Here is a 61812-nt window from a genome sequence, read left to right as displayed (position 1 = left end):
TTAACGTCAGTGAGTACACTGTGGGACGTAGACAGAAAATTAAATATTGATAAGACAACAATTGGTTTTTTTAGTGAGTATGTAGAAATTAAAATTAGAGGAAATAGTCCGTACTTGGTTAAGAAGATTACAATATTTGGACAATTTTGAAATAATTCCCAACAATATAAGAACGTGGACTATTAATAATGGGTAGTAGTCCAAATTTAGTACAACTCCTAAATAGGAAATGGTTTAAACTGTATTAAAATAAGTATTTTACGAATAAATATGTACGAAATTATAGTTTACATTTGACAAAAAATTCTAATTATCTCATTAAATTCAAATATTGAGTAAACATAATTGCACCATACTGTATTTACGATGTCAAGTACTGTGCACATATATTGATGTACGTTATTTTCAAACTTGAACTTATTGAGATATGGGAGATCCAGCTTCTGCCGTACATTGAAATACGTCCCAAATATATTTGCTAATTAATTTGTGGGAACCACATTACAATTTTTCACATCTTGATTACAATAAAGTATTCAACATTATAAATTTCCACTATTTAAAGTGAACACCCAACTACCATTACCATGAAGATGTTATGAATCCGTGTTGGTAAAATTAATATTAAATATTTTCATTTAAAACCTGATTTGACTAGACTGTACAACCTATCAATGAAGATGACTTTGTCAATGCATTGGAAAAAGGCATTTGGAAAACCCAACCAAATGGTGATGTGAGTTCAAATTTCAAATGAAATAATATTTAAAAATAATAATTAATAATTTCGAAGGTATTACTAATTACTTGATAGTAATTATATGTCATTATTTTACTAACTTTGTACCATTAATCCGTATAAGGTGACAACAGTAGGGTGTACGATGTACTTTGAAAACCCTAGCTCATCCACTTATTTTATTATGGAATTATTTTTTAAAATCTGACATTGCAAGTGTTGTTCATAACTTATTGGAAATAGTGAAACTCAATGGCACATATTCGGTCAACATAGTTCCATTCCAAATAAAATTTAAGTTTACAGTTACAAAGACATACACAATAGAACAGAATTTGTACATAACATAGTTCTATCCCAAAATAAATTAATTAGGATGTTTTTTACACTGAAAAATGTAGGTTGTATTGAGATATACTATAATATCGGTACTGTTATCACATGATGCTTTATTTGACTCAAGACTTTAGTTTTCCACCCCGCGTGTCGATTTTGGTCCAGTGTTTGGCGCACCGACGGCTGTATCAAATATGATAACACTCATCCCTCGATGGCCTTGTGGACTGCGGGAGGTTGGGTAGGTTCGGTTGGATGGGATATTTGGCGGCGTCTCAAGTAGTTCTGTCCAGCCTAATCCACCCGTCCGAACCCTTCTTCAACATTACCTGAATATACATGGAGCACGTACATCAAATTTCTAAGAATCAATTTGTAATAATATACTATTGAAATAAATAGACAAAAATAGTTCAGTTATTACCCAGATTTATTATGAGATGATTGATTGAATTGCTGAAATTTCCTTAATGCATCTACAACACACGGTTGTAGTGCATACCAATCCTTCTGTTTACACATCTTCACTTCGGTGCAACAACAATACATAATTTATTTTTTCATATATTATCCCTACACATATGTGTACAGGAAGGGAGTGAGTTCTCTAGGAAAGAGAACAATACTAAATTGAGGTATGAAGGAGTAAGGACAGGTAGAGGGGTATATATAGTACTTGTGGATGTGATTGTGTTGTGTAGTCTTTTCAAAAATTAAAAAATAATAATTAATACAAACTGGTACGGCTAAAGATGGGGTGATATGAGACCAATACAAACCTGATTTTGTCAATGCATTGAAAACCGTTAGTTCAACATACCCAACCAACTAATAAATTTTCCTTGAAAGACGTAATTTGAACCAACCTATTGACCGGTTTTGTTATGGTTTGGTTCAGTTTATACGTGTAAGAAATTAGTACAATTTGTGAGAAAAAAAAATTATTATTAGTTTGTATTGGAATTCTAATTTCCAATAATCAGTTGACATGTGTAGGATGTATTACCTTCTTTAATAAAATAAAAAATATTTATTTAAATATACAAACCTTTGAAGTCAATATGAATGAAAATAATGTTTTAATTTAAATATACATTTTGAATTTTGACTGGGTTAATATCAATGAAACTTAATTTTTGTCTTATGCTAATAAAATCTCCTACAGTACATATGATGTGACATATAACTATGTAAAACTCAGCCAAGTACGTTTTTACAATAAAATAATAATTTCAACACTTAAAGTAAACAACAAATCCTTCGAAACCCTAAAAAACGATTTTAAATAAATGAGGAAGACCTTTTTTGTATTTTAAAATAATAAACATTTTAATAATATTTTCCCATCACTCCATATACGGTCAAATCAGTAGGTTGTACTATCCACTAGAATAACCTAAAATAAAAATTACGTAGAAATCTGTTATTACTATAATTAAATTATTTAACTAATTCTGTTCTTAATAAAATTACAGAATTTATTAAAAAGAAAATCAAGTACTATAGTACTATTTATTTTTTTGATCTAAGTCAAATATTTTATGTATATTTTTTAGTACAGTTTTCTTAAAAAAAAATGATTTTAATAATTAATTAATATCTCATTGATTGGGACAAGATACCGTAAAATACGGTTGTTTAATTTTTGGTATTGTTTATTAGTGGATTTAATATAAACCAGTTAACCATGTACATCTTCAGATTGAGCGTCCAATAAAAATAAAAGACAAATTATGCAACCAATTAATTATCATAATTATTTTAGTACGTAAATTGATTAATTATCATTATTATTTGATACTGTAAACATACATTGTATTGAGATGAATTTGTACATATACTATAACATCGGGACTCTTATTACATGAGGAAGCAATTTGACCTAAGGCTGTAAAAAACGCTGACATTTGCCTCCCGCATATCTTTTCTTCAAGGGTCTGGCGCACCGTTGTGTCAAATATAATAACACTCATTCCTCGGTGGCCTTGTCCACTCGGGAGGTTAAGGTTCGGTAGGGTGACATATCTGGGTGGCCGTTTTGGAAGTAGTTCCCTCCACCCTACTCCACCCATCCTAAACCTTCGTCAACATTTCCTGAATATACATGTACCACATACAACAAATTTTTAAGAAACAATTTGTAATAATATACTATTGAAATAAATAGACATAAAGAGTTGAGTTATTACCGAAATTTGTTATGAGATGATTGATTGAATTGCTGAAATTCCCTTGATGCACCTACAACACACGGTTGCAGTGCATACCAATCCTTCTGTTTACACATCTTCACTTTGGTGCAACAACAATACATAATTTATTTTTTTAATATATTATACACACGTCTACATATAGGGAGTGAGTTGTCTAGGATAGAAAACAATACGAAATTGTGAAGGAGTAAGGAGAGGTAGAGGGGTATATATAGTACTTGTGGATGTGATTGTTGAGTGTAGTCTTCACAAAAATTTAAAAATAATAATCAATATAACCCTAGGTACGGCTACAAATAACCTAAAGCTATTTATTTGACTTTTTCAATCCCTTGAAAAACGTAATATCAACAAACCCAACCCCCTACTAACTTTTCCTTGGAAAACGTAATTCGAACCAATATGCATGCTCGGTTTTGTTCTGAATTGGTTCACTGTGTTAAACAAAAATTATGTATTTAAATAAGGTAAATGTTGTTCCCATTGTTATCACATGTAGCAACAAATATCCTAATATTATGTCCAAATAAACATGTGTGGCCAAATGAATAAGAAATTAAATTAGGATGTTTACTAATAATGAAAACTCAATATTTTTTTAAATACGATTTTAATATTTCATTGAAATATTATTCGTTGGAATAAATATTGCAATAATTTTTGTAAGATTACATTAACGTATTAATCGTTGGAATGAAGATTATAATAATTTTTGGACTACTATATAAATATAGATATTTAAAAACAAAACCGTTTAATGTTATGAATACAATAGTAGTTTAAGACAAGAAGTGACTCTAGTAATAAAATCAGGAGAATAGTGAATCCGGTACGCTTCATGATGAATTGAGTACATACTCAACCCAAACAACCTAAATTCATAGTGCGACTTCTGCCATACTGCATCGGTGTCAGTCTGTACAACCCTAGGTCGAACTTGATTCGGTGAGTTCGTTAGAAGAGGAGTGACTCCGGTACCCAACAGCAAACTTCACTACATACTGTGTCACCGCGCCCGTAAACACCGCGAGTGACAGCGTCAGTACTACGAATGGTTGACTGCCGCTCATTAGAACCCTAGCCCGAGAGGATGTTCAGTGAGTTCGTTAGGAGGATAGTGACTCCGGTACACCAAAGCTAACTTGACTACATACTCTGTGTCACAAGGCCCGTAAACACCGCAAGTGACAGCGTCAGTACTACGAATGGTTGAGTGTCACTCCGTACAACCCTAGGTCGAACTGGATTCAGTGAGTTCGTTAGGAGGATAGTGACTCCGGTACACCAAAGCTAACTTGACTACATACTGTGTGTCACCTTAACAAAAAAACACCGCCAGTAACAGTGTGAGTGCTATGAACGGTTGACTGGCGCTCATTAGAACCCTAGCCCGAGAGGATGTCAAGTGAGTTCGTCATGAGGATAGTGACTCCGGTACACGAATGGTGACATGAGTACTTACTGTGTGTCACATTAACCAAAAAACACCGCCTGTAACAGTGTGAGTGCTATGAACGGTTGACTGCCGCTCATTAGAACCCTAGCCCGAGAGGATGTTCAGTGAGTTCGTTAGGAGGATAGTGACTCCGGTACACCAAAGCTACGTTGACTACATACTGTGTGTCACCTTAACCAAAAAACACTGCCTATAACAGTGTGAGTGCTATGAACGGTTGACTGGCGCTCATTAGAACCCTAGCCCGAGAGGATGTTCAGTGAGTTCGTTAGGAGGATAGTGACTCTGGTACACCAAAGCTACCTTGACTACATACTGTGTGTCAACTTAACCAAAAAAACACCGCCTGTAACAGTGTGAGTGCTATGAACGGTTGACTGCCGCTCATTAGAACCCTAGCCCGAGAGGATGTTCAGTGAGTTCGTTAGGAGGATAGTGACTCCGGTACACGAGTGGTGACATGAGTACTTACTGTGTGTCACATTAACCAAAAAATACCGCCAGTAACAGTGTGAGTGCTATGAACGGTTGACTGCCGCTCATTAGAACCCTAGCCCGAGAGGATGTTCAGTGAGTTCGTTAGGAGGATAGTGACTCCGGTACACGAGTGGTGACATGAGTACTTACTGTGTGTCACATTAACCAAAAAATACCACCAGTAACAGTGTGAGTGCTATGAACGGTTGACTGCCGCTCATTAGAACCCTAGCCCGAGAGGATGTTCAGTGAGTTCTTTAGGAGGATACTGACTCCGGTACACGAGTGGTGATATGAGTACTTACTGTGTGTCACATTAACGAAAAAACACCGCCAGTAACAGTGTGAGTGCTATGAACGGTTGACTGACGCTCATTAGAACCCTAGCCCGAGAGGATGTTCAGTGAGTTCATCATGAGGATAGTGACTCCGGTACACGAGTGGTTACATGAGTACTTACTCTGTGTCACATTAACCAAAAAACACCACAAGTAACAGTGTGAGTGCTATGAACGGTGGACTGCCGCTCATTAGAAACCTAGCCCGAGATGATGTTCAGTGAGTTCGTTAGGAGGATAGTGACTCCGGTACACGAGTGGTGACATGAGTACTTACTGTGTGTCACATTAACCAAAAAATACCGCCAGTAACGGTGTGAGTGCTAAGAACGGTTGACTGCCGCTCATTAGAACCCTAGCCCGAGAGGATGTTGAGTGAGTTCGTCATGAGGATAGTGACTCCGGTACACGAGTGGTGACATGAGTACTTACTGTGTGTCACATTAACCAAAAAATACCACCAGTAACAGTGTGAGTGCTATGAACGGTTGACTGCCGCTCATTAGAACCCTAGCCCGAGAGGATGTTCAGTGAGTTCGTTAGGAGGATAGTGACTCCGGTACATGAGTGGTGACATGAGTACTTACTGTGTGTCACATTAACCAAAAAATACCGCCAGTAACAGTGTGAGTGCTATGAACGGTTGACTGCCGCTCTTTAGAACCCTAGCCCGAGAGGAAGTTCAGTGAGTTCATCGTGAGGATAGTGACTCCGGTACACGAGTGGTGACATGAGTACTTACTGTGTGTCACATTAACCAAAAAACACCACCAGTAACAGTGTGAGTGCTATGAACGGTTGACTGCCGCTCATTAGAACCCTAGCCCGAGAGGATGTTCAGTGAGTTCGTTAGGAGGATAGTGACTCCGGTACACGAGTGGTGACATGAGTACTTACTGTGTGTCACATTAACCAAAAAATACCGCCAGTAACAGTGTGAGTGCTATGAACGGTTGACTGCCGCTCATTAGAACCCTAGCCCGAGAGGATGTTCAGTGAGTTCGTCATGAGGATAGTGACTCCGGTACACGAGTGGTGACATGAGTACTTACTGTGTGTTACATTAACCAAAAAATACCACCAGTAACAGTGTGAGTGCTATGAACGGTTGACTGCCGCTCATTAGAACCCTTGCCCGAGAGGATGTTCAGTGAGTTCGTTAGGAGGATAGTGACTCCGGTACACGAGTGATGACATGAGTACTTACTGTGTGTCACATTAACCAAAAAACACCGCCAGTAACAGTGTGAGTGCTATGAACGGTTGACTGCCGCTCATTAGAACCCTAGCCCGAGAGGATGTTCAGTGAGTTCATCGTGAGGATAGTGACTCCGGTACACGAGTGGTGACATGAGTACTTACTGTGTGTCACATTAACCAAAAAACACCACCAGTAACAGTGTGAGTGCTATGAACGGTTGACTGCCGCTCATTAGAACCCTAGCTCGAGAGGATGTTCAGTGAGTTCGTTAGGAGGATAGTGACTCCGGTACACGAGTGGTGACATGAGTACTTACTGTGTGTCACATTAACCAAAAAATACCGCCATTAACAGTGTGAGTGCTATGAACGGTTGACTGCCGCTCATTAGAACCCTAGCCCGAGAGGATGTTCAGTGAGTTCGTTAGGAGGATAGTGACTCCGGTACACGAGTGGTGACATGAGTACTTACTGTGTGTCACATTAACCAAAAAATACCACCAGTAACAGTGTGAGTGCTATGAACGGTTGACTGCCGCTCATTAGAACCCTAGCCCGAGAGGATGTTCAGTGAGTTCGTTAGGAGGATAGTGACTCCGGTACACCAAAGCTAACTTGACTACATACTGTGTGTCACCTTAACCAAAAAACACCGCTAGTAACAGTGGGAGTGCTATGAACGGTTGACTGGCGCTCATTAGAACCCTAGCCCGAGAGGATGTCAAGTGAGTTCGTCATGAGGATAGTGACTCCGGTACACGAATGGTGACATGAGTACTTACTGTGTGTCACATTAACCAAAAAACACCGCCTGTAACAGTGTGAGTGCTATGAACGGTTGACTGCCGCTCATTAGAACCCTAGCCCGAGAGGATGTTCAGTGAGTTCGTTAGGAGGATAGTGACTCCGTTACACGAGTGGTGACATGAGTACTTACTGTGTGTCACATTAACCAAAAAATACCACCAGTAACAGTGTGAGTGCTATGAACGGTTGACTGCCACTCATTAGAACCCTAGCCCGAGAGGATGTTCAGTGAGTTCGTTAGGAGGATAGTGACTCCGGTACACGAGTGGTGACATGAGTACTTACTGTGTGTCACATTAACCAAAAAATACCACCAGTAACAGTGTGAGTGCTATGAACGGTTGACTGTCGCTCATTAGAACCCTAGGCCGAGAGGATGTTCAGTGAGTTCGTTAGGAGGATACTGACTCCGGTACACGAGTGGTGACATGAGTACTTACTGTGTGTCACATTAACGAAAAAACACCGCCAGTAACAGTGTGAGTGCTATGAACGGTTGACTGCCTCTCATTAGAACCCTAGCCCGCGAGGATTTTCAGTGAGTTCATCATGAGGATAGTGACTCCGGTACACGAGTGGTTACATGATTACTTACTCTGTGTCACATTAACCAAAAAACACTACAAGTAACAGTGTGAGGGCTATGAACGGTTGACTGCCGCTCATTAGAAACCTAGCCCGAGAGGATGTTCAGTGACTTCGTTAGGAGGATAGTGACTCCGGTACACGAGTGGTGACATGAGTACTTACTGTGTGTCACATTAACCAAAAAATACCGCCAGTAACGGTGTTAGTGCTATGAACGGTTGACTGCCGCTCATTAGAACCCTAGCCCGAGAGGATGTTGAGTGAGTTCGTCATGAGGATAGTGACTCCGGTACATGAGTGGTGACATGAGTACTTACTGTGTGTCACATTAACCAAAAAATACCACCAGTAACAGTGTCAGTGTTATGAACGGTTGACTGCCGCTCATTAGAACCCTAGCCCGAGAGGATGTTCAGTGAGTTCTTTAGGAGGATAGTGACTCCGGTACACGAGTGGTGACATGAGTACTTACTGTGTGTCACATTAACCAAAAAATACCGCCAGTAACAGTGTGAGTGCTATGAACGGTTGACTGCCGCTCATTAGAACCCTAGCCCGAGAGGATGTTCAGTGAGTTCATCGTGAGGATAGTGACTCCGGTACACGAGTGGTGACATGAGTACTTACTGTGTGTCACATTAACCAAAAAACACCACCAGTAACAGTGTGAGTGCTATGAACAGTTGACTGCCGCTCATTAGAACCCTAGCCCGAGAGGATGTTCAGTGAGTTCGTTAGGAGGATAGTGACTCCGGTACACGAGTCTTGACATGAGTACTTACTGTGTGTCACATTAACCAAAAAATACCGCCAGTAACAGTGTGAGTGCTATGAACGGTTGACTGCCGCTCATTAGAACCCTAGCCCGAGAGGATGTTGAGTGAGTTCGTCATGAGGATAGTGACTCCGGTACACGAGTGGTGACATGAGTACTTACTGTGTGTCACATTAACCAAAAAATACCACCAGTAACAGTGTGAGTGCTATGAACGGTTGACTGCCGCTCATTAGAACCCTAGGCCGAGAGGATGTTCAGTGAGTTCGTTAGGAGGATAGTGACTCCGGTACACGAGTGGTGACATGAGTACTTACTGTGTGTCACATTAACCAAAAAATACCGCCAGTAACAGTGTGAGTGCTATGAACGGTTGACTGTCGCTCATTAGAACCATAGCCCGAGAGGATGTTCAGTGAGTTCGTTAGGAGGATAGTGACTCCGGTACACGAGTGGTGACATGAGTACTTACTGTGTGTCACATTAACCAAAAAATACCACCAGTAACAGTGTTAGTGCTATGAACGGTTGACTGCCGCTCATTAGAACCCTAGCCCGAGAGGATGTTCAGTGAGTTTGTTAGGAGAATAGTTACTCTGGTACACGAGTGGTGACATGAGTACTTACTGTGTGTCACATTAACGAAAAAACACCGCCAGTAACAGTGTGAGTGCTATAAACGGTTGACTGCCGCTCATTAGAACCCTAGCCCGAGAGGATGTTCAGTGAGTTCATCATGAGGATAGTGACTCCGGTACACGAGTGGTGACATGAGTACTTACTGTGTGTCACATTAACCAAAAAACACCACCAGTAACAGTGTGAGTGCTATGAACGGTTGACTGCCGCTCATTAGAACCCTAGCCCGAGAGGATGTTCAGTGAGTTCGTTAGGAGGATAGTGACTCCGGTACACGAGTGGTGACATGAGTACTTACTGTGTGTCACATTAACCAAAAAATACCGCCAGTAACGGTGTGAGTGCTAAGAACGGTTGACTGCCGCTCATTAGAACCCTAGCCCGAGAGAATGTTGAGTGAGTTCGTCATGAGGATAGTGACTCCGGCACACGAGTGGTGACATGAGTACTTACTGTGTGTTACATTAACCAAAAAATACCACCAGTAACAGTGTGAGTGCTATGAACGGTTGACTGCCGCTCATTAGAACCCTAGCCCGAGAGGATGTTCAGTGAGTTCGTTAGGAGGATAGTGACTCCGGTACACGAGTGGTGACATGAGTACTTACTGTGTGTCACATTAACGAAAAAACACTGCCAGTAACAGTGTGAGTGCTATGAACGGTTGACTGCCGCTCATTAGAACCCTAGCCCGAGAGGATGTTCAGTGACTTCATCGTGAGGATAGTGACTCCGCTACACGAGTGGTGACATGAGTACTTACTGTGTGTCACATTAACCAAAAAACACCACCAGTAACAGTGTGGGTGCTATGAACGGTTGACTGCCGCTCATTAGAACCCTAGCCCGAGAGGATGTTCAGTGAGTTCGTTAGGAGAATAGTTACTCCGGTACACGAGTGGTGACGTGAGTACTTACTGTGTGTCACATTAACCAAAAAATACCGCCAGTAACAGTGTGAGTGCTATGAACGGTTGACTGCCGCTCATTAGAACCCTAGCCCGAGAGGATGTTCAGTGAGTTCGTTAGGAGGATAGTGACTCCGGTACACGAGTGGTGACATGAGTACTTACTGTGTGTCACATTAACCAAAAAATACCACCAGTAACAGTGTGAGTGCTATGAACGGTTGACTGCCGCTCATTAGAACCCTAGCCCGAGAGGATGTTCAGTGAGTTCGTTAGGAGGATAGTGACTCCGGTACACCAAAGCTAACTTGACTACATACTGTGTGTCACCTTAACCAAAAAACACCGCTAGTAACAGTGTGAGTGCTATGAACGGTTGACTGGCGCTCATTAGAACCCTAGCCCGAGAGGATGTCAAGTGAGTTCGTCATGAGGATAGTGACTCCGGTACACGAATGGTGACATGAGTACTTACTGTGTGTCACATTAACCAAAAAACACCGCCTGTAGCAGTGTGAGTGCTATGAACGGTTGACTGTCGCTCATTAGAACCCTAGCCCGAGAGGATGTTCAGTGAGTTCGTTAGGAGGATAGTGACTCCGGTACACCAAAGCTACCTTGACTACATACTGTGTGTCACCTTAACCAAAAAACACCGCCAGTAACAGTGTGAGTGCTATGAACGGTTGACTGCCGCTCATTAGAACCCTAGCCCGAGAGGATGTTCAGTGAGTTCATCGTGAGGATAGTGACTCTGCTACACCAATGCTAACTTGAGTACTTACTGTGTGTCAGAGATACTGATAGTAACAGGATGTTCATTGTTACCATAACGAACCCCCCGTGAAAAATTGTAAATTTTTAAAAAATATTCCAACATGTAATTTTGGGCTTCACGATTGAGACTATGATAGAAACAGGATGTTCACTGTAGACAACACTAATTTTTTTTTTATAATAATTATATAATATTTAAAAAAACTAAATAATTGTAAAGAAATATAATCAAGACTTTTATAAATGTATTTGTTTGTATTTTTATATTTTTAAGTGTGGTAATAATATATTCGGGTGTTTGCAGTGTGGGTAGTGTAGTTTTTAACCTTTTTTTTAACCAATCCATACATGCAGTTTTTCCTATTTCTCAAACCGCACTCGCACCGCGAAACTAAAAATCGCAGAACTCGCACTGCGGAAAATGGTGCGATGCGGTACAGTTTTTTCGATTTGGACTATTACCAATAATTAAACTATCACAAATACAACAAAACTTGAGCAACATTTGTCAAAAATTAAATTTCAATCAACGTAAATTAAAATATTTAAGGTTTACTAATATTATTTAATGGATTTAACAAATATTTAGTAGTCAAATATGGGACGTACAGTGTTCACTTGATGGACCTTGTCAATTCACACAACACTAAAATATTATTTTAAAAGAAAGGACTGCTTGTGACATGACATGATACGCTTCCCAACGAAACAATCAGCCATGCCCTATTATGTTGTACGAATTAGGTTTTGAAATTGGGGTTTATTTTGGCACCAAGATTGATAATGTTAGAAAATTTTTAAAAAAAAATTCATTTTCCCACCACTAACTCATTTGGAACAGCCTATATATAAACAGGTGCCCCCTTTCCTTGTGAGTAACACACATTATCTCCACCATAGTTAGAACAAAAAAAAAATTGTACACCTCACAAATTATAGTACATCGAACATGGTGGCTGGTGGTGGAGAAGACTCATGCGGGTTCGATGGGGGTGGTCCGCCTTGGAGAAATTCACTTCAGGGACACCCCCATTGCTACTGTGGTGATCTAGCTTATGTTTGGACTTCTAGTAGTAGAGCAAATCATGGTCGTCGATTCTTCGGATGTCCACACTATGTAAGAGTTTTGTCTTTTTAGATTCAAAAGTACTTCTCATTTATGTTTTCTGTACTTAGGCAGCCATGATAAACTAATAGGGTTATTTTCAACTAAGGAGAACGATGAAAGTCGAGGATGTGATTACTTTTGTTGGATCGATAAATCACATGGTAAGAGAAGTACAGATGCTACACCTGGATTGCGAAACCAAATCAAGATTTTGGAAGAAAATAAGAAACGCAATGAGAATGTTATTAGAAAATTAATTTTTATCATTTTTATTTGCCTTTTCATCATTGTCCAACTTATATTGCGTTAAAGATATGGGTTGTCGCAAAATGCAAATGTTTTGTATATCTTATGTTCTCAAAACTTGTTTAACTTAATTGTGTAGAACTTAATAGATGCATGTGGATGATGACGAAAATTACATTTGGTATGAAGTACCCACTACGTTCTCAAAATTATATGTTTACATTTCTAATTTCTGTAGCAAATTTCCTCAATGGGTTCAATGTGAAGTTGCAAAATTATATGTTATTCACATCTTTGTATTTGTTATGTGAAGTATCGCAACTACGAATGTTCTATATTCCATATTTTTCCTCATTACTATGTTATGAAAAACCAAATTTAAGGGGGCTATTGTCTATTTACATTTGGTTAAAGTAATGGGAGTTGATATGGTATGGTTTCAATCTTTTTTTTTAATATGTTCTCAAAACTCAGTTTAAAGTTGAATGAGTACAAAGATTTGGTAACTAACATCAAACAATTAACAAGTGACCTTTGTCGTTATTTGTAATGTTATAGTACATGTGTTTTGAAAATTCGGTTTAAAGTTTAATGACTACAAAGATTTGGTAAGATTAGGCAAGTAACATGATTTCCTTCAAATAATTAAGAAGAAGTCACCTCTTAACCAAAAAAACAAATAAAGAAAATTAAGAAGTCACCTTTGTTTTCGGGTTAAATAATTTCTGTGAAGTACAATCAACTACTTCTGAAGTATGGGTACATTGTAAGAGTTGTTATGGTGTGAGTACAAAGATTTGCTAAGTATGGTTTAATATATTCTCAAAACTAAAATAAACACAAGTCTGTGAACATAATAACCAGTTCCAAACGTCAACTAATAAAAACAGATGTCTAAATCCAAATGCTCCCAAATCCAAACTAAACAACACACAAATAACACAACCTATGCTCCCAAATCCAAACTACACAACACACTAATAACACAACCTATTAATAACACAAGTATTTTTTACACACTATTCACCATATGAAATCTTAGTCTTGCTAGACTGAAACCTAGGGGAGGCTCTTGACGGGGGAAACATGTTTGCATTGCGAGACTTCGCTGTACTGAACCGAGGATCGCGTGGAGACTTTGACGGACTATGCAAAGGGGCCGAGGATGATGCAAATGAGCTGCCTTGTGCAGCCCTACGATCTTCAACCACTTTGGTACGAATTTCATTTTGTTCATCAGTTATGATCCTCGCAGCGATTTCCAAACGTGCCTCAACCGGGTGAAACTGTGCCACAATACAGAAACAAAAACAAAAACTTAGAAAATGTAATTAACTCTAATCAACTTGACAGTAAAACACCGAATAAAATTTAAATTACACAACGTTAATCTCAATCAAACTTGCGTAGTACATTCTGAAATAACTAAACAGTGGTATACCTCATCAACTACTTCTTCCTCATTGGCCACAGCCTCCATGTACTTCATGACGTATACACCGCAATCTCGGTCATTGTCTTGTTGAGGAAGCCCGCGATCTTTCCTGTCAATTCTGAAATCCACGAAAGTCACATTCTTCGACCTATTCTCCTCAAACAAAAGGTCCAACGTCGACAACTGCAAACGTATACAATTAGTTAGATTCAATGAAGAATGAGTTCACATCAAACAATGAAACTTTGCAAGTTTACCATTTCTTTTGTAGCCTCCACACGATACTTCTCATGCATTGCGGTGTGTAGGGAGTCTAGAAATGAGACAACCTTGGACTTCATATTTACTTCGGCACCAAACCAATGTGGTGCACCTTCTAGAGTCAACACCGGCACAAACATCTACAATTGAATAGAGGAACAATAAAGTCAAAAATAAATTGAAATTACAGACCATATAGATATTCGACACTACAATGACCAATATGCATCGCTAACATATCTCAGTTTTCAAAATTACAATTAAGAACGACCATGTGTATATGATGAAGTACCTTGACGCATTTTTCCAAGTTGTCTTCGTAAAATAATTTTGACCACTCCCGGTCTTTCGCAATCCTCTTCACATTAAACGAACCGAGAGTTTTTTGCTGCAAAAGCATTGTTCATCTTGTCAAGTAACAGAAATTACAACCAAACTGAATTACAAAATTTAAAATAAGTTGTACAGCAAAGCAATTACCGAGATGCGAGTGGGCATGTACCAAACACGAGGTTGGTCAGGTAATCGACTATCACGTTCATACTTGTTCATTAGTATAGAAAAACAGTCAATGATCTGCAACAAAATGAAATATGATTTACACATGTACAATAAATGATACATATTTAGTTAATACTTTGACACTTACGGATCCCTCAACTTCTCGCAACGGTCGCAACGATGCCATGCACCTCCTATCCACTTCAAACTTTCGAAATTTCGCAAGCACATATCTGATTCAATTGTAATCAATGTAACTGTTATTAAAAATTTCTACAAGTATATCATAATGAGAAATACGAAAATAACATTTACTTACCCCGGATCTAATGTGTTGCTAAAAATAAACTTGTAAAACCCATATTGGTTACGGGGGATCGCTTCCTTCGTCTTGAAAGGCCTGACAACAGTTCTGCCCGACTCAATGAATTGCTCGTACGCCTTATCGTTGAAGTCATCCTCAATTAAAGGCAGATTCTCCGACTGTGTCTTCTTTGGTTTGACGAGGGCTTTGCCTTTATTCCAGAAAGATGCCACTTCGACTATATCAAAGTCCTCATCGTCGAAGGTCTTATGTGCAGCACCTTCATCTTCAACAGATTTTGTAACAGATAGTGAAGGCGTACTTACAGAATCCACCACATTTTCGTCGGATAGACCAACAACATTAGTCTTTGAACGGACAGGGGACTTCAACGGGGACTCCTCCACGGCCTGGCTGCACTCCGCCTTCTTCCCCGTTTCCGCAGCAGCATCCTCCTCCAACTCTCGTCAATACCACCTACACCTTCTCCTTTGTCCATAAATTTCAAAGAAAATGATCTCAACTGAGACTTTAACTCATTGGAGAAGTACTCCTTCAACTCGTTGATAGAGCTGACAAAGTGATCACTGCTCTTTCTTCCTTCAGAGTCGGAGTAGTAGTTGGGCAGTATTACGGGATTCGAAGTGAGCGTTATCTGTTAAACATAACAAATTTAACAAATTTAATTTTTCAAACCCAAAATAATTAATATCAACTGAAATCACATTACCACATTATAACCAAAATTCGATGTACCTTGTCGCTGTTGGGACCCCCATTGTCTTTCACAAATTTGTAAGCGGACTTACATTGTTTACTACCCCAAAAATCAACGGGGAGCACTGTTCGGTCGACATAACCAAAGTTCCACTCCACGTGAGTCAAGTACACCAACTGTCACAAACAAACAATGTATTAGTAATACATTCGACTAATAAATCACAATATTATATTAGAAACTGAATAAACACATTTACATAAATGAAAGATAACAAAATCAATGTACCTGGAGGAATAAGGTGCAGCCAGATACATTCTTCGTGGCCTTATTTCGAAATCTGAAAATTGAGTTCATCAGATACCTAAACCCCACAGTCGCCCAGTTCTTGTGGCGAATGTCCCTAGTAACCCTAAGGGAGTGCAAGTACCCCAAAGTGATATCGACCCCCATTTTCGGCGCAAGGACTGTCCCTATGACCACCAAAGAAAATTTAATCAGAAATAGGCTGTCTGCCTCAGCGCACTCCAACAAAGATTTCTCCAACCCTGTCAAGGACACGGTGTACTCGACAACGTTCAATATCTCCTCCAGATATCGAGTGTCACTATCACCCTCGGTGACTACAGGATCCCCTCCGTCGTCCACCCCCATAACATCTCCGAACATCGCGGCAGATAAGTGAATTTTCCTCCCATACAAATCCAGTATGCTAGTGGTTGGGTCAACATGTTTGATTAACCAACTCACTAGTCGGGTGTCAACATATGGTGCATCCTCTCTGATGAATGATCCAAATCCAGCATTTTGGATCACATCTTTCTGCTCCAGGTTCAGGTTCTTGCAAATCCTGATTAAACGGTTGAAGGAGCATCGACCGTACACAGATGCTTCTTCACTTTCAGGAGCACCCTCTTCCTCATCCACCTCCACTTTCTTCCCCTTGGCATCAGCTGCCTTTGGTTTCCTCCCCCTTGTTTGCACCGCCTTCTTAGCGGGATTAGGGTTAGGGTCATAGCTTCTCCACTCAGACTTCTCCTCGTCGGTGAAACCTTTATATTGCACTTTCAATTTGTCGGTAGCCTGTAATATGAGGCAAACTTACGTCAACTACAGAGTACATGGAAAGAATCTTAAAGTATGTCAAACAATTACGATGAATTACGGACAATTGACATAAAAAAATTGAGTAACAGTCGACATCAAACCTCTTTCTCAGTTAATCCCTTCTCAGCTGCTCGAAGGGCTTTGTAGTTCGCATTGCTACATGTGGACATAATTTCAATCAAATATATAATAAAATAAATGTTACACATCATTCACACGAGTAAACAACTATCCATCATTCAAAACTTACAAGAAAATTCTCCAAGCAACCGCATTATCGTTCGGCTCGGGGGTCACATCCTTCTTTACGGGTTCAATTCCCCCTTTCCTTTTGCGTTTCCCATCCATGTATGATGAACCTAACCAAATTAAAGATAAACAAATTTAAACGTTAAGGACTACATATTTCAGCAAATACACTATATAAAAATAAATAATTGACCAAAACACAATGAAAATCGTGCATTGTAATCACCTAAAATCACATCAAATCAACTTAACAATTCGACATTGAAAAAATTCAGATTTCAAACACACATTTCATGCTTCTTGCATGTTACACATTAAAGTACATTAAAATGATGTGAAACTCTTTTCAATTAAATGATTTCCACAACCAAAACAATGAACAAAACAACACTTAACTACTAACTCCCATAACTAAAAAGTGGTACAAACGAGTTGGTACAATCCGTGAGAACCAAGAACATAAAGCACACACATGAATAGACAAAATTCCCCCAAACTTAACCAATCTGGGTACCTTGTACCTCTTAATTCATAATGAACAGAGTACAAAACCAGTTGGAAAACATTTAATATCAGAATTAACAAAACAATGCTTCACTACTAACTGTCATAACCAATTTCAATAACTTCTCCAATAATTCATATACACAAAAAATCCAAACTGCCATAGTTTTTATCAATAGTGTATCTCATTAACTCATGAATCTTGTGTCTAAACCATCCAATTTTTCAAAACAAATTCATAACAATAGTAAAATCCAAACTACAACTTCTAATTACAGTACAACAATCACTCACAACAGATAACAAAAAACATCACATTTGGTAAGTAACAATCTGAACTAAAAAATTTAATACCATAGTTTCTTTACCTAACTCAACACATGACAACCATCACCATTCCATTGTTTTCCTTACTTTCAAATTTTTTTTTTCGGTCAATATAGGGCAGCCCACGGTAAAACATTTGGGTAAAAAAAATACACACCAAAATGACCAAACACGTGAATCCAAAACACTTTCACAATAAATTTACCAAATTACCAATCAAAATTGATTTTCAAAAATAATTATTTTCCAGCAACACTATACATACCAATGTTTACATTGCTTTTCTTTCTTTCATTACATTCTTTTTTTAAAATTGTTTCACTGTATTAGGATTGTTAATCATTCTGTTCATGATTCAAGAATCATGGCAGTGACAATGGTGAAAACAGAGAACGAAATCCAATCTTCAATAACTGAATATATTGACTATTATTGCATATATTCAGAGTACAATAGAAGAGTACTTTATATATTCATTACACACCATAACCAAAAAAAATTAAATGCAATCTTCACTAACTGAAAAATAACAACCACTTACAGTGATGAACAATCTCTAACAGACTCTGAACAAAGACCCCTAATACACAGGGAATAAATTAATCCAAAACACTTTCACAATAAAAAAAAACAAACAAAAACTGTACACACATGTAACTTCGATTTTCACCACTCTCAGAATAAAAATCTTGTTCACGAAGCAGATTTAAAGCATGTAGAAAAGATTAAAATTACTCAATAAACAAAAAATGGAACACAAAAACAAAATAAAATGCACATACACGGTTGAAGAACAACACTTCTCTTTACGAAAGTTTAAATCTTTCTTTAACAATGTTAGACAATTTTTCACATCCCCAAACTAAAGAACGAACAAACATGCAAAAGAAGAATAAAGTTGGTACATTCGGAGAAACTTACTTGTACACCGAGGTCGGAGACAGAGAACCAGAAAACGAAGTACAGTAACTCCGAACGCACTGCAGTTTCCTCCCCCAAATTTGAAAATAATTTTAATCACTACAAGAAAATGTGAAGAAGAAGAAGAAGGAAATGTGAAGAAGAAGAAGAAGAAGGAAATGTGAAGAAGAAGAAGAAGAAGAAGAAGAAGAAGAAGAAGAAGAAGAAGAAGGAAATGTGAAGAAGAAGAAGAAGAAGAAGAAGAAGAAGATGAAGAAGGCAATGTGAAGAAGAAGAAGAACGAAATGTGAAGAAGTGTGAAGAAGAACCAAATGTGCCCTAAATACCCCACGAACCCACTATTTAGTGACTTTTCAAAATTGGTAACTGTCACCCGTACATCAAACGTCACACATCACACGTCAATCGTCAATCGGTGTCAGTTTTTCAAAAATTAATTAATTTAAAATACAAAAAACCAACCGGTTACCATTTTTCCCCCCCTAAATACCCCTACTTTAACCCCAGCCATTAGATCATGCCCCAATTCAATCCAACGGCTACAATACAATCACGGATTGTATTCCCTGTTTTGGCATAACGGGACCAAATCCTGTCCCTATATATATATATTGTTGTGAAACAATACCTCAGCAAGAACACACACAAACACAAGAATGATCAATGGAAACTAATTACGATAATGTAGAGAATGACAGCAAGCATAAACTAAAGTAAAACAATGTCAAACATACACAAAGAGCACATGAACTTTACGAGGTTCGAACAAGGTAATGATGACAGGGCCGGCCCTGAGAGTAGGGAGGCTAGGCGTGCGCCTCGGGCCCCCGAACGCTCAGGGCCCCGAAATTGTAAAAAAAAATGTATTAATATGTAGATAAAAAATTAAATAAGAACAAATTATAATAAAAATTGTTTGGTGTGGTGGCAAAGGGTTTAGCTTCTCTTTAAGAGGTTATGAGATCAACTCCCAACCTCTACATTTTAATTTTCTTTAAAAATATTTAATGTGTAGTCATGAGGGATTGAACCTTGGAGCTCTCATGAGTTGTTAAAAGCTTTACCTTTAAACTAAGCACTTGAGCTATAATTTTCATAATAGTTAATCTATATATAGGGACCCCAAATTTTGATTTCGCTTTAGGCCCCAAATATCTTAGGACCGGCCCTGAATGGTGAATCACCTTGCCTACATCCCCGGCCAGAAAACAACCACAAACAGGGCCTTTGAGAGTCTTTTATTAGCTGATGTTCAATAAGAGATTACAACATGTTCAGTTACACCACTCAAGAAGCTTAGTTTCTGCAACTAAACAACTCACTTGTGGTGATGATGATTGACAATGCATTACACCACTACAAACACTCAAGAGCACTCTTCTCTCATTCTTTCTTTCCTTAAACAACTTCCTTAAATTCTCTCTCACTTAATCTATTTTCCCTTGATGAGTTCAATCCTAGCCAAATGATTGAGCCTTATATAGACTGGTGTGTGGCTCGAGCACCATCTGTCATAACAGACAGTTAGTTAATTCGGTTATGTAGGTTGCAGCAGGGGTAAATTAGGGAGTGAGTAATATTTGGCCAATAAACAACAATTGTCCACCTTGGCCACATATCAAGAATTGTAACCCTTATTAGGAGTTGTACTTGAATTGGACTTAATATTATCAGAGAGTAACTATGTTGAGCAAGTTCAAACATAGTCTAAACTTAGTTTGAGTGACATACTTTGTCAACATATCTGCTGGATTTTTCTTGGTGCCAATTTCAGTATTACAAAATGGGTCTTTAGCTTTCCTTTTTTCAACCCATTTTATAAAAATAGAAGCTAAAGGGTGTAAAAATATCCGCTTATTGAAAATTGGCCTTTAGAGGCGGTTTTTTATAAAAAACGTAGGTATAGAATTGCATTATACCATTTAAAGTCGGTTAGAAATTAAACGACATTGGGTTATATGAAATAACCCTATGGCGTCGGTTCTTATATAAGAACGAACGGCATAGGGTTATATAAAATAACCCTGTCGCGTCTTCATCATCTTCTTCCTCACGAACCCAGAGCCCAGCGAACCCAAAACCCTTTGCCAACCACCACCTCTGCCATCCCCTTTCTCCCCCATTTCTCAACCATTTAAGCCCATTTCTTAAAAAAAAATCTTCCATTTTCGATACTTAATCCCATACACCCAAAAAGTTTTAATTTTTTACCCTTTTTAAGTGTCATCCGAACCCAATAGAAAATAGTGGGTATAACTCCGACCACCATTATTTGTTGAGAAAACAATGAATCTCAACATCCTTTAAGGTATAAATATAGTTTCTATTCAGTTTTATAATGCACATTGTTTTATTTTTGGTTTTTGTAAATTATTTTGTGGATTATTTTCATATTAGTAATATTGGTGTGTTGTATGTGCATAGTGCCCAGATTTTTTGCGGAATTGCTCGTCGAATTGCGCTTATAAGGTTAAAATTTAAACCACAATATATAGTATATATATGTATTTTTGTATTTTATTGAATATGTATGCATATATTGTGTGTATATTTTTTATGTAAATACAATTTGTAATTGTATTGTATATATTCTAAGTAATATATATTTATTGTGAATGAGAATAACATTGGACGGATTTAATTAATTTAGAAATAAATTTTTTAAAAATGAATTAGTGTGGGATATAATTGATTATATATATATGTATGATTTAGTAACTAAGTAACTTGTTACTATTTTTTATAACTAGTAAGTAATGAAATAATTAATTTTGTAATTTTGTCGTATTTCTTTATATTGTAGGTTCGGAATAATTTTGTGTTAATCGCATTTTAGCTTGCATATATAGGTATATACTTTCTAGTTAGATCTTTGCCACTTTATTTAAACCACTTAAAGTGGACCAATTTCTAGTTAGATTTTTGCCACTTTATTTCAACCACTTATTTTTCTTTTCAATAATACAATATTTTTCAATTCAATCCTATAAATGCTAAAACTATTTATTTAATAATTATAATCAATTACTAAATAAAATTGTCATTTATGTAATCTATGAATTAGACCATACAAAGTCTCTTAATTAACAAATTGACCCCAAAATCTATTTTATTCCCAATTAAGCCCTTGCTTAGTGAAAATTCTTAAATAAGGCATAGTCTAATTTTAAAATTATAATTGATTAATTAAAATCAATTAACTGAGTCTGCAAGAAGTATTATCTCAACTAGTGAGGGAACCATGGGCCTATATAACCGAGCTTTCAATAAGTAGATCTAGAATTCACCAAGTTAATTCTCAACTTATTAATTCTGCATTGCACCACTACAAATTTGGAATTGAATAGCACTCTCAGTTATATAGAATGTTCTATATGCACCACGATATAGATACATTATGATTATCCATTGTTACAATCCTAATAGTCAAGGATCCTCTATAGACGATCTACACTGAATAGGGACAAATTTACCGTTCTACCCTTCAATGTATTTTATCCTTAAAACACTTAGCAACCTATAAATGATACTTCAGTAAACTAATATAATTATTGAAATGAGACCTCAATTATTTATCTCTATTTAGCCAAGCTCAAAGGAAAGCATCGTTTCACTTCTAAATACTTATAGAAGCTATAGATTCCATATCTATGATTAGCGCTCTCACTCAATTGAACTACCATGTTCCCAAGATGTAAGTATCCACCAGAACCAAAAGTTAGCTTCCACGAATAACTCAAAAAATATAAATAATACAACTAAGTTGAACCTAACCATATTAGGATTAAGATCCATAGACCTAAGATCAACCATTGATATTGACTTAGAAAGATATAACGGTAAGTTTATGATATCTTATTTAAGATCAATATCGGTCCCTTCCAATGTATACTCCATACATCCGATACTGGTAAACTTTGCTAATGCCCTAGAAAAGGACATAACACTTATCCAAGGTGTAAGTATACCTTATCGCTGATTATCATATCAGTCTAAATCCAGTGAACTGACAAATCATGGGAATTAAACTTTTGAACATATAATCATGATTATATTCTACTGTGCTGACGACACTATAATCATTAACAAATATATACATATATGTACATATGTTCTGAACTTAATAGAATTTATACATTAAATATAATCATGAAATAAATCATGTGACCCATGCAACATAAAATGCGGTTTCTGATCTTTTTGAATTAGTAAATCTGATTATATTGAAATGAGTTTTATTTAGGGCACAAAACTCAAAATTATCTTCCCGACCCATAAACATTGTTCGAACTGAGACATTGTAGCAACTCCTCGCGCTTTTCTGGTCACCTTTTACTGTTCTAACGCACCCATTGTCGTAGGGAAACCTCATAGACAAATTTTTTATTGAAGTTGCTGCTCCAAAATCCACTAAGACAGGGCGCCTAGTATTATGTGGTATGTCGTGGGGCAATTCACTACTGCAAATGTACAATGCTTGAAGGCGTTGGCACTATTTTCTCCTTTTAGGGTGACAAGTAGTTGGATTTTTCCCACTGGCATCAAGGCATCCCCATTAAGGCCTTCCAACTGAATAGGACAAGGTGACAAGTCCGCTTCAGTGAGCCTAATTGCTTGGAAAGCAAATTTAAATAGGATATTCACGGAGCTTCTATTATCCACCAGGACTCTAGAAACCCTCTTGTTTGCTATTTGGGCTTCAATGACCAATGGGTCATTATGGGAAAAATGTACGTGTCGGGCGTCCTCTTCTGTAAAAGTGATGGGCAGAATCATTGTCCGAGGACATTGGCGTGGTGACTGTACTAAAGCACATGTTTCTCCTCTCCATCTAGCTCGCATAAGTACCTTTTTTGAGAGTTCTGGGAGCTTCCCGTAAGGTGCGGTCCACCAGATTTTGTTGCTACATGTTCGTCAACTAGTGGTGGAGCTAGCCCTAGGGGATACGAGTTTCCTTGTCTTGGAGCCACGATAGTTACTGTAGCCAGAGCGAGAGGAGCTGGGAGTGCCGGAAGTTGCATTCTCGGGACCCTCAACCTACCCCTGCAGAGGATTTATGGTACCCTACTGTCCAAGAACAATCACACGTCCGTGAACGACCCCATGTCCAAGATAAATTATGGGAATGCAGACCCATTGCCGAGATGGCCTGCTCTAACTAGCATCTTGATTTCATCTTTCAGGTGCTTGTAATTTTTGGTGGAGGGTCCTACCTCCCCATGATACTCGCACCTTTGAGTCAGATCTTTCTTGAAATGGCCCCCCTGAGGTGTTCGTGGGAGTTTTCCAATAATGGACCATATGGCCGGTCGCTTATAAACATTTTTGCGAGTATCCACCAAGCTAGAGTACTCAGTGTATCTCGGCTCATATTCTTTCATAGACTTCTTGGAATTCTCACCTCATCCCGGACCCTTTCCCACTCTCTTGCTCCAGGATTGACTCATGTCCTGCTTGGGAGCTTTCGTTTTCGATTGTCTGAGAGCCACACTTCATCCAGTTTGTGTTGGTCCGTACCTAGAGAAATAGGTTTGAGTAGGTGCGAGCACCGATGAGGAGGGCTCGTAAATCGTGGGAGTATACAATGTTTTAGGAACAGGAACGAACGAGGAAAATCCGAGAATGGAGGTTACCGGGGTCGATGCCGAAAGGACCTCGAACACATGTTGATAGGCATCCTCCAAGCTAATAAAGCCTTGTGCCTTAGCCATAAACTCAGACAATGTCTCGGTTCTCCTTCTTTGCATCTCCCCCCACAACAGAGAACCTACTGCAACTTTGGACTGTAGGGCCACGAGTTTCATGTCTTCGGTCACTATGGTCTTGGTTTTCGCTTCCATCATCCATTGAATGAAACCTTTCAAGCTTTCCAAATACTTCCAAGAATGGATTGATCTGGGAGCTAACCTTTTCCACCAATCCTCAGCAGACTTAGTGAGGGTCAAGGAAAAGCATGAACACTTAGCGTTATCGCTCACCCTAAGCACTTGCGTTATCTTATTATATCTGGCCTGGTGAGTCTTTGGATCTGTGTGCCCATCATACAACTCTATTGAGGGCATTTTAAAGTTCTCCGGGAGTGGAGCTTCTGTGATCCTCCAGACACAAGGCTTTGGGTCTTCATCTTCTTAATCAGTAAGGGTCCCACTTTACTTTCAGACCAACTTAGTCAATGCGGCTATCTATTCTTCCAACCTCTTTGTATCACTGTCCAGGAGATCTCTTCCACGGACCTTGTCATTCAAGTGGTTCCTAAGGTCGTTACCACATGGCCTCACCTTCTCACTTTTGGCTTTTTCATATTTTGCGTCTAAACGCCTTTTGAGGTCCACGGTGGACTAACTATCATCAAAATACTATCCTTCTACCCTACTGTCCTGGTTTAACAAATCACTAGAGCGATCTCTCTTTCCTTTTGGTTTTGGTATTTTCGTACCAGCTCCCTTAGGCGTTACAGGGCCTTTCTAGGCAGAAGGACGTCCAAGCCTGGAGGCATTGGCCGTCTTTTGCACTTAAGAAAGCTTGTTGGGTTGATTCGTATATTTCCAAGGAGGTTCAGGGGTACAAGAGTTCTTAGGGTCACCCACTTTTGCCTTCCCCTTATCCTGTACACGAGCAAAGGTTCTAGCATTAGCGGGGTTTTCCTTGGTATTTCCTTCGATGTACTCTAGCGAAGGGTCATCATCAAAATCTTGGTAATCTAGATCTCCAAACTTTTCTCGAAGGCGAGCCATCATTTTTTCCATCTTATGAGTAAACTTCTCTTGACGGGCTAACTCTTATTTGGTTTCAAGTAACTCATTGAACACTTGGACCACCTCGGGGTCGTGATCATAGTGTTAGTTGTCTTTGTAATATCCATCCTTGACGTAATTATCTTCGTTTTCTTCCTCTTCATGGTTCTTAGTATCACTATCGTCACCAACATGGTCATGCTAGTTGTTTAGGTCCTTTACTTGATCATTCACGTTAGACGTACCTCCATATCTCGCATCGGTCGGCTGGGTGTTCTATGAAAAGAGGGAAATTACATCCTCCATGACAGTCTCGATGCCACCTTGAAGGGTCTTTTTGAGAACTGTCTTTCGTGTGAACACCATGGCAGTAACAGTGATCTACGTCTTTCTTCAGCTCTCAATAAAATCACCAAAATATTTACGAAGATATTTAGAAACTAGATATTTAGGAGCTAAAGAAATAATAATTTGTAGAAATTAAGAGAGGAAGATTTTTTACGTGGTTCAGGTATTAATAAAATTTAGTCACGAGTTAGTCTATTTGTCTCTAAGGGCGATATTGATGTGTTTACACTATTTAACAGGAAACTCTAACTCTTTACCCTTAATTTCTTTTCGAAGAAGAAGAAGATCAAGGGTAATCTCAACAAAAGTTTAGCTATGTGTTTTTTTGGCTTGACCCCTTTGCATGAAAATAAAGGGATATTTATAGGCTAGGTGGCAGATATGAACAGACCCATGACTCGCCAAAGATTTTTGCTTAAATCCCACTACTCGCCAAAGATTTTTGCTTAAATCCCACTACTAGGGTAAATTAAATGTAATGTAGAGTTGACTAGATGGTCACGTAGGTAGCATTATGCCCGTGCGTGTAGCAACTGGAAAATAGGGATCATTTTATACCACTTGTACACATGTCACGCAAAGGATTAACCTTTAAAAAAAGGGGACACGTGTCACCCAAAGCTTGTTCCTTTACAAGCAAGAATCTGTAGTGTTCGTCTAGTAAAAGGATAATGGTGGTGTGAGCACTACCATGCTCAGATGTAGGAGACAAATTTGATTCTATTAAGAAAAGCATAATCGTCACTTTAGTGACCTAACATGTGGGAAAAGTCCACATACGGGATACCTCGTGAAGGTCGACATTTGCTTTAGGTCCTCCAGGTACTTGCTTGGAGGTAAATCAAATAATCTTCCCTATTAGGTCCTTCCAGCACTGAGAGAGACACTTCTTTTTCTGCCTTTGGGAAGTAAGGCTGGCATAAGTAGGCTTTCGCGTGTTCTTTCGTTCTGGATGATTCTTTGTTTGTGGAGAGCTTTCAGTGATAGGCAATTTTAAAGTACTTCAAGCAATGGAGCATTAATTTGACCTTCTTCAATAAATGTCATGTGTCGTGTCTTGAAAAAAATGCAGATAACATTTACTATTAGAACATTTACTATAAGTAGGCTTTCGCGTGTTTTTTCTATTTTTGTTTTAAAAAAAAAAAATATCAAAGCCCTTAATTTTGGTTACAGAGTGAGAAAATAAGAGAGAAGTGAGAAGAAATTTTTTTTGACAAATAATTATATATAAAAAAATAAAAAACATAAATATTAAATATGGATATAAAATAAAACAATTACCCATATTTAAAAAAAATAAATCTACATAAAATTATTTTTAATATATTAAAGCATTATCTAATATTTTACTATATATATGTAAAAAAAAAAAAAATTAACTTACCAATAGCACCACCGAAAGATTAGTGTTCAAAACACAAAATGATTTGAATTGTGCATCTTTCAAAACAACAAACATGAAAGGTAAAGCTCGATTAAAAATTGTTTATTATAATAAGTCATTATTCATCTTAATGACATGAATTATTTATTATTATAATGGTTTTCTTAATCACGAAAGGTAGGAATGGTATAGATAAGTAGTTAGAACAAAGTGTGGTCTTTGGCTTTGGTTAGAAGAAAGGCACATGGCATCAAATAAACAAAAGAGGCATGTGAAAAGAAGACAAATATTAAAGCCCCTATAAGCCTAGCCTATAAGATATGACAGAGCAAATCCATATTTTGCTTTGTATGATACTAAAGGTGAAAAAGAAATGTGAGTGTTGGAGTTAAGCTCAAACGTCATTCTTTTGAGCTAAATTCCGAAACCAGTTATAGTTGGGAGTCAAAACAAGCTCAAATGTTGCTTGGGAATGCATACCAAAACTAAACCCCTTTTCTGCATTTAGTCATTTTCTTTCTTTATGCACTTTGTCACCTTTTTCTATAGTCTCATACAACCACCACACCTTTATATATATATGTACTATATAATTCACATTCCACAACACAACCCATTGGATTTTACTTCAAGAAGAAACAAATTTTATATTGATTAATATATATATATTTTTTTTTTAAAATGTGAAAACTAAGCCACAATTCTGAGTGGTTACATAGCATTTTCTTTGCTTGCTAAGAAACCAACACAAGTGTTCGATGAAATGACCCGAAGAAAATTCAAGTTTCAGACTTATTATTTAGCTTCAAAATGCAGATACACCAAACGATAAAATTATACAAAGAATTATATATAATTTTAACAGTTATGGGGTGAATTAATTATTGAACACTCTAAACGACACTAGAAGTTCATATATTTACATTCACCAACGAAAAACAAAAATCTAAAAACTGAAATTGAAACAAATTCTACTGAAAAAAGGAGGCTAACTACTATTAACTAAGCACAGGCTTGGCCTCTAGAAGGAATTACGAAAAGAGAATCGAGATCCGGTGGATGAAAATACCCGTTCTTAGGCGGTTGTCGTTTGGTTCCACTCATCGATTTCTTCTTCGGCGGCGGTGGACATACGAAAGTCTCCGGAATACGGCACTCCCTCCGCTTCGGCGTCGTACAATCTTCTCCCTCCATCGTATTCGTATCAGATCTCTCGTACTCCTCCATTTTCAACGGTCCGATCCGTTCAAGGAATTTATATATATGAAAAGCTTGAGCTACTGAAGTTGGAAGAACAACGCTCACTGAGTGTAAATATATAAATAATAAATAATTTAAATGTAAGAATACGGTTCAAAGACTCGAACTCGAAGGGGCGGGGAGCGAGCCGTTACAGCCGGATCGGGTCGGGTCAGTAAGTATGATGGGTTACAGCTAAGTATGAGCGGTCGTGGCTGACGTGTAACGTTTAGGACGGTTAAAATAGACCCACGTGGTTTCCACGTGGTAAACTTTAGCCCCGTCTTTTTTCAATTATGGCGGTGGCTAGGTCGAGTGGAGAGTGTTCGCGCGGGAAACAGTTGGTTGAAATTTTGAGACCAAATTTTGAATTTTTATATTTGAAAAAGAAATTGGGGATGGGTGAGGATTTAATGACAGATAATTGGTCGGTGACAGAATATAAAACCCCCATGTAGTTTTAATGTGTGATCTGAATTAGTTTTATTAAGCTTTAACAAAATATCTGGTGAATGATTGTTTGCGCCGCAGACTAGTACCTTTTCTGTGTATGACTAACTTCACTAGCACTGAAGACGATGAGCCTGTATGAGCGTCCCCTCCCTACCAAAATCATCACTCATTATTACTTAAAAGAATTGTATAATAAAGACATAATAAATTGAAAGCCAAAAATAAGTTAATTGGAGCATCATTCTAAATGTTTTCACTTTATTTGTACTTAATTCTAAAAACTTAAATTTTGATAATAAAACATCAATAAATCGTTAGCAATTTATAGTTTACATATATTTTATAGGAAAATTCTACAATGCACCCCCTTAAAATGGATATATTGATGCACCCCTGTCTGTTTTAGCATCCGAAATAATTTTTTAGTCAAATTTTTTCTCATGGTCATCTACGTTATAGTTATTTAAGACATCCTGCAAAATTTTAAAAAATTTAGAAAAGTTTAACACGCCGAAAATTATGTTCAAACAGTGTGTTGCACGCGTGACTATTTTATTTTATACGCGTGTAAAATAAATTGTTTAAACATTGTTTTCTATATTGTAAATTATTCCGAATTTTTCAAAATTTTATAGGATATCTTAAATAGCTATGACATACATGAATATGAAAAAAAAATTAGACTAAAAAATTTTTCTGGATGCCGAAATAAGTTAAGGTGCATCAGTACATCCCTTTTAAGGGGTGCATTGTAGAATCACCCTATTTTATATATTAATTAACTGCCATGTTAAACTATCTACGAATACGTATAAATTTACGTGGACACATAATACCTATAATATAATTTTATTGGGTAAGAATTATTTAAAATTAAAAAAAAATCAATTAAAAGGATTACATGTTATAAAAAAAATATTTGGAGTCCTAAAATATAAATTGACATTTTATTTTTACATCAAAAAATTATTTTAATAGAATAGAAAAGAAAACCCTAATTTAAAAACCCTAACTCATCTCTTTCTCCCTCTCTTCTACCTACGACAGCCAGTCCAGAGTACTTGTCGGTTTTTGAAAACCCTTATTTTTGCTTTGATATCTTTCTCTCTCCTCATCTCGCTGGTTTCACCCTCACTTAAGCTCTCTTTCTCTCCGTCTCTCTCAATTTTCTTGGTGGAGCCACCCTCGTTCGGCGAAGGCCTAAACGGAGGCCATGGCTAACCTCCACGAGCCACGAAACCCCAAGAACTCGTGTTCCCCGATCCCTCTCTCGCTCTTGGACCCTTCTCTCTCGTCGCGTCAAGCTCAGCCCAATGTCGAAGGGTGTCTCTGGCCATCCATAGAAAAAGTGGAAGCCAAGAATGGCTTGTTGGAAAATTCTCATTACAAGAGTTAGGAGGATTACAATCAAAATACTCAAAATACAAATAAAAGTATTTCATCAAGATTACAAGAAAGCTAGAGAAGAAGGAAAAGGATAACACACAAAAAGCTTGACCAATGCTCAAGGACCTTTGTCCTAAAAGTCATTTCCTCCCTCATATGAACACTTAGGGAAACTCTAGAAATGCTCTTAAGGATTTATCAAGCCTGATATGCTCAGCCTAGTGTCTAAGGATGAGCATATCCTCACAAGGTTCTAACCACAACAAATGGTTTCAACTACTTCTTTTACAAGTGAACAATATGGCATCTATTTATAGAGTTTTCACTCTCATATGAACATGAATGACCACCATAAAGCCCTTGGATGTTACCAATCATAAATTGGGCATTTATGTTATTAATTGGGTGATTTGGAGGAGTTTTGGGTTGTTACAAAGACTCTCAAACTTTCAAAAACGTGTGCAATAATATGCTGAAAAAAATAGTAACTAGTTACTAGTTACCAATTTTTCAGCTTTGGCCAATTCTTCTCCAAAGTGTTCCAAATCATTCCCACTTGATTTTGAACCATTTATACACCTTATAAATGAATAAATCAAGTCTCCAACAACTATATTTTTAATAGCTATCATTCATTCACATTCATAAATAATTAGTAACATCTTTTACTAATTTAAGAGTGAAAAAGAGATGAGAGTTACATATTCAAGTGATCATCAATTTAAAGGATTTGCAACTCCTATTTTGTGATCATTCTACATACATTTCGTAACTCCATAATGTATGTTACAATTTGACAAAATTAATACTTTGTCACACTTAATTATTTACAACTTAATTATTTAATCTAAATATTATATTATATAAAATAATATAACATTCCCCCACTAGATTAAATAATATCTCATTTGTAGCAAATAATTTTGTAACACAACATTTTATTTAATCAATCAAACATTATATTATGGAGTAATATAATATGGCTTCACCGTCACCTGGAGGCATTAGCCTCGTGATCCCGAGTGGTGTGCCCATGGGGGTTTTCTGGGCCTGAGGACGGTGATGCGTGGTCCTCTCGGTAGTGGGTGATGATCGGAGCACGGCGGTCCCGTCGTTCCAGTGGCTGCTGCACAAACACAAAGAGAAGAGAGAGGGTGGGTGTTGAGTGAGGAAGAAAGTGAAAGAGAATTAGGGTTTCTAATTAGGGTTTCTAATTAGGGTTTTTACCATTTTCAATTTATACGCTTCAAATTAAATTTATTTTTAAGTTTAATTATTTGTCAGTTTTTTTTTTTTTTTTTGAAAAATTTATATTTTTTTTATTTATATTTTTTTAATTTTAAATCAATTTTTTAAATAATTTATTATGTGGACCAATAAAATTGTGATTTGCATACACCGTGTCCACGTAGATGTACACGTGGAGAATCTAACATGGCACTTAACACCTAAAATGGATGGAAACTATAAATTGCTAAAAGTTTCCTAGTTTTGAGAGTTTTACCGCTAAAATTTAAGTTTTAAAAGTTAAGTACAAGTAAAGTTATTAGGAATTATGCCACAATTAACCTTTTATCTTTTGAACTTCTTTTGGCATTAATTTTTGGAGTATTTATTCCTTTTCTGAAAAAAAAAATTGAAAATATAAATAAAGATTTCCATTACATTAAACAATAAACATAGTTCAAACTTCAAACGCTAAAATTATTTTATTAAAAAATTCTAATAAATTTATTTGTACTAAAATATATTTAATTATTTATTATATATTACTAAAAATAAAAATATTAACATAAATAATATATAAATCTTTAATTTCTTTTTAGTTATTTAGAAATATTTTATATGTATTTGTTATAGTGTAAAATTTTTACCTCGAAACTCGAGGTCAGGCTCCCATAAGAATGACACGTGGACTCACTCTCCTCGAGGATTGTTGAGCTGTCAAAAGGAGATCACTCAAGTATAAACCTCGCCTGAACCGGACTCAGCGAGATGATGTGACCCTAACAGAGTATAGTCGCATTATTACACTCGCATATACCAAGAAAGTTGGGTTTAACACTCGCATATACCAAGATATATGCGATGTCCATAAAGGTTTCTCATGGGAATTGGTAAAGATCGATTCTTTATTTAGCGAGCTGGTCCGGATGACCTAATGTGCTCGATGACCCGATAAGGACTCGCACATCCTAGGTTAACGAATTTTACAAGATACCATATACGCGGCTTGGATAGAACGTAGATATCTTAACACAAAGACTTGTTAGTCTTTCAGGCATCCTAGGCCCGCGAGCTTATGCAAGAATATGAACAGAAAACTCGCACCATTAAGGTCACGTACGTTGTTGTATTTAGTAAATTGAGTCAAAACTATTCTTCATTTATTCTATTTAAGTTTTTCTTGATTTAATGTTGATATTCAATGTAAAATGGTTTGATAATTAATTTAGTTTTGTGTAATCAAAGGACACTTGCTTTATATATAAAGGAGTGATCCAACATGAAATGGAACAAGACAGATATCCTTGCAACAGTGGACTAAGCAGACCGTGATCTGACTGAACCACTATAATTCCCTTGTGTTCATTATATTTTCCAGTACGTCTGAGTGTCTGTTCTTTGAATACTCGCCATTCTAGGTGGAGTACTCGCACATTTTAATTGATAACTATATTTTAATTTTTTTTTTGGTGTTGTCAAAATTCCTCCAACAACATTTGGCGTCGTCTGTGGGAAAGATTTTTACTATTGATTTTGGAGGAGAATCAAAATGGCTGGAAATCAGACGAACGGAATTAACAACACAAGTTCTTTCAATGTCGGAACAATGAATGTTCCACTCTTGGGCAACGGAGCGAATCTCGTTGATGTAATCAATGGAGGTGTGGGATGTACCACTGTTACTCTCCTCAACTTGTTTTTAGAAGTCGTCGGTCATGACAGAGAAACTTCAACACCAGTAGCCACCGTGGGACACTTCCCAGCTATTACACCGGCGGTGGTGTCTGGAGGAATTATTCAATTGACTACGACCCAGTATACAACCCTACAGGAGCAAATACAACCTTTACAAGTCGAGGTTGATGGAAGGGTCAGGACCCGACGTCCTCCTCGAGTGCCAAACACACGTTTAGATAACCCATAGGTAACAGCCACTAGGTGATGAAATAACAATAATTGTACTCATAGGGAACATGAGAATGAACAAGATGGTCTCGACTTGAACCGGCCTACACATAACTTTGTGCAAAACAGAGAACTAGTCGCACGAAACACTGATTGCATTAGGGACGAAATACCAAAGGAGGAAAATGCCAAGCGACGTAACTCGCGAAGCCAATCCCAGCCGCGAGTTGAGGTAAACGATGTCGAGTCCCACTCTTCTTCCACTAATAGTCGTTCTCCAAGTGCTTATACCAGGTCTGGATCTGTGGAGACGTGACAAGGGGGAAGATATCATGTCCATAGGGGTGATCTCCGTGATCACCTCAAAAAAAATTTTAGGGCACGATCTCAAATGCCAAGGAACAACAATAACAACGAGCCCCGTGATCCCCAGGTGGGCGATCAAGGCACGCATAACATGAACAACCCGACTAATATCGTCAACCCGCCTAACGTACTAGCTGTGACAATTAAGGTAGTAATCACGACTATCATAACCGCAGTTGCTGCCATGCTAACAGTAGCACAAGCTAATCCTGTCCTACCAGGAGGCATAGACCAAGAAAGCCTACTGAGAACGTTAAGGATGATCGAGCAGCAGAGAAAGCCCATTTACAAACTCCATGGGACCTCACCTTTCACTAAAGATGTGCGACAAGCTTGACTCCCTAAGGGATTTAGGTTATCCGAATCGCTAAAATACAAAGGCACTACTAATCCCATAAATTATTTAGACAAATTTAAAACAATTATAGAAGTAGACCAGGTACCACAGCTAGCGAAGTGTCGCATTCTTGCGCTAACCCACTTATGTTGTACTGACACAACTAATGAGGTCAATACCACTTATGTTCCTAGAAAGATAGTCACGGTACCTCATTGTAGCAGGAGCGTTTCAAGGAACCCAGCCTATTATGACTTGGAAGACACTTGCGATAAAAATCCATTGTTAGTTTAAACAAGCAATGGATAGTCAGAATAAGGAAGTAAGAAGCAATGTCAAGAGATCTATGGTTAAAACCATTCATATGGAGCAATCAAAACTATTCTATTATAAGAAAAAGAAGGGAAATTTTGATAATAAATCTATTCAATGGACTTAACAAAACTTCCTGATCCTAGTATCATAGTTTTAAGATTTTCTAAACCTATGGCTTGAGGTATACTTGGTAATTTACTTACTCTAGTACAAGCAACTTACTTTAGTAAGATGGTGGAGCATTTTTCTAGTAGCTAACTCCAAAGGAAGTGTTTGGCTCCTAGACATAGAGTTTATTTATCTAAAGAGCAGTTTTAACTATTCCAAAAAAGATAAATGCCAAGGAAAGAATTCATTAAGTATTGACAATGAGAAGTCTCATGTATGCTCTGGTATGCATTAGACCAGACACTTGCTGTTAAGTGGGAGTTATGAGTAAAGATAAGTTTAATTTAGGAAAGGAACATTAGAAGACAATCAAATAAATCTTAAGATTAAGGAGGGTCTATTTGTTCGTTTATAAGGGTGATGTTTTTGAAACCCTTTAGGCTGCACTGACTCAGATATCTAGATTTGCATTAATGCTAAGAAGTCTAAATCTGGGATGGTGATTACTTTGGAGGTGGAGCAGTGATTTTTGGAGAAGTGTAAAAACCTATCTAAAGTCTCAAACTCTACCAGTGAGACTACTAAAAGTTAAAGTGGTCTAAAAAGCTACTAGATAATTACTCAGTCTATGAAAAATTCTATACAATTTTTGACCGTATTCCAGTCACAGATTAACTACTAGTGTTACTTCTTGATAACACAAGTACAGTTACCAAATAGTAAATAATCCAAAACCCTAAGAGGAGTAAACATATAAAAAGGAATTTTACAATATCAAGGATTTTGTGACTAAGGAGATGTAATAGTGGAGAAGGTTGGTATTGAATACAACATGCCAGATACTATTACAATGATAATACTACATACTACACTTGATCTAGACATCAAGATGTTGAGACTAATTAAAATGCACTTTTAGTTTTATATTAGTGCAAGTGGGAGTTTGTTAGGATTTTATGCCCTAAATAAAACGCATTTCAATATAATCAGATTTGCTAATTAATAAAAAACTAGAAATTATTATATGTTGCATGGTTCACATGATAACTTTCATGATTATATGTTTATATAAATTCTATTAAATCTTGAACATATAGTTATTCATGATTATAGTGTTATCTACAAAGTGGAAAATAATCATGATTATATGCTTCAAAGTATTTACTCTCATGATTTATCAATGCACTGGATTTACACTGATGTGATAATCAGCAAAAAAGTACACTTATACAATGATCAGTTTAATGTCCTTTTCAAGACATTAGCAAAGTATACTAGTATCAGACGTATTAGGTACACATCAGACCGGATCGATATTTACAGTTGGAAAAGATATCATAAACTTATCGTTATGTCTTTTCTATGTCAATATCACTTAGTTGATCTTAGATAAGTAGGTCTTAGTCCTAAGATGGTATGATTCTGGCTTAAATGTATTATATATGTTATTTGACTTGCTCATTAAAGCTAACCAAACAGATTGGCCCAATACTTACATCTTGGGAACATGATAGTGCTATTGAGTGAGAGCGCTAATAATGATATGGAATCTATAGCTTCTATAACTATTAGAAGTAAAATGATGGTTCTTTAGAGCTTGGCTTAACGTTATAAACGATAGAGCGCTCATTTCAGTAATTATATTAGTTTATTGAGATATCATTTACAAGTAGCTAAATATTTTAAGGATAAAATACATTGAAAATGTAGAATGGTAAATTTGTCCCTACTCGATGTATATCATCTATAGAGGATCTTTGATATTTGGATTGAAAAAGAAGATAATTTATAGCATATCTATACTTGGTATAGAGCGTTCTATATAATCAGGAGTGAAATTTTGAATCTATAGTGGAGTTAGGAAGAGTTAATAAGATAGAGAATTTTCTCAAGAAATTCTAGAACTACTTATTGGGGGCTTTATTATATATGTTCATAGTCCCCACACTAGTTAAAATAATATTGTCTTGTAGACTCAATTAGTTGATTTTATTAATCAATTAGAATTCTAAATAAGACTATGTCTTATTTATGAGTTTTCACTAAGCTAGGGCTTATTTGAGAAGAAAATAGATTTTAGGGTTTGTTTATTAATTAAGAGACTTTGAAAGGTCTAATTAATAAATAAGTTAAATGGAAATTTTATTTTATAATTAATAAATAGATAGAATTCACATTTATAGAATTAGAATTAAAAAATAGCATTTGAGAAAAGAAAGATAAGTTTCAAATAAAATGGTGAAATTGAAACCCAATAGGCCATGAGGAATTCAACCATAACGGTTTAAATAAAGCCAATTCTATCTTTTTCTATTCTATTTTAATTCTTAATTTAACCCTAATAGCAACCCTATATATAAATAGAATAATATGACTCTTATTTTCTAACATAATAATTTAACCTAATTGACTCTTTGTCAAACAAATAGAAAATAAAGAGAGCCTCTTTTTATTTATTTATTTTTCTTTTTGAATTTCTATTCTTTTTCTTCTAAATTTTTTGAACCCTATAGTGTATGAGTGACTGCCCACAAAATTTAAGTCAATACTCAAGATATTGTGGAAGATTGTGTAGTATTCTTATCACATGAAGGATAAACCAAGTTCAGATCTTGATCATACTTTGCGACAGAAAAGATTATGGGCTAGAGATCTGAACGGAAGGAGTTATATTATTCTGCTGCCATCAATGTAAGGTTTTCTATAACTTTATATGTGTTTAATAATAATTTTAGAGAATTCATATTAAGGATGTTAGATTATATATTTAAAATCAAACATACCTGTTAGTAAATCTAGTTCCTAGTAAAATAACTTTCAACAGAGTGATCTTGCATACAATTCTAAGGCCTTCCTTGAATTTCTAGCTAGGTGAGAGCCTCCAATCACAATCTCTAGCCTGCCTACAACTGTCACAGGCTGGAGAGGTTAATTTCTTTCAGTTGGAGGTTCAAGTTGTTGACTCAAAAATCTAGATTAGACTACTAAGCCATATCTGCTCACTAGATTGGCGAGAATGAAAAGTTTGTTAAGTAATTAATAGAGACACCTTAGTTTATAGTAGTTCATCCCTATATCGCGATATTAATGGGACTACGTCTACTTTGAGTTTTTATTTCTCACAAGATGGTAATTACAACAATTATTTAAGTATTAGAAACTCCAAACTCTAAAGAGTGAAAGTCTGACCTTGTGGGTAGTTTTTTGAATGTGAAAAATGAGCTAAGGGAGCTCTCCTTATATAGGTGAAGGAGGCCCAAAAAAATAGGAGAAAAATACAAATAAAGTATTTACCACTGTCGAGGATAATCTAACGGTGAAAATTAGCTTTTAGTTTTGAAGGCCGATTTCTGGTGCCTAGAGGGTCTTGTTGCGAGTTACTTGGAGCTTATTTTTGTAACTCCTTTTGGAGTGAATTTTGACAATGATAGCTTTAGAAGTACACCTGGGGTGTGAGATATGACTTCATAGAGAGTTTAAATAGATTCAAAAAGCAATTTGAATCACGCCAATCAGATAAAAATTGAATGAGTTATGGCCATTTTAGTGAAGGCAGTTCAAGTTCCAGCACCCATGAATTGTTGTTATTCCTCTAGAAGGACCTATTTCCCCAGTTTTGATGATGGAAAGTTAAATGAAAAAGTTGAATCTTTGACTTGAGACTTTTAAGGCGCCTAGATTGACAGATTGTTAACCTAGGTGTTGAGTGCTCGGGGCCCTGAGTGCTTAAAAATAAACTTGCTCTGAATCTACTTCTGATGCCTCAAATGTCTGTGGTATGTCTAGTTGACGTCTCAATAAAATTTTTTGCCACTTTGCACTAAGATAGTCCCAAAAACTAAAACCCTAGTTAAGGAATGTCAACTTGGGCATCGAGTGAAACCCTAGGTGCCCAGGTTGGCTTTTGGGTTGCTTGTTCATGTATGCTCTGGTATGCATTAGACTAGACATTTGCTATTAAGTGGGAGTTATGAGTAGAGATAAGTTTAATTTAGGAAAGGAACATTAGAAGACAATCAAATAAATCTTAAGATTAAGGAGGATCTATATGTTAGTTTATAAGGGTGATGTTTTTGAAACCCTTTAGGCTGCATTGACTAAGATTTCTAGATTTGCATAATGCTAAGAAGTCTAAATTTGGGATGGTGATTACTCTGGAGGTGGAGCAGTGATTTTTGGAAAAGTGTAAAAACCTATTAAAAGTGTCAAACTCTACCAGTGAGATTGAATGTTAAAGTGGTCTAGAAAGCTACTAGATAATTATTTAGCCTATGAAAAATTCTATACATTTTTTTACCTTATTCCAGTCACAGATTAACTACTAGTGTTACTTTTTGATAACACAAATACAGTTGCCAAACAGTAAATAATCCAAAACCCTAAGAGGAGTAAACATATAAAAAGGAATTTCACAATATCGAGGATTTTGTGACTAAGGAGATGTAATAGTGGAGAAGGTTGGTATTGAATACAACATGTCAGATACTATTACAATGATAATACTACATACTACACTTGATCTAGACATCAAGATGTTGAGACTAATTAAAATGCACTTTTAGTTTTATATTAGTGCAAGTGGGAGTTTGTTAGGATTTTATGCCCTAAATAAAACGCATTTCAATATAATTAGATTTGCTAATTAATAAAAAAATAGAAATCATTTTATGTTGCATGGTTCACATGATTACTTTCATGATTATATGTTTATATAAATTCTATTAAATCTTGAACATATAGTTATTCATGATTATAGTGTTATCTACAAAGTGGAAAATAATCATGATTATATGCTTCAAAGTATTTACTCTCATGATTTATCAATGCACTGGATTTACACTGACGTGATAATCAGCGATAAAGTACACTTATACAATGATCAGTTTAATGTCCTTTTCAAGACATTAGCAAAGTATACTAGTATCAGACGTATTGGGTACACATCGGACTGGATCGATATTGACAGTTGGAAAAGATATCATAAACTTACTGTTATGTCTTTTCTATGTCAATATCACTTAGTTTATCTTAGATCAGTAGGTCTTAGTCCTACGATGCTATGATTCTGGCTTAAATGTATTATATATGTTATTTGACTTGCTCATTAAAGCTGACCAAACGAATTGGTCCAATACTTACATCTTGGAAACATGATAGTGATGTTGAGCGGGAGCGCTAATAATGATATGGAATCTACAACTTCTATAACTATTAGAAGTAAAACGATGTTTCTTTAGAGCTTAGGTTAACGTGATAAACGATAGAGTGCTCATTTCAGTAATTATATTAGTTTATTGAGATATCATTTATAAGTAGTTAAATATTTTAAGGATAAAATACATTAAAAATGTAGAATGGTAAATTTGTCCCTACTCGATGTATATCATTTATAGAGGATATTTGATATTTGGATTGAAAAAGTAGATAATTTATAGCATATTTATACTTGGTATACAACGTTCTATATAATCAGGAGTGCAATTCTGAATCTATAGTGGAGTTAGGAGGAATTAATAAGATAGAGAATTTACTCAATAAATTCTAGAACTACTTATTGGAGCTTGATTATATAGGCTCATAGTCCCCACACTAGTTAAAAATAATATTATCTTGTAGACTTAATTAGTTGATTTTATTAATCAATTAGAATTCTAAATAAAACTATGTCTTATTTATGAGTTTTCACTAAGCTAGGGCTTATTTGAGAAGAAAATAGATTTTAGGGTTTGTTTACTAATTAAGAGACTTTGAAAGGTCTAACTAATAAATAAGTTAAATAGAAATTTTATTTGATAATTAATTATAATTACTAAATAGATAGAATTCACATTTATAGAATTAGAATTAAAAAAGGGCATTCGAGAAAAGAAAGATAAGTTTCACATAAACTGGTGAAATTGAAACCCAATAGGCCATGAGGAATTCAGCCATAACGGTTTAAATAAAGCCAATTTTATCTTTTTCTATTCTATTTTAATTCTTAATTTAACCCTAATAGCAACCCTATATATAAATAGAATGATATGACTCTTATTTTCTAACATAATAATTTAACCTAATTGAATCTTTGTCAAACAAATAGAAAATAAAGAGAGCCTCTTTCAATTTTTTTTTTTTTTGAATTTCTTTTCTTTTTCTTCTAAAATTTTTGAACCCTATAGTATATGAATGATTGCCTAAAAAATTTAAGTCAATACTCAAGATAGTGTGGAAGATTGTGCAGTATTCTTATCACATGAAGGATAAACCAGGTTCAGATCTTGATCATACTCTACGACAGAAAGGATTATGGGTTAGAGATCTGAACGGAAGGAGTCATATTATTCTGTTGCCATCAATGTAAGGTTTTCTATAACTCTATATGTGTTTAATAATAATTTTAGAGAATTCATATTTAGGATGTTAGATTATATATTTATAATCAAACATACATGTTAATAAATCTAGTTCTTGGTAAAATAACTTTCAACATAGTGATCTTGCATACAATTCTAAGGCCTTCCTTGAATTTCTAGCTAGGTGAGAGCCTCCAATCACAATCTCTAGCCTGCCTACAACTGTCGCAGGCTGGAGAGGTGAATTTCTTTCAGTTGGAGGTTCAAGTTGTTGACTCAAAAATCTAGATTAGACTTCTAAGCCACATCTGCTTGCTAGATTGTCGAGAATGAAAAGTTTGTTAAGTAATTAATAGAGACACATTAGTTTATAGTAGTTCACTCCTATATCGCGATATTAATGGGACTACGTCTACTTTGAGTTTTTATTTCTCACAAGATGGTAATTACAACAATTATTTAAGTGTTAGAGACTCCAAACTCTAGAGAGAGAAAGTTTGACCTTGTAGGTAGTTTTTTGAATGTGAAAATTGAGCTAAGGGAGCTCTCCTTTATATAGGTGAAGGAGGCCCAAAAAAATAGGAGAAAAATACAAATAAATTTTTTACCACTGTTGATGATAATCTAATGGTGAAAATTAGCTTCTAGTGTTGAAGGCCGATTTCTGGTGCCTAGAGGGTCTTGCTGCGAGTAACTTGGAGCTTATTTTTGTAACTCCCTTTGGGGTGAATTTTGACAATGATAGCTTTATAAGTACGCCTGGGGTGTGAGATATGACTTCATATATAGTTTAAATAGATTCAAAAAGCAATTTCAATCACGCCAATCAGATAAAAATTGAGTGAGTTATGGCCATTTTACTGAAGGCAGTTCAAGTTCCAGCACCCATGAATTGTTGTTATTCCTCTAGAAGGACCTATTTCCCCATTTTTCATGACAAAAAGGTTAAATGAAAAAGTTGAATCTTTGACTTGAGACTTTTAAGGCGCCCAGATTGACATATTGTTAACCTAGGTGTTGAGTGCTTGGGGCCCTGAGTGCTCAAAAAGAAACTTGCTCTGAATCTACTTCTGATGCCTCAAATATGTCAGTGGTATGTCTAGTTGATGTCCCAATGAATTTTTTTGCCACTTTTCACTTAGATGGTCCCGAAAACTAAAACCCTAGTTAAGGAATGTTAACTTGGGCATCGAGTGAAACCCTAGGTGCCCAGGTTGGCTTTCAGTTTGCTTGTTCATGTAATTTTAGCTTCCGGACCTTGTATGAGGTTACTCGATGTCTTCATGTTATAGGATATTGAAAGATAGTGGGTTAGATTCAAGTTATTGAAGTCTGAACTTCTATCCTAGAGATCCTAGAGTCAACTTGGTCGCAGGGCTAGGGTCCCCTCCCAAGTTCACTGCTATGACTCAGGTCTACTCAACTCCGTGATGTCATCCATAATGCCTCATGTAGAACATTGATGTCCACCTCACTAAGGACAGTTTCCAAGTTAACATTTGCCCCTAAGTCAAGTGCACACTTGTGTGGAGTTGACTTGATGATGTGAACCAAGCATGTTTCGCTCTAAACTACCAGATAGGCATCAATTTTGACATTCTTAGGCACTTGTAATTGTTCTTCAAGCATCCCACCCTGAATTAAGACTTTGAAATCTTTTGATTAGTCCTTGGGAATTCAAAATTCATTAACTAAGAAAAAGTAGAAAAATCTTATCTTTTTTTTTTCCACTTATCTTTTATCTCTTTCTTTGAAACTTTGGATTTTCCTCATTTTTGTTATGGCATTAAGATTAATTGGATTGGAATCCTAATCCCTGTTGAATATTCCATTCAAAATTAGATAGAGAAAGGAAGAACAGAAAAGACTTTTGGCCTTTCGTTGATCATTTATCTTTTTCCTTTAATTTCTCTAATTTTTCCTTAATCCCAATAGCATTAGGAATTTTTGTTACCTTAGAAATTTATATTTCTATTCCTAGTTGGATAGGAATTCGAAATTAGCTTGAAAAAGGAAAAGAGAAAAGATATAATTATTGTTTACTTATCATTTTCCTCCTCCTTAAGAAGCTTCAAATTTAAAAGACTCCAATTAGCTTTAGGATTAGGAAATTGGACTCAACTATGAATAAGTGAGTTGAGAACCAATTTTTTCATGATTCCTTCTTCACTCCACATGCTTATAGAATTTAGTGAGTTCCTCTGGATTTCATTTTCATCAATCCTTCAACCCTTCTTCACTTCAAGGTAGAAAAACACATTTTTTCTTTCTTTCCCCCTTGATGCCAATTCTTTTGGTTTCTTCTTCTTCTCTCTTTTTTTTTTTGATCTTATTTGAAGGACTCCTAAACTCATAAAATCCTCGAAATAATTTTTCCAAACCTCCAAAAATCTGAAAACACCTTTCTTATGCCTTAAAAAATTCTTCCAAGGTACTGTGACTTTTTCCAACCAAGTTTGACTTTCCTTGAGTTGTAAGTAGCTTAAACTATTGAACCTGAGATGACTAGGATGAAGAGAAACAAAAGGCTACTAGATAAATATGATCCCCATGTTGCTCAGTTCATTAGAGCTAAGCTGACAATGCCTAAGTCTAAGAACTTGGACAAAGGGCGTAGTAGAAAAGTGATGGCAACTGAGCTTCTCAAAGCTGCCATTGAAAGTGATGATTCGAGAGATTGAGCCTTTAATCTTAGGCCTCTTGTGCCTAATACCCTTACCGTGCTTCAAGCTCAAACAATTTGGGATGATTATTGCCTTCTTGAAACTGTTGTTCGGAAGCCTTGACATGGTGCTCCCAAGGGTTTCCAGAATACTTACTATAGTGCTTGGTAGAGATTCCACATGAATGCGGGTCCTTACTTGCTCTTTCATCCATGGTTTATATCCACAACTGACTTCTTCAGTGTCTGCCCTTACCAGATAAACCCCAATAGTTATAGAATTCTAGCCACCTTCTTCATATTTTATCACCTTAGGAACTGGCCTATCCCAACTACTCATGAAATAAACTTTTTATGCGACTTTAAAAGGATTCCAACTCGTAGAGATCAAGGCTTTTACCATTTCTACCAATTTGGCCCATTCATAGAACACATAACCAAAAGCAATTGTGGCCTTTACTACCAAGAGTATTTCTATCCTCTTGTTCTTTTGTCAAAACACATCACCTTCCACAAAGCTAGCCCTTTCAAAAGACCCGCTACTCTTATTGACATAAAGGGGAGAGATGATGCCATGTTGCTTGAAATTAATGTGTGTGTGAGAGATGGACGAACCCTCTTTGGTACTGAAAATCTTTGGAAGGTTGGTGTTGACCTCAAAAATTAGCCAATCGACAGTGGAGTCGTATTTAATGTTGATGCTTGCCATGTGTTACACAATAAGAATAATAAAATAAATAAGATACATGATTTTATAGAGGTTTGACCCCCTTAGTTAGCGGGTAATGACCTACTCCCCTTTTAGTTGTATTGATATTGAGAGATAATACTATTCAGATCACTATAGTGATGGGATCCGAAGTAGCTCTCTTAATATTACAATATATAAATCAGTAGGAAAATCATAATGAGAGAGAGAAAGAGAAAGAGCCTTGGAGGCATGTGAGTGAGAGAGAGAGGGAGCCCCTTGGGAGTTTACCCCAGGTAGAGCATGCTTAACCGTGGAGTTCTTTCGTGATGGGCTACCGAAAAACAAGATACACCTTGTTGATATAGGTAGTACAAATCAATCCATTTAAGCTCTCTTCAACTATGTAGTCCCATACGTACAGAGTCTCTTAATCATCCCACTTGAACTTCCCCAGGTAGCGTGGGATTACAGAGCTTACCTGGTATTTCCCCTTACGGATCACGGGACTACTAATTGTCACAATCACCCCCCTTACGGGTTTGACTTCCTCGTCGACCACACTTCCAGCTGGGTCAAGGCTTTGATACCATTTGTAACGTCCCTATTTCAAGCCTCCATTGAGCCCTTAGACCCACGAAATGATGGATCTTATACACGAGTACGTCATTTTAGCTACTTTTTAGAATGATGACTGACCCTACAGACCAACACGAGTGTTTCTAACGTGCTTTTTCCTCACTTCCACACTTCTTGGGAAAACTTCCCAAGAGGTCACCCATCCTGAAATTACCCCAGGTAGAGCACGCTTAACCATGGAGTTCTTTCGTGATGGGCTACCGAAAAACAAGATGCACCTTGTTGATATAGGTAGTACCAATCAATCCATTTAAGTCCTCTTCAATTATGTAGTCCCATACCTACAAAGTCTTAGAATCATCCCACTTGACCTTCCCTAGGCAGCGTGGGATTGTACAGCATACCTGGTATTTCTCCTTATGGATCACGAGACTACTGACTGTCACAATTACCCCCCCTTATGGGGTCTGACGTCCTCATCGACCACACTTCTGACTTGGTCAAGGCTCTGATACTATTTGTAATGTCCCTACTTCAAGCCTCCATTGGGCCCTTACACCCACAAAATGATGGCTCTTATACACGAGTACGTCACTCTGGTTGCTTCTTGGAATGATGACTAACCTTACAGACCAACACGAGTGTTTCTAGCGTGCTTTGTCCTCACTTGCGCACTTATTGGGAAAACTTCCCAGGAGGTCATCCATCCTGATATTACCCCAGGTAGAGCACACTTAACCGTGGAGTTCTTTCGTGATGGGCTACCGAAAAAAAAGATGCACCTTGTTGATATAGGTAGTACCAATAAATTCATTTAAGCCCTTTTCAACTTTGTAGTCCCATACCTACACAGTCTTAGAATTATCCCACTTGACCTTCCTCAGGCAGCGTGGGATTACACAACTTACCCAGTATTTCCCCTTACATATCACAAGACTACTGAATGTCACAGTTCTGGTTACCATCAGCTAAGAATTTTGGAGGAAGATATTCTGAAAACTGCATTTCGGACAAGATATGGTCACTATGAGCTCTTGGTGATTCATTTGGGTTAATTAATGCTCTAGTGGCCTTTATGGATCTCAAGAACAGAGTATTTAAGGATATCCTCGATAACTATGTCATAGTGTTTATCGACGACATTCTTGTGTACTCTCAGACAGAAGAGGAGCATGAGCAACATCTTCGAATGGTATTACATCGACTCAGGGTTCATAGTTGTATGCAAAATTTAAAAAGTGTGGATTCTGGTTGTCAAAAGTATCCTTCCTAGGGCATATTGTCGGAAAAGATGGAATTATGGTTGATTCGAGAAAGATCGAATCAGCTTAAAATTGGTTAAGGCCAAGAATAGTGACAGAAGTGTGAAGTTTCCTCGGTTTGGTAGGGATTATCGGCGTTTTGTTGAAGGATTCTCTAAGATTTCAAAAATGCTTAAGGTTAAAATTGAATTTGTGGTTGGGAAGTTACATAACATGACACTTCAGTTAGATTTGTTGGAAAGGATCAGAAAGACACAATTGGAAGATCCTGAGCTAGTTAAAATTTAGGATGAGGTATTAGCCGGACGACCTAAGGACTTTTTGATCTCGAATAACGGGATGCTACTTTATAAAGATCTGGTTTGTGTTTTAAACAATGATGAGCTTAAAAAGGAGATTTGAAACCCTTTTATTAGTGGTGTCGAATGAAAAAATATGTAGTGAATTACGTGTTTAGATGTTTAACATGTCAGCAAATCAAAGCTGAACACCAAAGGCCAGCACGGTTACTGCAACCATTAGCACTACTTGAGTGGAAGTAGGAGGATATTATAATGGACTTTGTAGTCGATTTGCCTAGAACCACGGGAGTGTAGGACTCATCATGGGTCATAATGGGTCGTTTCACGAAGTCAGCACATTTTCTATCGGTAAAAACAACTTATACAGTGGATTAATATGCAGAGTTGTATGTGAGAGAGATAGTTCGTCTCCATGGAGCTCCAAAATCCATTGTTTCAGACAGGGATCCAAAGTTTACATCACAATTCTTGATAAGCCTTCAGAGAGCTATGGGTACAAAGCTGAAATTCAGTATAGGTTTTCACCCTCAAACTGATGGACAATTAGAGAGAACAATTTAGATTTTAGAAGACTTACTACGAGCCTATGTCATGGACTTTGAGGGTTCATGGAGCAAATACTTACCTTTGATAGAATTTTCCTACAATAACAACTACCAAAGTATAATAGGGATGGCTCCCTATGAATTGTTGTATAGTAGGAAGTTTCATTCTCCAATACATTGGGACAAAATAGGGGCGAGGACGTATTTGGGTCCTGAGTTAGTTCAAAAGACCGGTGATGAAATAGATAAGATCAAAGCTCAGATGCTTGCTTCATAAAGCAAGCATACATGTTTCACTTACCCGAAGCGCAGAGACATTGCATTTCAGGCAAGAGAACATGTTTTCTTGAGAGTTTTGCCAATGAAAGGTATCAAGCGCTTTGTAAAGAGGGCAAGTTAAGCTTAGGTTTATAGGGCCATTCAAAATATTCGAGAAGGTTGGGCAGGTAGCGTATCGGCTAGCTTTACCACCAGCGTTATCAGCTGTTCATAATGTATTTCATATTTCAATGTTGAGGAAATATGTCTTAGACCCGACTTATGTCTTGAATTATGAAGCCCTAGAGCAATAGTCAGACTTATCCTATGATGAAAAACCAGTTCAAATCCTCGATAGGAAAGAAAAAGTTCTTCAAAACAAGACCATAACTTTGGTCAAGGTACTCTGGAAGAATAGTAAGGTAGAAGAGGCCACCTAGGAACTAGAGTCGGACATGAGGACTCAATATCCTGAGTTATTCAGGTTAGATTTTGAGGACAAAATCCTTTTAACGGGTGGATCATTGTAATGATCGCATGTTAGATTATGGATTAGTAAAGACAATTTGCATTAATTATTAGTGGTTTGATAATTAGATATGATTTTATATTTGTTGTGAGCCCTATTTTTAGAAATGGACACTAGAGTTATAATTTCTCAATTATGGAGATTTTATTAAACTTTAGGGGTATTATTTATGCTAATTATGAATTATGCAATTTTTATAATTTTGGCTCGGCGATGGTTGGCCGTTAGAGTCACATGTGTAAGTTAGAATCTATTTTTAGTGGGATAAATATTTGAGATATTATGAATAGTGGGTTTAAGCGAGGTTAGGGTTTTAGACCATTTTACCCGTAGGTTTATAATTGCTTAAGTTGGAAGTAAGAGGGGCATTTTCAGAATTATACACTAAGATTTAGGTGGCTGCTTGTGAGATTGGAAGCTAGCCATCTTGATCTAGTTCAACCTAAAAACCTAAGTATTATTGGATTTAATTAATTTAAGAAAAGTAGAGATATTTCCTTGCTCTCTCTCTTCCCTTTGACCCTAGCACAAAACAGCAGCTAGACTAGGAATTTTTGGAGTAATCTTGAGGAGAATTGTTTATATCAAGTAGGGTAATCCTAAGGTAAGATCCCTAGCTTCTTGTTGTTGAGTTTTTAAGTTGTTCGGTTAGTTCAAGCATGTTAAGTTGTGATTCAGTTACTGTTTAAGTTAGGGTTGTTACTTGGTTATTTTCTGTTGTTTAATGGAGTTGTTTTAGGTCTGAATCTTCTAGTTTTGGTGCTTGATTCTTGGGTTGAGAAAGTTTGAATTTTAAGAACTCAAACTTGGCTCACAATGGTATTTTGAAATACTATGGAAAATTGTTGCTATTTTTGGTTGGAAATTACTCTTTGATGTTGTTATAGGTGATTTGGAAGGTTTGGTTTAGTTTGGACACGAATTGGACAATTTTGGACTTGTTTGTGTTACCTAGCGTAAACCAGTTAACCGGATCAGGGGTAGGATTCCCAAAAAATCCATTTTTTTTATTCGTGTTAATTTCAGAGCCTTAGTTCATTTTTTCCTTGATAATTAGGATATTGTCGTGCTAGTTATCGATAGAAAAACTTATAGTTCTGAGTTTAGGTCCCCAGTTTGGGTTTTAGCGTGTTATTTACCTATTTGCGTAAATGTGACATAGGGCATACATTCAGAGGCTGATTTTTTGTTTAGGTCGGCCAGCACACTTGAATTTGAAAATGAGGTAAGACTAGCATAAAACGTATTTTATATGAATGTGTGTATGTGTGATATATGCATGCTATTTGTGATTCGTGTACTACCAACACTAGTACGGTAGCAGTAATGAGTGTGTTAGTACAGTGTACGATGTTTAAAGAGTACAGTATGGTATTACCAACACTAGTACAGATAAGTACGGAGTGTATGTGGTATAACACTTAGGGCCGGGGTACTCGATGGAGGAAACCCTACCCACACTCGTACAATAGCGGTACATAGTGCAAGTGGTACAGTGGCCGTACCTTAGTAAGGAACGTTCTTATTTATCTGATAAGCCTTGTGGATATGTGTATGGGCGCCTAGATTCAAGTTGGCATTATATTGTATGTTATGCGTTTTTTTTACTGAGTCTGTTGACTCACAAATATTATATTCTATGTGTAGGTAAAGGTAAGGGGAAAGCTGAACAGGAGTGAGTTCCGAGCTCGGATGGTGATTGTACATGTCAAGACAGCACGACCTAGAGTGTTTGGTTTCGAGACGACTTGGCCTGCATTTTTTAGTCACTGTGCGATAAGTTCGTAAAAGTATTTTGATAAGATTGTAAAAGTTTAAACACGAGATCCTGACTTATGTAAATATATTTATATATATGTTCATAAATTTTAATAGTTTAAATTAAAAATTCAATTTGGTACGATTCTTGAGGAAAATCCTTTAATTAGCAAAGGTGGCACATTAATTAGAAAATCACTATAGTGCGCTCAAGTATCAGGGCGTTACATCTCTCCTTCCCAAAAATGTTCGATCCTCCTTCTCCCTAGGTTCTGTCCCTAATTATAGGAGTTCTAAAAATGACAGTTATTCTCTTTTTATCTTATCTAAGTAATCATTCATGAAACGTGAACAATCCTCACGTTTCATATTCATAACATGTGGATAAAACTAAATAACTGCTACTTACCATTTTTTTCCTTATTCAGGAGTAATAACTGCTGGTCGCCTTCTTCAAGATGCTAGTTAAGATGTTTTTTCTTGCTGTTGCCTTTCATGGTAACTTTTGAACTTTGTCTTTCAACATACTCACGAGTGTATATATAGGTCAACGAGCTATGAGTTCTTAAAGAACTCATTATCTACTCTTTATTAGAGATACAACTTTAAATTATTACATCTTAGAAGGCTCCTATCTTATATCTGTTGGAAATTATTTTACCAGGATCTTAGATCTACTCACAAGTATGTTTATTAACATCCTAAATAAGAACTTTCTAAAACGATAAATTAAACACATATAAAGTTTAAGAAACCTTACATTGGGTGCAGCGGAATATAATGACTCCTTCCGTTCAGATCTCTAACCCTTGATTCCTTTCTGTAGCAGAGTATTATCAAGATCTGAACCTGAATCTTTTTCTCTCAATCCTTGATGCTGAATCTCCTTTTGCTGATGATCTTTCTTCACGATCTTCCTCACTATGATTGAGGTATTGCTTGATGTGTGTGGGCACTACTCTAATCACTAAGGTAATTTCGAAATTCAAAGGAAGAAGGAAGAGAGAGAGTGGCGGCTAGAGAAGAGAGAGTGGAGGCTCAGGTTTTTCTGATTCAGAAAGTGTAATTTTCCTGAAGCCTTCACTATCTATTTATAGCATTCCACTAGGGTTAGATTTGAATTATATGGCATTAAAATAATGAAAAAATCAACTTAAAAAGCTACAATAGGTGGCCGGCCATGGCTAGGTGGACTGGGCCTTGATTTTTGCAATTTTGCAATTTTAACACCTTTTGTATCTGATTTTCTCAAAAATGCCAATTTCCTAATTCAATCATTTAAATGCCAATTCTAACTATTTAATAACTATAAATAATTATTAAATAATATTGTCATTTATCATATTTATTAATTGAACCATACAAAGTATCATAATTAACAAATATGCCCCTATTAACTCTTTCTTTACAATTTCGCCCTTACTTAGTGAAAATTTCACAAATAGACATAGTCTAATTCGTGAATTATAATTGATTAATCAAAACCAATTACATGAGTCTTACAAGCAATATTATCTCAACTAGTGGGGGGACCATGGGTCTATATAACCGAGCTTTCAATAAGTAGATCAAGAATTTAGCACTAAAATTCACTAACTTATTAATTCTTCGTTGAATCCACGCATACAACTTAGAATTGCACTCTCAGTATATAGAATGCTCTATATGTTCCACCATATAGACACATCATTAGTTATCCATTGTTATAATCCTAATTTGATCAATGATCCTCTATATGAATGATCTACACAGTAAAGGGATTAAATTACCGTAACACCCTACTATGTATTTTATCCTTAAAACACTTGACCCCGTATAAATGATATTTCAGCTTATGTGAAATGAGATCTCCACCATTTATTTTTGTTTGGTCAAGCTCGAAGGAGATCATCCTTTGCTTACTATTTGCCAGATAGAAGCTATAGATTCCATGTTTATGCTAGCGCTCCCACTCAATTGCACTACCGTGTTCCCAAAATGTACGTATCACCCTGACATAAAAGTAGGCTTAACTAACAAATCAAAGAACACGAATAGCCTTTCAAGATTGAGCCTAATCATAACAGGATTAAGATCATTTGATCTAGGATCAACTTGGCGATATTGACTTGAATAGATTTTACGGTAAGTTTAATTAAATCTAAGTCAAAGTTCAATATCGGTCCCTTCCGATGCATACTCCATGCATCCAACCTGAGCTTTACTTTAACCAATGTTCTGGAAAGAACATAGTATTTCTCCAAATACAAGTAAACTCTTGTTGTAGATTATCATATCAGTAAAACCCTGTGTCTGATAAATCTAGGAAACTTTATTCACATAGTCATGTTTACTTTCCAATGTGATGACAACACAATAAACATGATCAAGTATGTGAAAAGGGTTTAAGATGAATTTATAAATCAATTAGACAAGCAATTGATAAAGTGAACCAAAACATACACAAATGAATGAAAAATACTTCTGTTTCTTTATTGATGTTGAATAAAATAGATTACATTGAAATGGAGTTTTATTTAGGGCATAAAACCTAACAAACTCCCACTTGCACTAATATAAAACTAATTAGTACATATCAATTAATCCTATATTCTGACGTTGCTTTTCAAAGGCTGTCACGGCCAAGACTTTGGTAAATGGATCAGCTAGGTTGTCCTCTGTGTCAACTTTCTCAACTAGTACATCCCCTCTTGCCACGTATTCTCTGATAATGTGATACTTCCTTTCAATGTGTTTGCTTCTCTTGTGGCTTCGAGGTTCTTTACTGTTTGCTATTGCTCCATTGTTATCACAGAGTAGTACCGCAGGCTTTTCCATTCCAGGGAACAACTCCTATCTTTGGTGAAGAACTTTCTTAGCCGGACAAGTTCTTTAGCGGCTTTGGTCGTCGCTATGTATTCGGCTTCCATAGTTGAGTCTGATATCGCGGTTTGTTTAGCACTTCTCCAAACCACTGCTCCACCCCCAAGAGTAAACACCATCCCAGATGTAGATTTCCTGTCTTCAAGACTTGCCTGGAAATCTGAATCAGTGTAGCCTATGGGATTTAAAGCACCACCCTTGTAGACTAACACAAGATTCCTCGTACTCTTTAAGTATTTCAAAATATACTTAACTGCATTCCAATGTTCTTGTCCTGGATTAGACTGATACCTGCTCACGATTCCAACAACATAACAGATGTCAGGCCTAGTGCATAACATTGCATACATTAGACTTCCAACTGTAGAGGCATAGGGAATTCTCGCCATGTCCTCTATCTCTTGAGGATCAGTCGGTGACTGTGCCTTAGATAGACGAATACCATATCTAGAAGGCATGTTTGCCCCATTGGTGTTGTTCATGGAGAATCTCTCTAAGACTTTGTCTATGTAGGTTGTTTGAGAGAGAGCAAGAGATCTGTTCTTCCGGTTTCTGATAATCTGAATACCAAGAACATAGGCTGCTTCACCCAAATCTTTCATATCGAATTGAGTGTTGAGCCATTCCTTAATGTGAGTCATTTTCTTGACATTGTTTCCAATGATCAAAATGTCATCAACATAAAGGACCAGGAATACTACTATTTGCTCTTCCTTGAGTTGGTAAACACAAGGTTCATCTTCATTTTGAAGAAAGCCGTAGGTCTTGATGATTTCATCAAACCTCTTGTTCCATGAGCGAGAAGCTTGCTTAAGTCCATAGATAGACCTGTTTAACTTGCAAACTTTCTTTTCCCCGCCTGTGAAGAACATAACCTTCTGGTTGCTCCATATAGATGGTTTCTTCAAGTACCCCATTAAGGAAGGCAGTCTTGACATCCATTTGCCAGATTTCATAATCGAAAGCAGCAGCTATGGAGAGAAGAATTCGGATGGATTTGAGCATGGCAACAGGACTAAAAGTTTCCTCATAGTCCACGCCTTCTCTTTGGGTATAACCCTTGGCTACAAGTCTAGCTTTAAAAGTTTCGACTTCGCCTCCAGCTCCTCTTTTCTTCTTGTAAACCCACTTGCATCCTATCGGATGATAGTCTTCAGGTGCGTCTACATATTCCCAGATTTTGTTTTTTTTCATGGAATCCATTTCTGAATCCATGCCGGCTGACCATCGTTTCCGTTGCGGACTAGCCATTGCCTGTTTATAGGTTAATGGATCGTCATCAATACCGTCACCTACGACCATATTGATTTCACCATCCAAGCCATAACGAGCAGGTTTTGTTGAAACCCTCCCACTACAACGAGGTACGGTTGTCTTCTTAACAGAAACTTTAGTAGTAGATTTCTCAGTTTGTTTAACTGAGGGAGTGGGATTGTCCTCTTCACGTGTGGAAGAGAACGGAACATTGGAAGGACTTATATCTTAAAGCATTTCCTCCAACACTACTTTACTTTGTGATTTGAAATTCTTAATATAGTCATCTTCAAGGAAAGTGGCATTTGTAGAAACAAACACTTTATCATCCTTGCGACTATAAAATAGTCCACCCCTAGTCTCTTTAGAATTACCGACAAACATGCAAACTTCAGTACGTGACTCAAGTTTGCCGTCTTTCTTTCTTAAGACATGAGCAGGGCACCCCCAGATTCTGTAATGGCGTAAACTAGGTGTACGACCATTCCAAAGTTCTAAAGGTGTCTTAGGGATTGATTTAGATGGAACAACATTTAAAATGTCAGTTGCCATCTGAATTGCATATCCCCAGAAGGACGTAGGTAGAGTTGAAAAACTAAGCATAGACCTAACCATTTCCAAAAGCGTGCGATTCCGTCTTTCTGCAACTCCATTTTGCTGTGGAGTGCTAGGGGCGGTTAATTGGGATTCAATTCCAAGTTCAATTAAATGATCTTTGAACTGCATATCCATATATTCTCCACCCCTATCAGTTCGCAAGATCTTTAATGATTTACCTAATTGGTTTTGGGCCAAAGCATGAAATTCTTGAAACTTTGCAAATGTTTCAGATTTCTTATGCATAAGGTAAATATGTCCATATCTAGAGTAATCGTCAATGAAAGTGACAAAGTACTCATAACCACCTCGGGCTTTGACATTCAAAGGTCCGCAGACATCGGAATACACTAACCCTAGAGGGATTTTGGCACGCTCTCCCTATGCAGAGAAAGAATGTTTAATCATTTTTCCTTCCAGGCAGGACTCGCATACTGGCAATTCACCTAAGACGACATTTTTCAATGGACCGTCTTTGGTTAGCCTATTGAGTCTATCAAAGCTTATATGACCTAAACGTAAATGCCATAGATATGTTTCATTATCATCATCGATTTTTTGCTTTTTGTGGTTTCTAGGTTTAGCTACTTTAAAAAGTTCGTTATGTAGGGCAAATGGTGTTTCTGGTCTAAGAACATAAAGCCCCTGTTCCATGGATGCAACACAAATCTGAATGTCATTTCGAGAAATGGTAGAACCAGAATCCAAAAAATCTAATTTGTATTTTTGCAATTGTAAGCATGAAACAGAAACCAAGTTTCTACTGAAATTTGGAATGTATAAGACATTGTCTAATTCTAAAATTCTGTTTTGAAACTTGAGTTTGGCTTTTCCTCTAGCTCTAACCGAAACCATTTCGCCATTACCAACTTTAAGTTTCAACTCTTCGGATTTCAAATAATTCCAATTCTCAAGCGATTGCAATGAACAACTTACATGGTTTGTAGACCCAGAATCAAGAATCCAAATGGATTTATCATTCTCTAACACACATGATTCGAAGACTAAAGCATTACTGCTTATTCGTTTGTTAATTGTTGTTCTTGCTAGTTCATTTTGTTGTGAAGTATAACTTGAGGAAGTGGAATCACTTTCTCTTATCTTCTCAACTAAGCTTGAAGTAGTAGGATTTATGGAGTTATGAACTATTTGCTCTTCAGAGTGAACAATTCCCAGCTTACTCCGTTTCGGAATTTAAAGTCCATCATGAGCATATGTGAAGTATTACTCTGACAAGGAGTTTATAACTTCAAGTTCAATTGCTAAGATATTAACTAGGAGTGGAATGAGAAGGGGATTATAGACACTACAACACATCAATAAAACAGAAGTAAGGTTTTGGTTCAAAATTCATACACAAGTTCAGAAAATAACAGTCATGACATATGTTATAGAAATACTAAATCTAACATAGTTTATTTTCCAAGGTTTCCAACATAATGAAATACAGTGTCCCGGTAGGCGAGAGTCAAAGATCACATTAGTTGAATAGAGTTGTCAGCTCATCTAAAATTAAACATTTTAGCAACCTTTTATTCGATCAAAATGAGAATCCAACGTTGTCCCGGTAGGCGAGAGTCAAGGTTATTCTCATTTTATGAGCTTCCACCATTGTTTCATGTTTTATGAGTTTATCTCTAAGTAGTCACCGTAGGGGAGAGTCTAAATAGAGACGAAAACTCACAAAACACTTATCAAATGAAATCTTACGGTGTTAAAAGTGTTCAACGAATAACCATCCATAGGGGGACGAAGTCTAGCGTCTCGAGGTTATATTGAAAAAGTTTAACTATTGTAAGACCAACAATGGAGATCGAATATCTTTTGATTAAAAGCTCATTATTTAAAAAAATATATATATGTATTTTGTATAATCATAACATTCGATATTATAATAATGAAAAATTACAAATTAAAGTTGGTTTAAATAAAAATCAACTTTAATTAATTTTCAATTATTATTTAATTTGAAAAATAAATTCAAATAAATATCGAACAAGTTCCATAATATAATAATGAAAAATTACAAATCAAAATTGATTTAAATAAAAAATCAATTTTAATTAGTTTTCAATTATTAATTAAATTCAAAAAATAAATTTGAATATAAAATGGAACAAATTTGAAAATATCTTGTTTAAGTTGTTTTAGAAGAATAAAAAAAAACAACTTAAATATCTTTCAAATTAGATTTAATTAAATTTAAAATTAAGTTATAACCACTTAATTTGAAGATATTCCATTTTAAGTTAATATTTGAAAAAAATATCAACTTAAAAAATATCTAAAGAATCTTAATAACCAATGCCTAAAATTCCTCAACTTAATTTTAAAATTTTGAATTCAAAAAGATATTCAGATTTAAGTTGGTTAGTTGTAGATAACTAAATATCAACTTAAATAGGAATATTTAATGAAAAATTTAAATTAAGTTCCAGAAAGAATCTAGATGGTTATAATTCTATATTTAATTAAATACAAGAAAATACATATAGTTTAGCTTAGAATATAAAATTCTTTAAACTATGATTTTCTAAATTAATTTCAAAATAAATAAAATTAATTATGTTGCTAATTCAATTTTAATTAGGTTAAACTAGTGTAATTAACCTAGTACAGTCATTCAAATCAGGCAAATGGGCCTTCACAATTGGGGTGGTTTGTGTGAGGGGGTGCTGGGTTCAGTATGTCGTACCCACTTCTATGGCTCCCAACTCTCACACAAGGCCCAAAAGAGAGGAATTTAACCTTAATAAGAACAACTGTTATTAATTGAATAGGCCCAAAAACTAAATGGGCCTAAATAAATTCTATTAAGAACTATGATAATTTATTTTAGCAACATTAACCTATATGCATCTATAATAAAATTAAACACATAGGCTCACACAGGCACACTTTGGATGGGTCCTATCATGTTGCTAGGTCATACACAGATGAAAGAAGATTGTAAATATACCTGTTACAAATTATTATCTTGACCAAGGGAGCCATCAGATCATTAGATCTAGCAAAAGGTAACCATGGCTATTTGCAATCAAGTAATAATAAGTTTTGAAAACTTACAAACAAGTTAAAAACACATACTCCTGCAACAAGGTTAGTTGGATAGTTGGATGTAGGATTTATTTAATTTTAAATTAAATATTTAATTTCGAAAATAATAAAAAAAAACGAAAATTTAAAAAAAAATTTTGAAAAATTCAAAAATTAAAAAAAATTTAAATTTAAAATTAAACCTACAATTTTGAAAAATTAGGTTTCAACCAACCTAAATATCATTTCAAAAATTTGCTAACTACTTTTAAATTTTAAATGTTAGTTTATAAATAAAAATTAAATAAAAAATTAGAAAAGATAAATAAATATCTTTTTCAAATTTTAAATGTAATTTAAATAAATAAAATAACAAAATTTAAAAAATTAGCAAAATATCTTACATCTATTTAAAATTACATGATTATAAATATCTTATTTTAAATTTAAATAAGGTCAAAATATCTAAAAAGATTTAATTTAAAAAAAAATCTTAAAAGATAAGATATAATTAAAAATATCTTAAAAGATAAGATATCTTAAAAATATCTTAAAAGATTTTATAAATATCTTATAAAATCTGACCTTAAATTTAAAAAAAAATAAGATATAATCAAATTTAAAAATAAGATAGATTTTTAAGCAAGAAGATAGATACTAATTCTATTCAAATTCAAATTACACTAATATCTTGAATTAAATTTAAAAAATATTAAATTAATTCAAAATGATAATTAGAATTGAATTAGGAATAGTAATAGTATAAATACAAAACTATACAAAAAATTGGAAGTTAATTCCATGAAAAAGCATGAAAAATCGAAGAAAAACAAAAAAATTCGAAACTGTCCGGACAGATTTGCGATCGCAGGAAAATATCAGCACAGCCCCGATTTTTTTAAATCTTCAAAAAATCATAACTAATTCAAATAAAATCCAAATTAAGTTCTGTAAAAGGCTAACTTGCTTAATTTTTTCCATACTATCCAATAAAAATAATTCCAGAGATAAAATCGCAATTATTTTTCACGAAAATTTTACAAACATCAATCAATCATCAAATAACACTCAATACAACATGATACCATCCAAAGAACATACAAACAATCGTTTTAAAGTCCAAATTTCTTGCAAGTAAATCAATTACCATGGCTCTGAGGCCAGTTGTTGGAAATTGTTTTACCAGGATCTTAGATCTACTCACAAGTATGTTTATTAACATCCTAAATAAGAACTTTCTAAAACGATAAATTAAACTCATATAAAGTTTAAGAAACCTTACATTGGGTGCAGCGGAATATAATGACTCCTTCCGTTCAGATCTCTAACCCTTGATTCCTTTCTGTAGCAGAGTATTATCAAGATCTGAACCTGGATCTTTTTCTCTGAATCCTTGATGCTGAATCTCCTTTTGCTGATGATCTTTCTTCACGATCTTCCTCACTATGATTGAGGTATTGCTTGATGTGTGAGGGCACTACTCTAATCACTAAGGTAATTTCGAAATTCAAAGGAAGAAGGAAGAGAGAGAGTGGCGGCTAGAGAAGAGAGAGTGGAGGCTCAGGTTTTTCTGATTAAGAAAGTGTAATTTTATAGCATTCCACTAGGGTTAGATTTGAATTATATGGCATTAAAATAATGAAAAAATCAACTTAAAAAGCTACAATAGGTGGCCGGCCATGGCTAGGTGGACTGGGCCTTGATTTTTGCAATTTTGCAATTTTAACACCTTTTGTATCTGATTTTCTCAAAAATGCCAATTTCCTAATTCAATCATTTAAATGCCAATTCTAACTATTTAATAACTATAAATAATTATTAAATAATATTGTCATTTTATCATATTTATTAATTGAACCATACAAAGTATCATAATTAACAAATATGCCCCTATAAACTCTTTCTTTACAATTTCGCCCTTACTTAGTGAAAATTTCACAAATAGACATAGTCTAATTCGTGAATTATAATTGATTAATCAAAACCAATTACATGAGTCTTACAAGCAATATTATATCAACTAGTGGGGGGACCATGGGTCTATATGTTGGGAATTATTTTACCAGGATCTTAGATCTACTCACAAGTATGTTATTTAAACATCCTAAATATGAACTTTCTAAAACGATAAATTAAACACATATAAAGTTAAGAAAACCTTACATTGATGCAGCGGAATTAAATGTCTCCTTCCACTCAGATCTCTAACCCTTGATTCCTTTCTGTAGCAGAGTATAATCAAGATCTGAGCCCGAATGTCCTCCTTCTTCAAGTTTTGATCCTTCACAGTCTTCCAATCTATGATTGAGTTACTGCTTGCTGTGTGTGGGCACTTACTCTTTCACTAGGGTCACGAAAAAGATGAAGGGAAAAGAGAGAGAGAGGTATTTCGGCCAAGGATAGAAAGTGGGAAGGCTCAGTTTTCTGAAGAGAGAAATTTCTGCCAAAAAGCTAATGAAAGCATGTTATGAGACTGAGCCATCAGTTTCTATTTATAGGCAACTACTAGGTTTAGGTTAGGATTTATTTGGCATTAAAATAATGAAATTATTAATTTGAAAAATCTATTTAAGTGGCCGGCCATATGGTGTTATTGGGCCTCACTTAATTTTGCAATTTTATCAAATTTTATCTCTATTTTCTCAAAAATGCCAATTTTCCAATTCTAACCTTTTAAATGCCAAAACTAATTATTTAATAACTAAAATACATTATTAAATAATATTGTCATTTAATTTAATTATTAATTAGACATATAAAGTCTATTAATAAATAAATAAACCTAGAAAACTCTTTTCCTTACAATTTCACCCCTGCTTAGTGAAAATTCATAAAATTAGACATAGTCTAACTTTAGAATTATAATCGATCAATCACGAATCAATTAATGAGTCTTACAAGCAGAATGTTCTCAACTAGAATGGGGACCATGGATCTATATGCTGAGCTTCCAATAAGTGAACCAAATTTAAGTAAATTCCTACTTATTAATTCTTCGTTGAATCCACTTTTAGAACTTAGAATTGCACTCTCAGACTTATATAGAGCATATTGTATGTTTCACGATACCAATATACTATCTCATTTAACCATTGTTATAATCTTATTGTGATTTAAAGATCCTCTATATAGATGATTTACATCGAGATGGGATTTCTTTACCGTTCTCACCCCTCAATGTATTTTAATTTGCCCCTTAAAACACTTAGCTACCTGTAAATGATGTTTAGTGATCTAATAATTAGTCAGTTAAACAAGAGCTCATCCATTTACTTCTATTTGCTAAGCTCGAAGGGAATCATCACTTAACTTCTATACACCAGTAGAAGCTATAGATTCCATATTTATGTTCAGCACTCCCACTCAATCATACTATCATGTTCCCAAAATATACGTATCACCCTGACCCAAAAGTAGGCTTAACTAATAAATCAAAGAACATGAATAGCACTCCTGAGTTGAGCCCAAGCATATCAGGATTTAGATTCTTTTAATCTTAAGATCAACTACTGATATTGACTTGGAAAGATATGTATAACGGTAAGTTTGTAATATCTTAACTTAGTTGCAATATCGGTCCAGTCCAATGTATACTCCATACATTCGAAACTAGTATACTTTACTAATGTCCTGGAAAGAACATAAAACTTACTCCAAGTGTAAGTACATATCATCGCTGATTATCACATTAGTGTAAATCCAATAACACTGATGAAACAGGGACCAAAACTTTTGATTCATATGATCACAATCACATTCCACTGTGTTGACGATACTGTAATTGTTAATAAACATATGATCTGGATTTAACTGATTTTGTGTGTATGAATGTAATAAACATATTAAACATGTTAAACATATTAAACCATTAGCATGTAAAATTCATGCAAACATCAATCACTTCAAATTTCTTATATTGATAACTAATCCGATTGTAAAGAGTTTTATTTAGGGCATAAAACCCAACAAACTCCCACTTGCACTAATATAAAACAAACTGTGCAAATAGGTCAATCTGATGTCTTGATCTTCAGATCAAGTGTAGTATATTTGAATCCACCCAAACTTCTAGAAACTAGTTCATAAATACACTTATGAAACATCCTTTACTATATGCTTTACTCATCAAGGGATACTGAAATCTTTACTGTTTTAAAAGTACATCTGAATTAACAGAGGACATATCTCTCATATTTTAAAATATGTAATTGAGATAATACAGTGTAGACTTTTCTTCAGTGATATAACTTTCTGGTATTTTCGAATAGACCAAGTTACAATTCTTCTCTGGTAGAGCTTGAATTATTATTCAATAATTCCTCCACCCCCAAAGTAAGCACCATCTTATAGAATTTCGAAATTAGATGGTGAGATACAAAGACAACTGATACACAGGTCCTTAATAT

The 61812-nt window shown here is 35.9% G+C and overlaps 3 protein-coding genes across 4 annotated transcripts; all 3 read right to left on the bottom strand.

Moving 5' to 3' along the window:
* Positions 1-13403: 13403 nt before the first annotated feature.
* LOC133029331 (uncharacterized) lies at positions 13404-14643 on the bottom strand. Its single transcript, XM_061101849.1, has 2 exons — positions 14049-14643; positions 13404-13893 (listed from the first exon to the last, which is right to left on the bottom strand). Exons 1-2 carry the CDS (start codon positions 14094-14096, stop codon positions 13627-13629), a joined length of 315 nt encoding a protein of 104 aa, XP_060957832.1. The 5' UTR covers positions 14097-14643; the 3' UTR covers positions 13404-13626.
* LOC115719011 (uncharacterized) lies at positions 14639-17954 on the bottom strand. Of its 2 annotated transcripts, XR_009683471.1 has the most exons (3): positions 17035-17954; positions 15865-16909; positions 14639-15763 (listed from the first exon to the last, which is right to left on the bottom strand). XR_009683471.1 is itself a non-coding variant. In XM_061101848.1 (2 exons), exons 1-2 carry the CDS (start codon positions 17143-17145, stop codon positions 16106-16108), a joined length of 915 nt encoding a protein of 304 aa, XP_060957831.1. In that variant the 5' UTR covers positions 17146-17954; the 3' UTR covers positions 14639-16105. The 2 variants fall into 2 exon arrangements, 1 of the variants encoding a protein (XP_060957831.1); XM_061101848.1 differs by having other exon boundaries at positions 14639-16909.
* A 10213-nt stretch (positions 17955-28167) lies between these two features.
* Positions 28168-29243, bottom strand: LOC115725660 (cyclin-dependent protein kinase inhibitor SMR4). Its single transcript, XM_030655244.2, has one exon. The coding sequence runs from the start codon at positions 28628-28630 to the stop codon at positions 28406-28408; it is 225 nt and encodes a 74-aa protein (XP_030511104.1). The 5' UTR covers positions 28631-29243; the 3' UTR covers positions 28168-28405.
* Positions 29244-61812: the final 32569 nt, after the last annotated feature.

Source organism: Cannabis sativa, chromosome 7 (genome assembly GCF_029168945.1).
Source record: "Cannabis sativa cultivar Pink pepper isolate KNU-18-1 chromosome 7, ASM2916894v1, whole genome shotgun sequence".
Classification (NCBI taxonomy): Eukaryota; Viridiplantae; Streptophyta; class Magnoliopsida; order Rosales; family Cannabaceae; genus Cannabis; species Cannabis sativa.
This window is presented reverse-complemented; position numbering and strand designations above follow the sequence as displayed.

What these genes read in the sequence shown, in the direction of transcription:
- LOC133029331 (XM_061101849.1), bottom strand. Translation starts at nt 14,096, where the DNA reads ATGAAGTACATGGAGGCTGTGGCCAATGAGGAAGAAGTAGTTGATGAG. An exon ending in AGGAAGAAGTAGTTGATGAG is followed by an intron (nt 13,894 to 14,048) that starts GTATACCACTGT and finishes ATTGTGGCACAG; the next exon opens with TTTCACCCGGTTGAGGCACG.
- LOC115719011 (XM_061101848.1), bottom strand. Translation starts at nt 17,145, where the DNA reads ATGATGTGTAACATTTATTTTATTATATATTTGATTGAAATTATGTCC. An exon ending in AGGGATTAACTGAGAAAGAG is followed by an intron (nt 16,910 to 17,034) that starts GTTTGATGTCGA and finishes CTCATATTACAG; the next exon opens with GCTACCGACAAATTGAAAGT.
- LOC115725660 (XM_030655244.2), bottom strand. Translation starts at nt 28,630, where the DNA reads ATGGAGGAGTACGAGAGATCTGATACGAATACGATGGAGGGAGAAGAT.